General features: G+C 30.8%; 1 protein-coding gene across 1 annotated transcript; it reads right to left on the reverse strand.

The window, feature by feature from the left end:
• Positions 1-38,089: 38,089 nt before the first annotated feature.
• LOC143190119 (uncharacterized) lies at positions 38,090-42,448 on the reverse strand. The gene is made up of 3 exons (XM_076394230.1): positions 41,842-42,448; positions 41,062-41,557; positions 38,090-40,959 (listed from the first exon to the last, which is right to left on the reverse strand). Exons 1-3 carry the CDS (start codon positions 42,340-42,342, stop codon positions 40,079-40,081), a joined length of 1,878 nt encoding a protein of 625 aa, XP_076250345.1. The 5' UTR covers positions 42,343-42,448; the 3' UTR covers positions 38,090-40,078.
• Positions 42,449-62,297: the final 19,849 nt, after the last annotated feature.

Consider the following 62,297-nt stretch of genomic DNA (forward strand, 5'->3'; position numbering starts at 1 on the left):
TGAAAATAAAAAAGTATGCTCAGCTGTATTCTTAGATGAAGCACAAGCCTTCGATAAGGTTTGGCATGAAGGCCTTGTTCATAGACTATAGAAAATGTTACTAAAACAATACACCGAACTACAAAAATCGTACATTATAACCAGAATGCTTAGAGTCACAGGCTGCGTTTGCTGATAATACTGAGATTATAGCTGTACGAGACAATAGTGATGAAACCTTACGAACATTACTACAGCCAAGTGACAATATAAAAATTGGACACAAGCTTGGAAAATAAAAATTAATGAAAGTAAATTTTTATATGTGCAGTTCACTTAGAAAGAGATTGTAAAAGCACCAATAACATTCAATACTTCCAGTCCATACAGCAACAACGCTAAATTATCTCGAAATGAATCTTGTTGCAAAACTTCGCTGGAAGGAACATATAAAGAAGAAAAGAAAAGAACTGGAATTGAAATATAAGCAAATGTACAGACTAATTGGAATAAAATCACAATTATCAGTACATAATAAATTGCTATTATATAAGCAAATACTGAAACCTATATGGAGTTCAATTATGGGGATGTTCTGCAAAGACTAACGTAAACAAAATACAATTTGTTCAGAACAAAATCCTGAAAGTCCTTTTAATTTATATCTAAAAACTAATATTTAATAATTAGTTAACTTCTATAGTTAAGAAAACTTCCTAGCTAAACTTTTGAACAACAAGGTAATTAAAAAGAAAACGGAAATTGTGTAAAAAGTTTATTAATAAATTCAAGAATACTATTTCTTTTTCTTATGAGATCTCTTAATGAAATTAATTAGTCATATTATTTCAGAAGAGACGACTTCGAAATCCAAGCAAAATATCCATCACCATAAAATATTGATGTGCTTATAGTGAGATTAGCAGGACGTAAATAATTAATATTGAAAAAAAAACTGTTATTGCAGCTGTTAATTCATTCTCTTGGAGTACAACGTCCGATCACACGTTGCAAAGTTGTGGAAAATGTTCTGTTGCAGCTCAAATTAGAAGCTCTTCAGCACCCAGCATACCTACCAAACATCGTCCCTTGTACCAAACCAAACTCTCATCATTATTTCGTCATATACAAAAATGGGAATAAGTTATAGAAAATTATGAAAAATATTTTCATCAATATATGGTCTCAACAAATACCTTTTCAAAGTGAAACATGACCAGATTAAATGCAAGCATATATATTGACTTATTTCTAACAAATATTACATTTTTACTACATATAGTATGAACACAAAATATAGAAATATATAATAGTAATATAGTAATTTAATATTACTAGTAAAAATTTCATTGTAAAACTTAAGTAAAATTTAAAAAATTACAATAAAAATTATAATATAATATACTAATACTATATTCAATGTGATTACATCAACAAAATTACCAGTATAGGGTCTAAGCTATTGTAACAGCAGATAATGTAAAATGTAACCAGTTATCCAACACTGTATGGTATAGTATGTTAAATTTGTATTGCATATATCAATATTAATGTCACTATTCACATGATGTTTACAAGAATACATAAAGATGATATAAAGAATGAGCACTGATATTGATGCAGAACATACTGTACACATTTAGAGTATTCAATAATAACTCTGGAACAATAATAACGTGGAAATGCTGTCTTAAATCAAAAAACTTAGGAAACATTTCAAAACCTTATAGGGAGTAAATGCAAACAAAAATGTAGCAGAAAGCCGAAACTGTATGAAACTGAAATTTAAAAACTGAAACATTAAAAATTTAAACCCATAGGATTATCATGAAAGATCACTGCATAATAAAAATTATATGTTTCAGTAAAGTTTTAAAGACAATAATTACCAATAAAGTTAATTATTTAGCAATATCCCAATATCCCAATACATATATATGTTTAAGGATTTACAATAGATGCTGTTACAGTTTATTAAATCGCAAGTGTTAATAAACATTTATTCAGTACGTTCAAAATGTCTGAAATTGTGAATCAAGTAAATCGCATTTTCGAGCAGATTTACTTCTTACTTACAACAGTTTATGAAAGAGACGGCTAGTATAACTGATTTCGACGCTTTGAAAGTGTGCTCATTTTGCATAAAAATTGCAACCTACTCACCATATTATCCAGACTTTGCTCCTTCTGATTATTACTAGTGAGGATATATGAGTTGCAACCTATCTGAGCAATGATTCACTTGTTATGAACATGTCCAAAAATGAGTCGATTCGTGGACAACATCAATAGACACGTCATTTTCTCCAGATAGAATCCGTAAATTGCCTGAAATATGGGGAAAAGCAGCAGCTGTCGATGGACAATACTTTAATTTAAATAAAATATATTATACCGATTTTTCGCTATGCAGTTTCAAATTAAAACAAAATCCTTTAAAACTAATTTATAGGCCTAATATAACCAAATCCAATTAACATCCATTTTCATTTTTATATTCACAGTGTATATTTTATTAATATTACCAATCCTAATGCTAACTAATATCGTTTAAACCAATAAGCATAACTACCATTAATTACTGTGTGGATTAAACGAAGCATATAATATATATTGCAGCACCAGCGCACTATAATACTTTTAATTATTGACTATATATTCTCTTTACACGAACATGCATTTTCTCTAAACATATTTTACGCGTTTCTATCCGAATCCTTGCCAAATTTGTTGCCTGCTTTATTATGATTTACATCTGCGCCATTACATGGTGCACTCACTCGAGCGCAGTTTTAAACTAAGAGAAATAAACCTTTTACGCCATGGCAACCAACGTCTTAGTTGCAGTCCCGCTTGGGTTCAGACAAATCTATTTAGTTTTGAATATGGTTATTATAAAGTTTTATATTGGACCATTCAAGAGTTAGTTTTCTCAGTGAGAAGTTTTCGCAGTAATCCATTTATTTTCCGACTTATACTCTGATTCCGCTTAACGGGAACTGGCCGACATAATACCTCAGACTCCGGGGGTAAAAGGTATTCAGAATTGTGCAACTTTCAACCAATTTCGGTTGATTAACTAACTTATTTAATTAAACTCCGCGAACGACAAATAACTACTTCCGACTGAGCTCTATTATAATTTGCATTTTTAGAGTTATTCTGAGATCTCAGGTCAATTAACCTAACATTCATTTTGACAGCAATAAGTAATTTTTTTTTTGTGTAATAGATTGCTCAAAAAGTTACGACGCTGTTTTTTTAATTGATAATCCAATCGAACTCTTAACTATAAGGGTTTTTATAGAAACACAAAGTATTTGATAGAGTGTAAGAAATAATTTAATTAACACTTTAAGCTATATTATTACCAATCGATACGAATAACTTACAACATATATATCTCTGTTACAGTCGGTTAAAACTAGGTAATTATATAGAAATATCCATTGTTCCTTGCTTGATATCTAATAAGATAAACTTTTATACTTCATGACTGGATCCACTTTTCTATATTAATACTTACGTGTTGCAGTTCCCTAGTGATTTCCTTGCTATTGTTTCCAACAGAAAGTATTATATTGTCATTAGGAAATGTAGCCATACTAACATTTTCTACTTGTGGTATGTTACATGTGTAGAGTAAGCAAAGAAAATGACCCAAAATCTCTGTTGATATATATCCTGATTTAGTTTCTTTCATTATTGGGTAAGCTTCTTCTTGTTTATTTTAAAAGTCCTGACTGGATGTGGGTGTTTAAAAGTCTAACGTATTGCATCGGCAATATTCTACGGAGTTTATACATAAGTCCTTATGTTAGAATTTATCGAAGCTCACGTCTTATAATATAGCTGCGCAATTTCTCTCTCTTCGTAGGCATTTTCATCAATGTTTGTGACTCTATGTACTTGACAAGTTATTGAATGTTTACCCGTAAATGGGCTGCATGTTAAATTGAAAAACCTTTTGCGCCATACGGACTTTCAACTACTAAAATCATACCTGGCAGACAGACAGTTTATTGTAAAATAGACTGATGAATACATCCAATATATTCAGGTGTTCTACAGGGCAGTGTTCTTGCTCCACAGTTAGATCTATTGAATACAGTTGACCTACCGACCTCAAGAAACACTACTAAGGCATGGCAACTAACGTCTTCATCGCAGCCCCGCTTGGGCTTAGACAAATGTATTTCAAAGAAATACTTTGATGAAAAATTAGAGCAATATTATTATTATTCGATACGAATAATTTACAATATATCTCTACCTACAGTCAGTTAAAACTAGGTACTTATCTAGGAATACCCATTAGTGCTTACTTAGTATCTAATAAGATAAACTTTTATACCACAAGTCTTTATGTTTATCGAAGCTCACGTCTTGTAATATAGCTGCGCAATTTCTCTCTCTTCGTAGGCTTTTTCATCAATGTATGTGACTCTATGTACCTGGCATATTTTTAAATGTTTGATGAACTTAAAACCAAACTGATGTGTACATATTAATGAATGGTCTTAACCTCTTTAATATGTTTTTTTTTAATATTTTGCACTTTCCTGGTATTAATTCTCATAGTAGTTCCAGGTCTTATCATATTTGAATAGGAATGTTGCATTAGTCAAGTTAACGAGCTTTATATTTTTATACACAATGGACGTATATTTGCATATTTCTCGAGGCTGATGGGCTCTGCTCGTTTTCATTCTTCTACTCCTTACACATATTCGACGGATATCCGGGACTGAATTTTGTGTCAGGTCCGCAGACAAACTTTAGTGGTGCACTCTCAACGGTTGTTATTGCTCCAATATAGAATTCCACCTGGTACATTTTAGTGTATTTCTTTGAATCATGCTGGAATGGAGGAGATTGGTATCAAATTCAGTCATTCCTCATTTATCGTATATGCGCTAAAATCTAGAGACAGGATAGATAAATAAGTAGCTGGAGTAGAATTAAGTATTTTTTCTAGTAGGCTTATAGAAGAACTCATTTCAGTCGCATCTAAGCATGTCACAGTACATACAAGGTTTGTTCCCACCGTGCCTTGGATAGTGATCGTGATAAATCTCAATCACGTTGATCTCTGGTAATCACCGGTGTAAAACATGGTGACCGTTTCATCGGTGATCAGTAGGTTAACGGATATTGCTCTAAATCCAATCATTCACAGCTCGTAGAGAGCATTGCGATCTTACATTTTTCAAATGTTGATGAGATAATCCTTCTATCCAGCTTTTTAATTAAACACAGCGACTTCCAGCAGTCTGCTTTTCACGAAGATCCTGGTTTCGTTGTTGCCTTGATTATTAAAATGTATTCGGAATACAATAGATAAAAATTACTTTTTTTCGTCCTCGACGAAGCTTTAAAAAAAACGATACCTTACAAAAAAAGCTTTTCAGCATCAGATGGCTTCCAGATAATGCAATCGTATTTCGGCGCTGTTATAAATCATTATATCGTGATGTTATAGACTGGCGGGCAATATCGGTGATCTGATGAACCGGTAAATAATATCAAGCCGGCAAATGTCGCAGAACTTACACTATTACTTATATAAAAACACTGTTGCTAAATAGAAACCAAGATGGCCTATACCGCATGGTCTTCGTATTATTTTGTCTATCTCTGTACTTATTGAAATATAATCCTCCTAAAATGTATTCGGGATACAATAGATAAAAATTGCCTTTAGTTTATTTTCGTCCTCGACGAAGCTTTAAAAAAACGATACCTTACAAGAAAAGCTTTTCAGCATCAGATGGTTTCCAGATAATGTAATCGTATTTCGGCACTGTTATAAATCATTATATCGTGATGTTAGAGACTGGCGGGCAATATCGGTGATCTGATGAACCGGTAAATAATATCGAGCCGCCAAAGATTACGCAGCCATCGATCCGAACCTTTGTCTTGCGGGTATTAATTATGTTAATATTCTAAGATATACATTTATTTTATGAAAGTACAAAGTATATTTTATCAGTTTTTCTGGCTTTGTTAGTAAGTACTTGTAGATATACAATTACGTATGCTTGATTTGATGTAATAAATCGCAAATTTTAGGATCTTGTATGTATTTTGATCATTGATATCTATTGGTGATCTCTCAGTAGATGTACTTAGTTATTTATAAAACTAACTTATCATCCTATAAGGCTGTTACCTGTAATCTCTAAAGTTTTTGAAAAACTATATATTAAGAGACTCAAAATAATAAAATCAGAAGAGAGAAATATTATTCCAGATCATCAATTTGGCTTCCGTAATATACACGAAACAACAGAACAAATACATAGATTAGTGAACCAAATTAACAAAAACTTAAACGATAAGAAATATTGCTCCGCTGTATTTCTCGATATATATCAAGCCTTCGACAACGAGTGGCACACTAGACTGCATGTTCAGTTGAAAAAGCGTTTTGTGTCATACACACTTTCAACTACTGAAATCATACCTCACAGACAGACATTTTATTGTGAAACAGAGCAAAAAATAATAGTGTTCTTGCTCCACTGTTAGATCTATTGTAAACAGCTGACCTACCGACATCAATAAACACGACTGTTGCAAGATATGATGACGATACAGCGGTTTTATCATCACATAAGGATCCAATATCAACTACAAAAAAGCCTCCAAGTTCATTTTAACAAACTCGAATTGAAAATATAGTATTCCAAAGAAAAGGAGACAATGTATACCCATATGGCATGAAAAAAACATGAAAAAGATCTATAGTGACAAAACACAAACAGCTTGGGCTTAAACTAAACCAAATATATTGGCTGATAAGGCATAAATCCTTAGGTAACCAGATTTTGTTTATAAAATTATTACTAAAATTAATCAAATTAATTAATTATTTATAAGATTTAAATTTTATTTATTATTAGTCCCTTTTGATTTTGAACTATGGGGTACTACTAGAAAATCTAATATAGTTATCCTTCAGAAGTTCCAGAATAAAGTGTTACGAGTTATCTCCCATTAAGTCTCCAACAATTCAGCGCGATATCCCCTTAGAATCCATAACGGGTGTAATTTGAAGTGTTAGTGAGAAGTACCCTAAAAGACCAATAGTCATCGCGCATCCCAATATACTCGTGAAACTGCTACATGTGCGAGTTAACAGTGAAGTGTGTATGTTCAAACGCAAACAACCACACGAACTAATTAATAGACCCATAGAATGAGATATAATAATATCTAAGAATGAAATACGTTTGAATATTCTTTAGAATAAATTAGGATAGACTTTAGCATAAGTTAGAATAGTGTCTAGAATAAGATTTAGACTATAAGTTTGTACAGCAAATCACTTAATGAAGCGATCTTCTACATGTCAGTACAGTTATATTGTAAAACCGAAATCATATAATAATATGTTACTTATTAAGCATGGGCAGATTGTTGAAGTTCTGAGAGATTAGTTTGAAAAAATTAATAAATAAAACCAGTGATCACCTAATGGGCGATATTCGACTACAATTTATTATTTAACACGTTTCTCTATATATGATATGTTACTAAATCTTGATTTCACAGTATTTCGATATAGAGATAATTGTCTATATAGATAAGAAGCATATTTACTATAAAATGTTAGTAAAAATAATAAATGTTTTATATAAAAACATATTAAAATAACTAACACTCACTGACATTTTTTATTTTTTATTAGGTAGGCTTTACAAGGTATTTAATTAAATCTAGTTTCCATTAATTTTCAATAATCAACAAAGTATTGATAAGTTTAAATTACGACACCGCTGAACCTTATAACAAATTATTATAAATAAGATTATTTTCAGAACTATAACAACTTAGCTACAAAGCATCATATATAAGAGTACATAATCTTTCTTTGCTTTTATGTTAAAAATATAAATATGGAATAATAAACGATGTGATATATGCTTGTATATTAAAATAGAGAATATATTAAAAGAATTATGAAATTGGTACTTGACTTTAGGATGTATAACATAACAATATCGAATAAAATTAGATAATATTATTATTAATATTATTATTTTTTACAGTTCAGAAATATTTATTAAGATAATATATTTGCAATCGTCAATTGGACTATCGATTTTTCAAAACTTAGATGAATAAAGTAAATAATCAAAGTAATTGATACAAAGTTTAGTTAATAGTTAGTTGGTTTCCTTTTAATTGCATCAAACTTTCATTACTTCATTGATGTAATTACACAGTCTTTATCTTTTATCCATACTTCTCATCTAAAAATATTGCAAAAAATAATAAATTTTTATATAAAATTACACCATCCTTGCTTTATTTATTCCACTATTCAATCTCGCCCTTGCAGATAGCTCATTTTCAGTTTGCCTTATATGGCTTTTATTTATCTACTGATTTCTGTTGAGCCTATTTGCTATGTTGGAACTAAGTTAACACCACTAAAATTTATAGAACAATTTTAATAATCTTTAGAATAACCTCTAGTACAATGATGTATTATTTTAAGAACCATATCAATTACTATCAAGCCTTAAGCAATCAGTTCTCCTCAGCTCTTCTCTGTTCACCCGACACCAAATTAAATCAGAAGCAGATTGTTAAATCTCATTATACCTGCTAAATAAAGAGGGCAGACAATTATTGCCAATGTCGAATTTTGTTAACCTATGCTGTTTTCCTTTAACTGCTGTATATAAAGGAATATATCGAACTTTTAACCAGACATATTAGTTGGTTCCCTCTAAAAAGTGAAAATTATCACTTTACGTCATCCTACTATTCTTAATTCTTTTTATCCCAAGTTATGTAACTCTATAATAGTTCAAACAATACGGAAATAACCGAAAGGAACACCAAATCTTAAATAACACTGTTTAAAATCAAATAACTTCATTTAATAATGTTTTAACACTCACTTTCCATTTTAATATTGTTTATTTTTCGATACAGGGCTACCATTTTGATTCTAAAAATTACGCGTCCATTGTTGATTCACGTACAATAGAAACGACCAATAATCTACCCTACAAGAGTTGGAGCAGGCAGCGTCTAAAACATTTGTTTATCTGTTTTGTCACCGATCTGACGACCTTTCCTGATTGCTTGATTTGGAATATATTTATTTATACTTTATATTACATAAGAATTTGAGGCCTAAAAATGTTTCCTCCATATAATGTTTAACCGTACCAAATTTCACCTCTTGATTTATATAATTTACACGACGTATTATTTATTAGGACAAACGGTTCACCTTGCATGCTGTCACGTAAAAAACCGGTTGAATGTATAAAAAAAAATTTGAAACAATAGTTGTAAAGAATTTTATTTCCTATTATATATACGATAAATTCAAGAAGCAATCTTCCTAAGCGTTTAAATCAGGATGCGAGGCATTTGTAAAAAAAAACATTTTTCTAAGCTTTAACTCTAGACATAAAAGACACAAATTTTTATGAGATATTTAAAGCAACTTTTGCAATATCAAATTAAAAGTTTACATGGACTTACAGCCTATTATATTTCATTACAAGGTGATATTACTGGATGAAGTTGTATAATTATGTGGGTGTTAGTTTAGCAGTGGGAATAAAAACATCAAGTGCTAATTAAATTTGGATCTGAAGATTGTCGGCTTGAATAAAAAGTGCCGTTTAAGTTTTAAATAATGTATTCCACATGTATTAAACAGAAATATCAAAATAAGAGTATAAATAAATTTTTATATATAAAGGTCTAATAATATCCTAATATTTAACCACAGTTACATTTTGTCGTTGATTAAAATCTCTTAAATAGATACACGGATAATTAGTGCGCTAGAAACAAGTTTTGTAACGTCGTCTTGCAGAAATTAAATCATCTTAATTGTCCTGGACCCGGAGCTCAAATTGATGTTCCGGTTAGAAGTTCCTGTCGGTAACGAAATTAGACATTCTGCGTCTTTGGAAGGTTTAAAAGCTCTAAATCCATTTTCGCTCTTTACCATCGAGCTAAATTTTATAAAATCGCATCAAAGCTGCCGAAGACAAATCCCATTTCCTCGATAGGCTTAACGTTTATATCCAGGGCCGGGGTTTAATGTATTGCACATCTTAATACAGTTTTATAAGAGATGATTACATATTATAATTTGATAACATGTCTGTGATAGGTAATTATAAAACATTTAAATCTTACTGATTTAATGATATGAAAATAACCGATTGTTTACGTTCAATGTTTGGGATTATTCCTAAATATTCAGCTTGAATGAGAAAAAACTTATTACGTGATGTATTCTTAGAGATTCTAAAATTGTGCATTGTTAGAACAGATTTATTGTTTTGATATATTTTAGTCTCCTTTTTACTAACCAGGGTTTATATAGATTGGACCTACAGTTTACCATTGACTCCGAACCACGTCCTCGGCATTAAGCTTACCGACTGGCCAGTAAACAACTTAGAGACCACACCAGAAGACATACTGGTTACTGACGTAACTAAGAGGGTTACTCCTTGTAGGATTTTCCAATGTTGCCTATAAAGACATTTACAATTACAATCACAAATATAAGATACACCCATGCTCCAGCAGGTTTAATACCCGCGACAATCGCAGCGGTAGGAGTACCGTCCTGTCGGCTTAACCACTGCGTCGGCATCAAACCGACTTTTATTTATTTCTTTTATCTGATTATAAAATTAAAGTTAGTATTAAGTCTTTTACATGTATTGTGATCATTTTTTCGCTTGAAAACGAAATTTATTGAGACATAATTGATACAATATATATTTTTCAATATATGTCGATCATTTACTATAATTTTTTCCTATGTTTCTGAAAACATGACATTAGTGTGTCGAAAAAATATATTGGTGTGGCGAGAATAAAATAATCGATCCACTTCCGTAGTTTTTCGGTAGTTCGATAAGCTAAGCGATGCTGCATTGTCATAAATGAATTGTAACAAAATTGCGCTATATATAGTGAGTACGTTGGATGTGGCAGCATTTCTCTTTCGTGCTGAAACAGTGTAACCTTCTAAACAGTTTGCGTTTGTTTCCCACTATTGCCTGTTCTTTTACAAGTATATTTTTAATGTTCAATTGACCTGTTAAAAAAAATGTATAGGAACGGTTTTCTTCGATATAACCAACTCATAATATACTGCACCTTACTATATATACTGTGATATTAAAATGTATTTTAAACTTTAAATAAATACATATTTCATTGCTAGTCAAAATACGTCATAGGAAACAATTGATTTTTTACCTGAAAAACAATAGAACAGCACTTCATCAACAGTGGTAACAATAGAACAGCAGTCAATTCATCTAGATACAATTTTTCTCGTTTTGGATCTTTCCCGTCGAATACCTTCAATACGTCTAATACGTCGTGTACCTTACTCCATCAATTCCTCTGTTGTCTGGGAGCTTGAACTGAGTTTTCATCCAATAAGTCTTACAATTAATTCCCCTTGAACTTGTTTGGTCCTCTAAGCCGTATTTTCTTATTGACACCAAAATCACCTCTATTACATTGTTGGAAACGAAATAGATAATCGGGATATAATGTAGTAAAGTTATAAACAGCGTCGGGAACCATCGACTGAAAACGACAATTAACAGTTTCATTCGACTACTTTTGATCGACTAATTTCAGTGATGACTAATTCATTTCGACTCAAAAGTCACTAGTTTTTAACGTTCTGGTTTTATCTTCCTAGCCGTAACCTTGAGAGTTATGCATAGAAGATATACTTCTGTGCAAACATAAGGTTTTAGGTTTTGTTTTCAATATGATTACAAAAATCAATGTAGTTTCATACAGCAGCGTTTGGAAATGTACTTTCAATAATAGTCATTGATCTAATAGGGAGGAAACAAAATTTTGATTCATAAAAATGAAAATATTCTAACTATATTTATATTATCTTGACAACTATTAGGAATGTTTTTGAATGCTACTTTTAATCCTAAGTATCTCAGTATTTGCTCATGCCTTTTGAACGTTAAAACTTGTTTCATTCAACTTTCAATGAATAATAATATCAAAATATTTCTTATTAGTAATAAATAAAATCATTATTTTATTTAAAAATGTTTCCATTCTTCTTTATAATCAACTCAAACATATTAACATATAAAAACAATTTCACATCGTCCAAAACGAAACTATTCTTTGGAAAAACAATAGAATCTATCAATTACCTACTTCTTTGTCTTTTTAAAAAGAAGCATCTCATTTATGGGAAATTTGAAAAAATAGCAGTAAGCACACAATCGAGTGAAATAGAAATAAACCAATTATATTTATAATTTCATTTTATTTTTCCACACCTTTTTTTCTATAAATGCAATGCTCTCCATCTTTTCATCTCGCAAAATTAATACCAGAAGGAATTCGTACATCATCTATTATAATGAATAGGGAGATAGTCAAAGAGCATATTTGACCGAAATAGTAATTACTATTTTCAATCGAGTACTTTTTAACTATCCAATAGTTCGGCTGCTTTCAGTCGTCAATTATTATGATAAATGTATGAAAGTATATTATTCGCTTCAGGAACAGGCAACATTTTCCTAAATTAAGCAACAAAAGTAATGAATATCCGAAATTAAATTTTGAGCATTTTATAATTAGCGATAATGCTAAATGGAAAACTGTTATTTCATGCAGATAAATATTCATTTAATTTATCTATATTATGTTCACATTGATACCTCTGAACTTTAATTTTTATATAGATGTACAATCACAAACACATTTATTAAGTTTATAACTCAAGAACCATTAAATTAATTTGATCAGTCCTACTGGATTTATACATCATTAGAAACATTTTAGGCAATTATATACAAAATGTATATAATGTCGAACTAAAGTCAGACTATTCATCGATTTTGCTGACTTTACGTATTCCCTTAAATGATTAAGCATGGCGTCAAAGCAAATTAATATCTATCTGGTTAATAGAAGAGCCAATTGGATAGGTTTTGGAGTGGCATTGGAAGACAGAATAAACTTTAAGGACTGGCTATAGGCTGAGGAGGAACTTGATTTTCACCTGAAAATGTTGATAAGAATATTCAGCACTCAGCGTGGCAAAATACCTCGGAAATCAAAAGGAAACTAAATCATAATAACTATCCTAAGAAAATCCTAGAAACTAATATCAGAATAGGGGTCAACAAGATAAAACTAAATTAGAAAACCTTATATTCTAGCTGAGACATGAAATTAAGCAATTGGAGTATAACCCCACGCGTGTGCACACTCGGTAATTGCCTACTTTCAGTGACAATATTGTTACTGCATTTGCAGACGACGTTGCAAGCCTGGTCATTAAAGACAACATCACTTAATCAACCGAAAAGTTACAAACAGCTGTTGCCATGATCCAATGCTGTACAGAGAAATGGCGCATCAAAATAGTTTGAAATAAATCAGTGTATATTGAATGTAGAGACCGCTACAACCCTTTGGGCCACCACATATTCACCTACAGCAAGTTTAAAGGTTAGCCACGCTGGTGGATTGGTACCATGCGGTTCTCGGCTATAAAAGACCGCCACGACGACGTCTCGCTCTTTTCTTTTTTCTACCCCCTTGTAACTGCACACTTCCACAGCGCTATCGTACTTCCTTTACATAACCTAATATCCTGTCCGTTCTCCCGTCGACCACATGTATCAATTAATATTGCAATAAACTAGTTTTTATTTAACCAGTCTTTTCAGTTCTGGTGTGAATTCCTTCCACATAATAGTAATGAGTGTTCGAACAAAAAATCGCATCGACAGCCACACATTCCGACGGACCGACCAGACGACGAACATTGCTACAGAGTGTATATTAAAATCAGAAAGTAGTCCCATATGGAAATACAGCTATATATATATATATATATATATATATATATATATATATATATATATATATATATATATATATATATATATATATATATATATCGCATAACTCAAGCTGTAGTACACAAATAATACTCTTTTGTAGTGATGTTTTTTAAACTGGTTTTTGGGTAGATATTCGGATTGGCAGTACATCATGAGCTATTACTATACCAACAAGTTTTAAAACCAGTCTAGCCTAAGGTATTCAACTCTAGAATTGTACCAGCAAAAGCAATATAATATTTCAGGCATGAAACATAGATTCCAAACTGAGATGTTTCGTTGATCTTCCATGGTGCATTTTTAACGACAATCTGCATAAGGACCCCAACGTAGAAACTATCTATAATATTAGCAAGGACTATTCCAAATGACAAAAGCTCCATTAGCATATTAATTTTGAGGTTCTCCAACTCATATCAATGAGAGGAAGACCATTAAATATAATTCAGTGAAGTTATAAGTAAAATTCAATGCACATTAGAACAGTCACAGCGATGTTAAAACCAATGTCTAACGTCTATGTATTTTGTATCCTTAAAAGCGCAGCAAATTAGTTTAAAAACAAATAACTTACTAGTGTTAATTTAATAGATTGCCATAATAAATAATTTAAAAAAAAGATCTTATGTCAGCCTGGGAAGGGAACTGATTCAAGATTACTTTCATCATCAACAAACTCTATATCACATCCATGCACACCCTAAATATTAGTTAGTAAATCCTTTACATACAATTTTGAATTATATGCGCCTTTAACGTCAACCTTCATCGTACTAAAAGACCCTCAACGAAATACTTTACTCGAAATTCCGCGAATTACTTTTCCACTATCGCATTACCTATAATTCCATATCCCTTCTCCATGATGCTTTGATGTTTACTGGAAGCTAACGGCTTTGAATATGGTTTCATAACAATTGCCATTCGCACTTAGATCGTTAATGAACTACATGTCGTTTTCTTTCGAGTTCAAAAGCCGACATTGCCGCCGCTATCTTCGAACCGTAATATGCGCGGATCGATTTTCGATGGCTTCCAAAGACATTTATAAACGTTAAAGGTATGAATAGATGCATCTAAATGTATTTTGATCGGTAATGAAGCGTAAAAGCCTTTGAAACGATATTTGGGAATGCACGGCATAAAAGGAAATATTTTTATACCTCGTGTTTACAAGGAATACGTGTTAATAATTCCTTTATTGAATGTTGTCTCAAAAAATACTTTTGAAAAATATTAATAATATAATATATGATCTTTTAATATCACTAAGTTAAAAGCATTTGATTTTTAAATTAAAAATTATGAGAATGTATATATATAAATATCTTTCATATATCGCTTTCTGGACTTCTCCAGTCTGTAGTATTTTTGTTAAAAATATTTTTATTTAAAACTATGAAAATATACTCGAACAACAAAAGCTGGATACACTTGTCCTCATACAGCATACGAGAAACATCTATTTCTCCTCTGTTCAGTTTAGCTCATACTTTAGTAATTGGCTTCATCTTGTTAATCCAATAATCTACTCATAGAGACGCCTGGCATCAGCACTAGCATTTGATTTTACCATGTTGTCAGTTTTTGTAAATCATGTATATATATATATATATATATATATATATATATATATATATATATATATATATATATATATATATATATATAGGATTTTCCTAACTATAATATAAACCATATTTATAAAAATTAATATAAAATATACCCTTAAATTCGATCAAAAATCGAAGAATTTCAAGAATTTTTTAATACAACCAATTAATTTAAAAATATTCTTAATTAAAAAAAGAGAGAAAAAAGATAAAATAAAACAATATATACTATAACAAATATAACTTATTGTTCTACAAATACACATTACAATAACAATAAATAAAATTATTTTCTATAAAAATATATTTTTATATATAAGAGATGATAACATTTTACCAACATATGTACCACAACCTTGTTGTTTTTTTCAATTTTATCTTTCAGTTCCACAAAATCTCTAATCGATTTCTTCTGGTTTAATTTTGTCTTTCACACACCGCATATAGAATGGTAATTGTATAAAAATATATACAATATATTTAGTAACCCACAATGCAGAATCTAATGAATATAAATAATAACCTTACACTCAAATATAAGTATGCCAGTAATACCATATATCTCACCAGTTTCAACACCTAAACAAATATGGCGGAATTCAACTGATTGGATTTTACCTCTTGAATTCAAATTAACCGAGTATCGAGTCATTGAAACAGACACTACTACTACCTTGAAAACGAATGATATACCTCATGTTGCTCAGATGTAGGAGACTAGAACTAAACTCATTTCCCTATGGATGGTCTCACACTCAGTTTATAAGCGAAGCGGTCTTAGGTCCACTTGTTCCACTAGCTAACGTAGGTATAAATATCTCTACAGATATCGACCGTGATGAGAAAGAAATAATACTTATTAACATGGATGGCAATAATACGACAAGTTCCATCTAAATTTATAACGTATAATTTAATTTTCTATTCATATGTTATTGTAATGACTTAAAATTATCGTTTTTTTTTTTGTTCTAAGACTCGAATTTCAACCTAAAATGGTCTTAAAATAACAGGTCCATAATACAATCAAATAAAGGCAATAAAATACCGATATGCCTTAAAGGACTCAACAACAGATAAAAGATGTGTGAAAAAAATTACACTTAGCTGAAAGTGATAAAAGATGTGGAAATTATTCAATAAATATCTTCAATCCGTAACTTATTTATTATAATAATTATTGGCGTTTTATTTTTTTACAAGATATACCTACTATCATATATCATAGTGGTAAAAAAGTTATGAAATGCAAATGATTTAAAACAACATGAAATTTTACTTTATAACTATAATAATAATAAATTATTTTGCGCAAAAAAAATCCGACTTGCTGAACGACGTTACAAAAGAATACTACTTGTTCAAGTCTATTCTTATTCAAACTATATTTAAACGTCTCACTCATCGCCCGTTTCAAAGTAACATAAAAATTTTGTTTCCGTAACCTGGAACTTATTAGTTGCACGATGTAACACCTCCATCCTAAAGAAAGAATCAAAGCGATATACATGGTCGTTATCCCGCCTCGATACCTTATTGTTGTAGTTTTTCTGACTTCACATTCTAATAGTCTACGACTTACAGTTGCCCTTACACCCTGAACTACAATACTTGGACAAGGAATACACAGACTGGGGTGTTTCTCCAAATATCGATGTTCCCTAATTGATTAGTTTATGGCTAAGGGTCTTTTTATAACTTTATTCCACCTTTCATAATCTTACAGCTTCAGCTTATGTACCAGTTATATAACTTAAAAACAATGATATAACTTAAAAACAATGCAACACTATGAAAGCATTATTGTATTTCATCAGGGTAAAATTTTCGATATATGGATTTTTTTAAAACATTAACCCTTAAAAATATCACAAGGTATTGATACTGAAATATTGGTAATGGGAGTAACGGCTCTGAACAAAAATACTGGCTGCTGAAAAATATAGTTTTGAAAAAATTTATATATATTGGAACAAAATGTTATTTACTATAAATGAAAGCCTATTCGCATGCTTGACGATTAGAGCCATAATAAACATATCTAAAGTGGCTTCAAAAAATTCTGAACCAGAATACAGAAATATAATTATATATTTGGAAAACCTTCGAATAACTACCGCACAAAATGTAAATAAATTAGCATAAAATAACTTTTTAAAATATTCAAATGCTTAGGCAACACTCACACTCAGAGGAGAAAGAACAAATAAACGCGAAAAACAAGAAAAATAAAACAGAATCTGAAATCTTAAAGTAAATATTGACTTCCTGTCGTGGATATTCTAAATAATAAATAAAAGTTGAACACAAACAGTTTTAGGCATACGTCCGTGAAGTTATTCTTGACTTGTATTGAAAGAAAAACGAAACAAAAATGAGACTGGTAAAAATAAATTTAAATAATTTTATATATTCAATATATTTGGTCAATTAGATTATAAAAAGTCTAATTATATTTTAGATAACTTCATAAATATATCCAAAATTAAATTATTAAAATTATGTATATATGATTGTAGGCTAAAATATATACTTTTTCCTGTTAAGTTACAGCTAATGTAGGATATTCAAATAAGTTTTGTCTGTTTGTATTATTATTTTGTTTATTATATTCAATGAGGGTTCGATCCACATTTTCTAATTCTTGTCATTTTATCATTAAAATTATTGAAACTTATTTTAACTGCCACAGTGATAGTTCAAACGTCAATAAATATCTCCTATTCATATTTTGAACAACTCAAAAAAATGGCTTGATGAATAGTTTTCAGTTAGCTCAAAACAGAAATTGTTCCAAATTACCGGAGATATGGGCAACAATTATAGAATTGAATAGCCAATGCTTTAAATATTTTAACTAACACTAAATAACGTGTTTTTCAGCGAAAAAACGGATAGGATACAAAACCAATAAACAAGCACAAAACCCTTATTTAACCTATCCACTACACGTATATTCTTTATATTCTACTATATACACGCAATTTAGCTTAATACCTACATCAACCTATTTATCTATTTAAAATATTATTTTAACTACTACCACTGTATGAGCTACAAGATTTGTTTCGTTTGTAATTTATTTTGTCTATATGTCACAACCCAAAACTCCTAGCCATTGAGAGGAGCTGTGTCTTTCATCACATTAGCTTAGCAATAACTTCGGAATATTCATATTCGGAACATATTCTAACATGCATTGGTTTTTTCCTTTTCGATATTAAAAACAAAACATGAAGGGTTAAATTCGATATTTACATCCATGAATATTCTATAAACTGTTGCCTTTCATAAACACTATATGGTATCATTGAATAAAAATTACTCTAAATATATGCTGCTTCAAGTTATAATTTTTAACAATACCTGAGTTAGGAATGATAGAGATAAAGTGAAAGTTTTCTCTAAACATCAAAAGACATTCATCAGTATCCAACATACTCATCTGAAATATCCACAACAGAAGAAAATAACATAGTTGACTTTCTTAACACCCCGTTTCAAATGGATCTGCCACATGAGAATGTACTCTTAGCGAACATAAGTAAGCTAAGTAAGTAAAGCTTCTGGTTTTAACCTAATAACTGGAAGAATCTTAAAAGAGCTGTCAGGAAAGTGCATCATATTAATTCATATTCAATGCCATGATAAGACTTAATTACTTTCGTAGCACTTGGAAAGTGGCTTAAATCATTACGATTCTTAACCCTGCGAAAACCTGTTGTTACCTGTGATCTCTAAACTATTAGAAAAATTGTGCATTAAGAGATTCAAAATAATCCCAAAGGAGAGAATTATTATCCCAGACAATCAATTTGGCTTTCGGCTTTTCTTAATAAACACGGAACAATAGAACAAATTCATAGATTAGTCAACCAAATTAACAAAAAATTAAACGATAAAAAATATTGCTCCGCTGCATTTGTCGATATTTCTCAGGCCTTGGACAAGGTGTGGCACACTAGACTGCATGTTAAATTGAAAAATCTTTTGCCCCATGCGCACTTTCAACTGCTGAAATCGTACCTCACAGACAGCGATTTATTGTCAAATAGGGTGACGAATACACTGACCTACACCCAATATATTCGGGTGATCCGCAGGGCAGTGTTCTTGGACCATTTTTATATGTATTGTATACAGTTGACCTACCGACCTCAAGAAAGACTACTGTTGCAACATATGCTGACAATACAGCAGTTTTATCATCACACGAGTATCCAATATCAGCCACAAGAAACCTCCAACTTCATTTTAACAAATTTGAATTGTGGTTGAAAACGTAGCGTATCAAAGCAAATGAGATAAAATCTACAATGTGACATTCACCCTTTGTAGAAGAACATGTCCATCAGTAAAATTGAATAATCATGAACTTCCGCAAGCAGACAACGTTAAATATGTGGAAATGCATTTCAATCGATGTCTGACATAAAAAAACATATAGTTACAAAACGCAAACATCTTGGGCTTAAGCTAAACCAAATGTACTGGCTGATAGGGCGTAACTCTATATTATCATTAGATAATAAGGTTTTGCTGTATAAGTTAATGCCATAACAAGTGAGATTCGGAGTGTAAGTGTGAAGTACTCTGAAATACTGTTACTGTATCCCAATGTACTCGCCAAACAGTTAAATACTGCTATACGAACTGATTAATACACACATAAAATAAGTTTCAATAATCTCTAGAATAAGCTTGAATAGTTTTTAGAATAAGTTAGGATAGACTTTAAAATAAGTTAGAATAGTATCTAGAATTAGATTTAGATTATAAGTTGTACAGTAGATCACTAACTGAAGTGATCTACTACATGTCAGGATAATTATATTTTATAACTGAAATCATATAATAATACTTACTGCCCACGGGCAGATTGTGGACCTACTAGGATATTAATAAAAAAAAGTTATTTTTAGTTACTATTTCAAGTTATTGTTTTTAAAGTTATAATTTATACTATAATTTATATGGTTAACATATTTTGTAACCATCTTGTATACTACACTAAATGATAAGGAAATTCGATACGTCACGTATTACAACTCGATATCGCTTTGTGTGCAAACCAAATGGACCGTTGTAATACGAACATGAGAGAATTAGACATGATAACGTAATATTAAATTAAATTACGAGTTTAGTCCAACTAACAATTCCTACAATTTGAACGATTCACTGTTAATAAAGTGTCACCGAATGTAATCAGAAATATCTGCGTCAGTTATAATAGACGAACAATTAATTATTACGTCGTTAATTATAATAAGAAACAACTAATCAACTATTAGCTACCTAGATAGAAACATAATTAATTATACGAATGGTTTGAAATTTATCTACATTGTTTAATAATGCCAATATTATTATAAGTATCTATGGAATCATGAAGTTGTAGTTATACGATATTTGTTACTAATTAGTATTAAATAATCAAGTTATAATTAATGGTTTTAACTGATGTGCAAATATTAGGTTGCTCAAAGGCATTTAACATTACCATTATCTAAACCAAAAAAAAGTTCTTTGCGGCATACCAAGATTTGAGTACCAACCAATGATCAGATCGGACGTCGAAATACTACAGCAATGGACATACCCGAAAGTCCAAGAGCGAAAAACACTTTTGAACTAATATGGTTACGTATCAAAACTATGTCATTTTTTTATAAGGAACAAGTGGGGCAAAAGTTCAGCTACCAATTTGATTGGGTGCCATCTTGGTTATGTGACATCTAGCTCGGTTTCGCTTTAACCATTGTGTTGTGTAGACGTCCATATTTTATTATGGATAAATATACGCCACAAGAACGAGCAGAAATAGTGACAATATTTATTGAAAATAATCGTTCCATTATTGGCCCTCAGCGGACATTGCGTCAAAAATATCCTAATCGTCCGGTGCCTCACAAAACAACAATTTATCGTTTACATGCAAATTTTCGACATAACGGTACGACAACAGACAGGCCTTGTTCTGGATGACAACGGTCGTCTCGTAACGCTAAAAATGTGACTCTGGTGCACGATAGTATTTCAGAGTCTCCAAAAACATCAATTCGGAGACGTAGTTCCCAGTTACACATTTATGTACGCAGTTTAAGTAGAATTTTGAAAACTGATTCGGAAATGTTCCCGTACAAAATTCAATTAGTCCAAAAATTGTTACCGAGAAATCCTGATCAAGGAATTGAGTAGAGTTGAGTACAGTAAAGCAATCCTAAGGCTGTTTGGTGAAATTTAAGGTTTTTCATCTAAATTGATAATGAGTGATGAGGATTATTTTGTTCTCAGTGGCCACGTCAATAAGTAGAACAGCCGGTCTTGAGGAACACAGAATCCTTAATTAATTCATGAAACATCATTGCATCCACTGAAAACAACTCTATGGTGTGGTATTCATGCCGGAAACATCATTGGTCCTTTTTCTTAAATGACCAATTATTTGCAGTTACTGTTACTGCTGAAGGGTACCAAGACATGATTCGAAATTTTCCTGTTCCTGAGATGGAAGAGCAAGGACTAGAAGATATGTATTTTCAGCGAGATGGGGATATAGCACAGGGTATGTGATACGGCTCGGTGAATGGAGGTAAAACGACATGAAACAGTGGTGTTTACATTATGTGACCGTTATTTATATTATACATATTATTGAAATTGAAGAAATTCAGCCTCAAATGTTGCAGGATGCCATGAAAAATGTCTTAAAAAGAGGCGAAAGTTGCATAGCGAATCGCGGTCACCATTTAGCCGATATAATTTTCCAATCATAATGAAGAAACAACAGTAAAGACCAAGTGAACTTTTTATGAAAACCAAACTTACTTATCTTTTCTTTGAGCAAAGTTATAGGCAATCAAAATAGTAGCGGAACTTTTCGCCCACATTGAAATCGGTCGATTGCAACAAAAATGTACACAGGTAGTACCGGGAAAAAAATAAGGACAAATATATTCATATCAAAATGACAAATGGCGAGGAAATGAGAGACGGAAACAAAAATTAAACGTAAAAAGGACAGTATGCTCTATACTGAAATAAAAATGTATTACTTGGAAATAAAATTCTTTATTAGGTAACCTCCGGAGGATATCTATAGCATATTTCTCTGCATTTTACAGTCTTTCTTCAATGAAGGTATAAGCTTACTTTCTCAACTTTATCGTTATTTTTAAATCTTTTTAGTGTTGTACATTTTCTTTTAACTTTTTAGTGACCTAACGTCATATAACTGTTCACATTTTGCAGAGCTTTAAAAGTTGCAGTATTATTTGTATTATAGGCTTGGTATTTACTATGACTCGTGTAGAAATAACACAAAATGCAAATAATGCAAAATTAAAACAGTAGGCCGCTACACTTTAGAGCGAAACCTAATATCGAGTTGAATATGCAATGGTCAGGCGCTATTTACCACATAAATGATTAATATCCGTTTTGTATGTTCTGCATCATCTGATAATAGTTTCCAATTTCATTAAAGTTGAAATAACTATTATTTATTAAAATATTGAAATGCAATTATAATTTTAATTGTATGGAGTAATTAGTTTGTCTTTCGTTATAACATATTGTATAGTATACAATTTACTGTCTAATGAATTGGAACATTTTAAAAGGGCTTGTAATATGTGTGAATATGAAATTAATGTCATATTTAGTTTATTACCATTATGATCATTTTATCACTATTTAAAAGCTTTTATTTGAAAAAATTGGTGCAATATATAAATCAAAATATTTATCATCATTTTTTTTAAAGAATCCATAACGAGTACGATTCGGAGTGTTAATGCGAAGTACTCTGAAAGAATATTAGTGCATCGCAATGCACTCGCCAAACAGTTAAATGTGCGCGATGACAATGTAGTGCATAGACTCAAACGCAAACTATCATTCGAACTAATTAATAGACACATAGAGCGAAGTTTAATAATCTCTAGAATAGACTATAATAGTTTTTGGAATAAGTTAGGATAGACTTTCAAACAAGTTATAATAGTATCTAGAATAAGATTTAGATTATAAGTTGTACAGCAGATCACCTGCTGAGGTGATATTCTACATACCAGGATGATTGTATTATGTTACTGAAATCATATAATAATAGTTATTGTCTACGGACAGATTGTTGAGGTTCTAGGAGATTAATTTAAAAAATCATGATTTTCCAAAGCTTTTCACCATCTTTCTGACAACATTGTGATATTGTATCAAGAGAATTATGTTCATCGATATGTTTTATTGTTGTATCGATATAAATAAGTGATAGTTAGATGAAAGATGACTTTACCATGTATTATTCGTTATAGTTGGACTTATTTGCAACAATGTGTTGATCAATTTGTTTAACTGACTTCACCAGGCATTAATAACAACGGTTTTATTCGGTTTAACTGGTACCACTACATTTTTCTGGCATCACCATATGCAAAGAAATACTTTATGGTTTTGAATATTCCGTTTTTGAGTTAAGGAAGATGATTATCCTGAATTAATTCAAGAGCCTTTGAACTTGGGATTATCATATTAGCTCGTCTTACCTGGCAAGTAATGAAACCGCGAATTTGCTACTGCTATCGACTATAATACATGCAAAGAATGCCAGCAAAGATATATAAAGAAGTGAATCTTCAGCATGCCATGACTCAAACAAATCTTATAAAACTGGATAAAACCTACCTGAAAACATTAAAATTGGATGTGCTACCCCACCTGCCGTATTCTCAAGAGCTTGTTCCTTCTGATTGCTATTTGTTCCAACAAATGAGTTATGACTTGAAAAGGCTGCGCTTTATTTCTTAGGAATATATCAAAAAATGTGTTGATTCGTGGATAGCATCAAGAAACATCATTCTGTCGAGATGGAATCCGCAAATTTCCTAAAGGATGGTAAAAAATAACGGCTATGGATTAACAATACTTTGAATAGATATCACAATAGCTATAAATAAAAAAATCATTCAGGGTATGTTATTAAAGTCATTTGAACTGTTATTTAAAATCATTGTTGTCCTAAATGTCCAAGGAAATGAAAATAATTGTTTACAAAGATTACGCTGAATTATTCAAGCCGTTTCCTTCCTTTCTGTCTTAACAACCTTCAACTGTTTCTGGACTAGATCCCGTTTAAGAGGTAGCAGGACCCGCAAGCAGAACGAAACGCCCGATTCTTATTAGGTTTATCTTGGAGCGACGACCTAATTCTTGAACGAGACCAAAGTTAAAACCCTCCTAATGAAAAGTTCTTTTATAGATACGGCCGATGATTTCGGTTAATTGAATTCCAATCAACCGACCGCCTGCGAAGCCACATTATGTTGGACAATTGGTTTGTAGTCGACTACGATTGATTACCTAGACTATACATGTATAAATTAATCACTGATACTAGTCTTATGAATTACGGATTTTGTTCCAATTCACATTCCACGTAATATTCGGCATGCTAATTACGTAGCCGTTTACCAAATTGCATGATCTCTTATAGTTTCCGAGATATGGGCTATCGAAATTTTACATTTTATGCTCTGTTTTTCGATATAAGTCAACAATGTAAAATGGTCTTACCAATTATAGATTTTGTTCCAATTCTCATTCCAAATCACATTCGGCATGCCAATTAAGTAGCCGTTTACCAAATTGCATGATCTCTTATAGTTTCCGAGATATGGGCTATCGAAATTTTAAATTTTATGCTCTGTTTTTCGATATAAGTCAACATTGTAAAATGGTCTTACCAATTATAGATTTTGTTCCAATTCACATTCCATGTAACGCTCGGTATACCAATTACGTAGAAGTTTACCAAATTGAATTATCTCTTATAGTTTCCGAGATATGGGCTATCGAAATTTTACATTTTATGCTCTGTTTTTCCATATGAGCCAACATTGTAAAATGGTCTTACGAATTATAGATTTTGTTCCAATTCTCATTCTAAGTAACATTCTGCGTGCCAATTAAGTAGCCGTTTACCAAATTACATGATCTCTTATAGTTTCCGAGATATGGGCTATCGAAATTTTACATTTTATGCTCTGTTTTTCGATATAAGTCAACATTGTAAAATGGTTTTACGAATTTTAGATTTTGTTCCAATACCAATTCCATGTAACGCTCGGTATACCAATTACGTAGAAGTTTACCAAATTGAATTATCTCTTATAGTTTCCGAGATATGGGCTATCGAAATTTTACATTTTATGCTGTTTTTCCATATGAGCCAACATTGTAAAATGGTCTTACGAACTATAGATTTTGTTCCAATTCTCATTCTAAGTAACATTCTGCGTGCCAATTAAGTAGCCGTTTACCAAATTACATGATCTCTTATAGTTTCCGAGATATAGGTCATCGAAATTTTAAATTTTAGGTTCTGTTTTACCATATAAGCCAAAATTGTAAAATGGTCTTATGAATTATCAATTTTGTTCCAATTCGCATTGCTAGTAATATTCGGCAGGCTATGTAGCCGATTGCTAAAGTGCATAAGGACTACAGCATTTGGATATTTAGTTCTATGCCCAAAGACATGAACAAAGGCTTCATAAGCATATCAGTGTTGACATTTTCCTGCCCTTAGATAATGATGGCTTAGACAGGAGATTGAAGTAAGTAAAATCATTCCATTTAATTCAGTTAGGCTATAAGTAAAACTCTGTCCATATTAAAAACAGTGACATAGGTGTTAAGCCCAAAATCTATCGCAGACTAAGTACTTATATTATACATTACATTATATATTGCTACAACATTATATATATATATATATATATATATATATATATATATATATATATATACATATATATATATATATATATATATATATACATATATATATATATATATATATATATATATATATATATATATATATATACATATATATATATATATATATATATATATATACATATATATATATATATATATATATATATATATATATATATATATATATACATATATATATATATATATATATATATATACATATATATATATATATATATACATATATATATATATATATATATATGCAATACAAGATGAGCTCCATGTCATAACTATAACAATCCGAGATCCACTCGATCCGGTAACAATAATTTGATTTGAATTAGCTTTTTAGCAATAAAAATAGAACAACTTTTAAGGAGAAAACCGACGGGTAAGTTATTTTCTAAAATTTATAGACACTCTAGCGACAAGTCGAAATTCGGTACTGTTGCCGGGTTTATGCATCATTCTGTCTATACTTCAAAAGGGCAATGACTTAATTACGATGTAAATGATATGAACATTTATTCTATATATAATGTAGTAATTTCAAATTTCCTTCCGTAATAGTTAACCTAAATGAGTTAATTTTGCGGCAGACTGTGCGTAATATTTTATTAATAAAAATTTGTATTATTGTTATTATTAAAAATTGCCAATAATGTTAATTCCATTAGCATACTTGTTTCAAATAAATAATATTGTAGAATCTTATTTTATAATAATCCCATTCTGAATTATTAAATTAAATTTGCTACATGATTAAATAGTTACCACTGACAGTTTTATAAAACTTTGTTCAACAATTAAGAGGTTTTACATTATAACATACATTATATACATTATATGAGGTATAGTTCAAATTTCGGTTATAATTAAAAATAAATTATATGACATTTTACATGTAGGAAAAACATTTTCAACATGTAGGAAAAATGAAGGAAAAAACAGGAAAAAAACATAATAAAAATGCATTATAGGCACCTACTTTTTGTCTAAAACGATATAGTTAAAATGCGTTGAAAGAATTAGTTGTCAAAAGAAATGAATCAACAAATTATTTGTCAATTGCTTGTCTTTTTAATTTTTGTTAATAACCTAATAGAGAAATGTGCTAATATACATAATTGTAATTATTATATAAAGCCAAAGACATTTCACGTCATCCTAAATTAAAATATATGTTTACGAAAAAAAAAAAAGCTCATCGGTTATGGATGATGATTAAAATATTGCGTAGCTTTTACTGAATTTTAATTAGTAACAATATATAAATTAGTAAATAAATAAAAGCATTTAATGAAAAATTGTTTAAAATATATTCTTATTTAAATATAAAGGACCGCGGTCAAATTTTGTATACACTTCTAAATTCGAACATTTTACTTCAGACCTACAATGATGTGGAGTTAAAAAATAGTAGAAGCGCCGACAGATTAACACTAAACTAGGGCTCGCTACACATTTCGGTTGTTGAGAGAGGTCGGCAAGCTATTAATGAAACAAAATATAATTACTGAATAGTTTTGGGTTATAATTCCTGGTAAATAACAATAATGTAATTGACTCTAAAACAAAAATAAAATATTAATTTTAGAACGGTTTATATTTAGAGCGGTTTATATTGGCAACCAATAGTTTAAATTGGGATAGTCAACAATTTAGATAGGCCACAAATTTAGATATATATGAGTAACAAAAATAGATAAAAGCGGTTAAGAGTTATAACAAATAATTATGATATAACAAATAATGAAATTACTTTAATATAGTTTTTAAGCTGTAAAATTCATAATTCATTAATATGTTATATCAATTATTAAATATTGCAAAAGAAATACCTTGACATATTTGGGTTAAAATATTTTAATCAGTTAAATAGTTAAGAATGAATGCATACTTAATCTTTAATTATGATATAATTAAATCAAAATAATATATAAAGGTCTTTATTAACATTGTCAGATACCAAATTAATAATTTATTTAATTAAAAACTCATTTTATATGCTACATTAATACTCTCTTCTCAAACAAATATGCTCTAAAATTAATTTACTAATTGGATGTAACAGTTTTATACTTATTGGTTCACATACTGAATTATTCGTTTTCGTTTCTGTTTTATATTCATTTTGTAGTCACCATATCATAAAATCTTTTATATTCAAAAATTGCAAGTATGGAAATTATTATTATAAGCAGGCAATCTGGATGCCAACTATGTTAATTAATTCTATTTTATATGCCACTTAAACTCAGTGATCACTACTAATAAGATATAATATTATATAATCACATTATAATAAAGTTCAAAATAATATAAAATATAATTCAACCTAATTGGTTTTACCAATATTTATTTCTGTACGGAATGATACAAATTAATAATACAAAACTATCGGCTTCTATGAGGCTCTCATATTATTTTTTGAAATTAATACTCAAATGTAAGCTACGACTAATAACCAAGCCGAAATATTCTCGCGCGATGTTGCCGCATATATCGGAGCTCTAGTATGGTGTTTATATATTTTTGGTTGGCCCCCTTACGGTTAACTCTCGAACCTAAATCTGTTTATAAGTTTATAAATTTTATTGCCATTACGCGTTTTAGACCGTATATTATCCGAACCACTAAAAGAAACGGGGATTACAACGTGAGCTCCGATTTCGGATCTCACCTTGTATTATATATTACAATAGTGGCTTCCTTCTGTATACCATTAAGACAAAATACAACGTCTGGAAATTATATGAAATTCATCCAAACAATTATAATTGACAAAACGTAAATTGAATATTGTTTTCGGCGTTCTATTCGAGGCTCATTCCGACTTCGCCCCAAGATAGGTTATTAAATGTGCGGTGGGATTTTGTAATTCGTTATCTTCACTTTCGGCCTTCCTTCCACGTCATTCCGTTTATTCCGTATAATGCGCATTGAGGCGGCCGTATTTCCGAAATTTCCTCCATTTAGTGGGAAATTATATTAATAGATAATATTGCGAGACAAAGGTGTACAATAGGAGAATAACGTGACGTTTAATTAGGAGACGTCTCCCTCTCGGACCAACTTTTGAGAAATTGTTTGACATATTGTCGCCAATTTCGCTCAAGATTAATGCATCTTGTTAGAGAAACATCGTTATAGTCTTCTGTTTTTTTTAAGTAAACAAAACAGTTTGAATTGCATTATAATTCATTTTAGTTTATCATTTTACTTTCCAAACCTTGATTGAAAATTTCGATAAAACTTTAGTGCCTTTCTTATGTAGAACCCCATGATTCATAACTAGTGACTCTTAAGTTCAATGGCTACAAGCTTTGCTCAAGTGGGCTTGGTAAGTAAAAATTACATCTATATTTGTAAAAATGAATTGCTGTTGGATGGTCTCGCTAAAACTCGAGAACGGCTGAAAGATTTAGACAATTTTGGTTCTAAAATATTTGTGGAAGAGCAGGAAATGTTTATGTAGTGAGAAAATATGCAATAATTGCGAGGAAGTGTCACTGTTACTAATATCGTTGAATTAAAAACCAACAATTGGGCTATGATGAAGCAACATCACCTAAGAGTGCTTGAAACTTTGACAGTGGCATCTTCAAATCACATACCACAAACTTTATAATTAAATACAGAACTATTTTAAAACGTCAGATGTTGATATAGCGGCTACGCGTTTTATTTGTTAGATCGTCCGCATCGTTGGTAAAAATAGATTTCCATAAGGAATAGTGTGCAATTTTATATGGAGGTCACATCTACTATGTAAGTTTAGATATTTTTTGACACATATTGCATAACGATTAGGCGTCAACTTATTCCTAGCGATATTTTAGTCATTTACCGCAAATGGTGTGATTGTAGGACATTTATCAATGGATTTGCAAGTTATAAGGCACCTAGAAAGAACATCAGACTGAACATATTCGTAAAGTTTTTGCGAATGGGCATTGGCAGATGAAGCACTGAATAACGCGCGGACTTTTTTGGAGTGAATCACTAGGAGTAGTGCAAGTTGTTTCTAAGAGACATACTTGTATCATGTTTGTACTACATAAAAGCAGACAGGTCGAATCAGAATTTTATTCAGCGTTGTTTTCGTGGGATTGCATGTTAGCTTTTTCTATTTGAATTAGATTTTAATTCATTTGTTTCTATTTATAAATTTATCGTCTTATTTTCCAAATCTTGCTAAAACTTTAGTGCCCTTCTTGTCAAAGGACTCTTCTAACAATGTAGAATCTCATGATTCATAACTAGTGACTCTTAAGATCTATGGCTACAAGCTTTGGTCAAGTGGGCTTGGTAAGTAAATATTACATCTATATTTGTAAAAATGAATTGCTGTTGGATAGTCTCGCTAAAACTCGAGAACGGCTGAAAGATTTAGCCAATTTTGGTTTTGAAATATTTGTGGAACAGCAGGAAATGTTTATATAGTGAGAAAATATGCAATAATTGTGATGAAAATGGTAAAAATAACAATTTCGGTTTCCCTATCCAAAGTGTCACTGTTACTAATATCGTTGAACTAAAAACCAACAATTGGGCTATGATGGAGCAACATCACCTAAAAGTGTTTAATACTTTGACAGTGGCATCTTCAAATCAAACACCACAAACTTTATAATTAAAAACAGAACTATTTTAAAACTTCAGATGTTGATATAGTAGCTACGCGTATCATTTGTTAGATCGTCCGCGTTGATGATAAAAATAGATTTCCATTAGAAATAATATGCAATTTTATAAGGAGGTCACATCTACTATGTAAGTTGTAGGTGAGATTGTAACACATTTATCAATGGATTTGCAAGTTGTAAGGCACTAAGGAAGAACTTCAGACTGAACATATTCATAAAGTTTTTACGAATGGGCATTGGCAGATGAGACACTGAGTAACGCGCGGACTTTTTGGATTGAATCACTAGGAGTAGTACAAGTTGTCTCTAAGAGACATACTTGTATCACATTTGTGCTCCATAAAGGCAGATAGGCCGAATCAGAATTTTATACAGCGTTGCTTTTGTGGGATTGCAAGTTAACTTTTTCTGTTTGAATTACATTTTAATTCGTTTGTTTTTGTTTATAAGTCTATCGTTTTATTTTTCAAATCTTGATAAAATTTAGTGCCCTTCTTATCAAAGGACTCTTCTAACTATGTGGAATTTCATGATTCATAAGTAGTGACTCTTACATCTACTATTACAAGCTTTGGTCAAGTGGGCTTGGTAAGTAAAAATTATATCTATATTTGTAAAAATGAATTCCTGTTAATTAGTCTCTCTGTCTAGTTAACCAATTTTGGTTCTGAAATATTTGTGGAAGTGCAGGAAATTTTTATAAGGTGAGAAAATATGGACTAATTGCAAGGAAAATGGTTAAAATAACAATTCCGCTTTCCTATGTAAATTGTCACTGTTTTTTGTAACTACAGATTTTAAATACTATTTATAACAGCCAGTTACTATTATCAAACAGCGACTAGAACATATATAGTGTATTAAACATTGAATATGATTTAAACGTCGAAATCATCATGCGAGAAAGGATGAGGTCATATCCGTTCTGATTTCCAGTGAGAGACTGAAAATGATAATAGATGTTTTGCTGTGTCACAATTCGATTCCTTCGAGAATGGGAATGATGTGGATAGGTTTAGAACGCAATGAGTTTTTGGCCACAGGAGACCATTTTCAAGATTTTTAAGAATGTATAAATACAGGCTAAGTAAATCTTCCAAAAAGTTTGTATTTCTGTAGTAAACTATGACGACTTGAGATATTAAAGTAAACTGAGTTCTTACATTAGCATTAGGGCTTAAAAATGTTACCAATTTGCGGACCGCAAAAGTCATTATCGAAATCTCTTATCGTTCTCAACCATCAACTCTATCTCTTGCTAAAAAGTTTTTTTCTTTAGTAACTGAATCATCAGAGTTGTGTATGTACAATGAACATTTTCTCATATATTAGGAGCTTTCATATATTTTGATCAACAGTATGTCTTGGTTAAAATGAAAATAAGCATGCGAATTTACCATTTTGACATTTCCGATATAAAATGACAGTTTTCTGTATAGTATTATTGAGTTATAATCTACTAATCATTGAACTATTTTTCTTTTCTCATTTTTAGCTCATTTTCTTAAGTTCAGCTCGTGTAGGGAGAATTGGAAGACAAAACCAGTATTTATAAATGATAGATGATATTCTGTCAAAACTACAGTAGGTAAAAAACTGTATGTTCGTGTAATACTACCACAAAACTATTAAAAAGATGAGAATAGTCACAAAGAGAAAACGGGCTGAACCGTGTTCATGGCATTCAGTGTATTCACATGTTGATAAACTATTTGAGTGTAATTATTCTCGTTATAAATGAAAAATTATTATATCGGACAAACGCTTGAAAATATATGTAGTAAAAAAATAATGTGTTGAAACAAATTACCCTCGTAATTTTGGCAATTTTTACCGAAAATAATAAATATAATAATTATTATAACTATGAATGCACAATTTTTTCTACAAAGTTATGAATTTTCGGAATTTCTCGAATGTATTTGCAAATTTGGGTAAAGTGGTAATACAACAGGATATTATAGTTTCAGGCGTTCGATTTGTGGCGAATATGGTTTCCTTTATGAGGCACCACTATTATATCAACGTGATGTGATTTTTACCCTTTTATTTTTAAAATGCAACGGTGATTTTGACGGTGTTGGTTCATTTTCACACAATTTGTTTTTCAAAGCATGCCCACCGCTAATTCTGTTATCCTTTTGTTTGCAGTTTATTACAATGTGCTCCATCAATTTTTCTGTGTTTTTCCCTGTAAATATTCATAATATCAGAAGCAAAAAATGAATGGAATAGAATTGAAAAAATGAATGAAGTTTTATACCTTCAACCATACGAATGAAATTAAATCTGTAAGAATAATAAATATGAAGAAAAATATGTCGAGATGTCAAAGAGGGTTGCTATTTATATTTCTGACCTAACATTGAAAAACAAATGATGGTCAAAATTTAATTTGTGGTTTTTACAAGTATTCTATATGAATATAAATTTATATATTCATGTATGTAACCCATTTTCGTAGTACTTATTCCGCGCCTATTGAGATAACTTTGAAATACGCATTTTGAACCCATCAGTTGATTCTTCAGATGTCGCAAATAAATCACCATAGTAACCCTTTAACTAACATATATTTTTGCCAGTCAAATTCCATTACATATATGTGTGGCGTATGCAATGCCGTGATGGATAGGAGATGGATTTCTTAGGGCTTTTTCTAAATATATCCGTGTTTATCTAACAAACGAATAAAGGTATACCATTTAAAACTGACAGTCCTACATCGATATAATGTTAATGTCGTTGCATGATCGGTAATATTGAATAAATTAGCTTAAAACAATTCACTTTGATGAACATTTTTCGCAGACAAGTTTTAGGACAAATTGACTAGTCAAGACAAGTTTCTTCGATTGATTACCAACACCTATCGCTACCTAACCAACGAAGAACTGCACGATGGCCTGGAAATCACATGGATTTGCGAAGTTATCCAAGATTTCGCCTTGAAACACGAAAGAAGATTACTAAATCATACTAACGTGCAAGCAATACAACTCCTGGACAGCATGCAGGATGTCGATGCGTATACGAACTTATATAAAGTTTACACCTTTAGTGTTAACTATAGCTATAAGTTATTATAATTTTATAATTGAGGAATACATATTGATGTATTTTCTCTTACTCACCTTGCTTGTGAATTAATCCAATTACAAATGAAAAGTAGTAATAAACTAATGTATAATTAAGATTATACTAAGAGTATTTAATAAAGATGTTATAAAAAAATTTTAGGCACCATAGAGTAGATTCGTTTTTAGGACTCACAGGCATATATTTCCATTCCTAATAGGCACGAACCATATTTTGAGCAATTGTCAAATTTTATTGAATTAGTGTTTTTGATCGAATAATCATAACATTTCTTATTCGATGTTATATTGTTATAATCTTACCTATAGCATTATAGTACGGCCTTCTTCGTTTTCTTCTTCTTCATTTTCGAATAAGGGATTCCCTGTTTTTTTACAGTACTATAGGATAGCGCTTTATCGCTGTATAAATGAACCATACATTTGGGTCTTGATAATCTATGCAGAAGGTGATAAAAAATAAGCTAACGAAGATATTTAAGAGTCTATTTCAAGCTATTGTCAACAATACAAATTGCACTCAAATCACAAAATATTCCGAAGAAGGTTTTATACAATAGTGCCAATTTACCGCACTATGGAAGGGAATGGAATGTAATGGAAGGGAATTAGGCCAAGGCCGCCAAGGCTTTCACTATCCACACTAAGACATATGCCGCATAAAGGTATATTCGTTTATATTAAATCCAAACTAAATGACATTCATGATTCAACTGGCCTAACACAACAGTGCCAGAGCCAAAACTATAAATTTGGTATATATTTTGGTCTCTACATTATTTCTACATTTCAAATTAATTTAAATTTTATAAAAAATTTAATAATTCTAATAAATTTAGTAGCATATTACATCGAATATACACAAAATCTAACTAACAATGTGGCATAGTGAAAAAAATGAATTGCCCGTTCGATCGACAGTCGAACATGGAACCAAAACACAAAAATGTTTATTCAACGTCCGTAATATAATTATTCAAAACGGTCTGTCAAATATGCGTGTTACAAAAGGGCATGTTCGAAACGAAAGAGTAACTAATTGGATTGAAGCAAATGTATTTTACTCATTCGTCGATAATCAATTTATCGGAATGAAACCTTAATTGAATTTACTTCGCATCGATGTTCGTCGAAATCTTTTTATTTTAGTTGCATTAAAACCCATTCCGACCCACCAAAAATGGAAAATCGTCGAATGTATTGAAGCATCGGGTTTAAGAGCTAAATACGTTAATATCATATTTAAATATGAATATTATTAAGCGCATTATTGGGATAAAATAAATTTAAATTAATTATAAAATTATGTAAATTTAAATATAATTAGCCTTAAATTTTAACTATATTACAATATAGTTAATTATTTGATTATTTTATAAATTTGCTTTGATTTATCTTCTATATATGTAATTTGTTTTAGGGACAATAAGCATTGTGTTCACAAACAAACATTGAAGCGAACTATGGTTCAGGCATTACCAACGTTTTTTCACCAGAATAAGGCTTTAGTCGAAATGTTCAGCATTAGATACATAGAATAAAGACATTTAGAAGCGAAAGTTATGTGGAATAATCGGGTCCCACGTTTGAGTGTTTCGGAATCCCCGTTAGGCGGCCAAATATAAGTGAAAAATGCAACAGCTGTATGTGTGTTTCTCTCTCATTCGGCCTCGGTATTAATAATTCCAACCTAAGCAGTTAACAGCCATTTTTAATTGATATAATTTGTGTTGTTTATTTACCTCAAGTTTTTCTGTATGTTATGTGTTTATGTTTTATATATATATATATATATATATATATATATATATATATATATATATATATATGTATGTATATATGACAATTACTTCAGATTATTCTGTGTACTTTAATTTATTAGTGTAATAAAAAGAAAACCTTAAGTAGATCTCTTATGATCTCCTATGTAGGTCCAGGAAAGTTTGTAATCATTTTAAAGATGAAGACTATTGACCAAAATGTGGAAAGCGATGGCCTAAACAAGATGTAATTCTATATTAGTAATTTAAATAGTAAGTATTTTGTTAAATAGTAATGATTTATTGCATTGAAATAATTAAGAAATATTTATTGAGATTCTTTACCTTTACTACGAGACAAGGAAAATATGCCGCCAATGGCAATATTATAATCACATAAGTTTTTTGAGACTTTAGATAGATATATAGGAGATTCTTCTACCCGAACAAGACCCACAAGTAGGTATATAATAAGAAACTTATGTTTATTATTACAGAATGGAGGTCCTAACTTGAAATATGTATGTTCATTACTCATAACTCAGCCTGTCCCATCAGCTTCGTTTCAGGTTGGATGAAAAACTAATGGCTTTATTTCTATTGAAATTCAGGCAGAGGATATAAACTGTCACCGAAGATATTCTGCTTGCCTTCTAGAGGAACATTAATGCAGATACTGAATAAAGTTCCTTTTTGCTGCTCGAGTAGTAATCTCTAATTTTGGTCGTTAGTTCAGAAACTTGACTGTATAGACTGAACTGCAGTTGTCATATTTGATGAAATGTTCCTCAATTTAGGTAGGTTGTGAATTTAGTTGATCCTAAAAAATAAAACAACAGAACCATTAATAGTTATATTACCTTATTTTAATATTTGTTTTAAATATCAGAGAGAAGGTAATATCAGTGGATTATGTGTTCTGGGTAGTTGAAATATCTTTGTGATTAGATCAATGTCTTTATGGTCAAGGAAAATTAATGTAATTGTAATATATCAATAAACTAGCGACCCGCCCCGGCTTCGCACGGGTGCAATGCTGATACTAAATTAAATACACTACAGAAAAAATATGAACGTTGTATATAAAAACATAGCGGCCCGCTCCGACTTTGCACGGGCATAAAATATATATGCCTATGTCACTCAATGAAAACATGATTAAAATCGATCCAGTATTTTTGGTTCATTCATTACTGCCCTTGGCCTGCACGCATTAAATTTGGAGTAAAACAATTCCTCTTCCCCTATACTTACTATGAAGATTTCCTGCTATCTTTGGAATATCTAAATTCATACAATTTTTATTACATTACACATTTTCAAACGCAAATTTTAAATTTGTAATATCTCCGAAAATATTTGTTTAATTTATATGCTGTAAGGAACCATATTGATCTATATTAATTGCACACTGTATTTAAGGTACTTAATTCGATAAGGATTAATGCCGTATTGCTTAAAATAGCTTCGTAAATAAGCCATTTTCTCACGTAAAAAGTAAACAATAAAAACGGTTAATGTGGGTTATCCCTAAAAGATAAACATATACCATCGCGGACATTTTGGTGGACCTTTTTATGGTGTACAATACTGTAGTATATTAATTTGATCTAACTCGTAGGGTTAGGCAGCGTTTTTGCTAATTGCTAAATAAGCCTAAAAAAATAGGTTAATTTACTACATCACGTTAGAAACCTCTAAAATTAGCAATGTTGCCTTAGTATATTATGCATGTGTTATACATATAAACCTTCCTCTTGAATCACTCTATCTATTGAAAAAAACCGCATCAAAATCCGTTGCGTAGTTTTAAAGATTTAAGCGCATATAGGGATATAGGGACAGAAAAGGCGACTTTGTTTTATACTATGTAGTGAAGATATTTAAATATATTTATTTTTTTTATTTTCCCAGTAAAATTAAAACTTTTTTTTACTTCCTCGGTAAAATTTTTTACTATATTTTTTTAAATTTCCCGCTCAAATTTTTAAAATTCCCGCTAAACATTTTTAAGTTTCCCGCCGTAACCAACTGTCATACGGCGCATGCGTAAGCGCCCTCACACGGCGATTCCGAGCGTAACTTAAAACCAATTTTAACATAGGAGACGCGCTTCTAAATTTCTTTATTCTATGACTAGCTGACCCGACAGACTTCGTCCTGTCAAAAAGATTTGTAATGTGGCAGTTTTTGTGCCTACGTATTTTAAAAAATTCTCCTGAACAGAACCATCACCCTGGTGATAGGGCGTTGTGAATAAAAAATAATTAAATAAAACATATATAAGGATTGAAAAGTAAGTAATCGCTTTATTGTTAATCATGTGAATCATAATTATTATTATTATTATCATTATATTGCTTTGTGGTATACGATGGTTTTTGTTTGATTACCTGGCGCATAGATAAACAAATCTGATGGTTTTCCAACACGGGAACAGGCAACATACAATTGACCATGTGAGAAACATGGGTTTTCTAGATTAATACCACGAACACTTAATGATTGCCCCTGGGACTTGTTTATAGTCATAGCAAAAGCAAGCCGTCAACATGTCTATAGGAAATTTGCCATTACCAATGTCAATGAGTTGTTTAGAGAATATGTTTCCAGATTGGTCATTTTGCAACTCGACACGCATATTCTTGCTTAAATGAAGTACTTTAACATGTTTCCACAAATTGGAGGACTTTAGACATGCATTGAGTTCATCAGCTGGCGTTGATCGTGGAATCACTGGCAATGTTTGACGAAAATCTCCTGCTAATAAAATCATTGCACCACCAAATCGGTTATTATTGCTACGTAGATCTTTTAAGGTTCTGTCTAAAGCCTCCAAAGATTTTTTATGTGCCATCGTGCATTCATCCCAAACAATCAATTTACATTGCTGCAAAACCTTTGCCATTGCAGAGTTCTTCGAAACGTTGCAGGTTGGAGTTTCATTGCTTTGCATATTTAATGGCAATTTTAGTGCTGAATGGGCTGTTCGACCACCTTCAAGCAAAGTTGCTGCGATTCCCGACGAAGCGAGTGCAAGTGCAATTTTATTTTGTGAGCGAATTGTTGCTAATATTAATGAAATAAAAAAAGTTTTTCCTGTACCACCAGGTGCATCTAAGAAATAAATCCCTCCAGTTTCATCATTTGTTACTTTCATAAGAGTTTCAAATACATACTTCTGTTGTTCATTTAACAGTGGAAGATTTGTTTGAATTTATTCTTTCAAAGCGTTGAGATCATACAGTCTTTCTCGATGCAACTCTTGGTTAAAAGCGTCATGCATTGGACGATTGGGCGCGGTCAGGCCTAATTGAATTAATAGTTTGTTTGACATTATCAAGCACATGTCCTCAATTGAAATCAATGCTTCATTGTAAATTTCTTCACTGATTTGTATATTTGGATTTCCCATTCTATTCCGTATTTGATACAAAATATCATCACACATATAATCTTTGTACTTCATCCACAAATCAATTGGGTGTGATGGGAAGCATGTAGATATGATTATAGAAAACAATGTTCGTATTTGATGAGTGTGTGATGATATTACAGCATCATTGAGAGTTTGATCCCAATGAGCGTCATTTTCAAGCAATTGCAAACGTTGACAGGCTTCTCTGTAGGATCCACACAATTCACCATCAACAGTTCGTAACTGTTGGAATGATGTTGGGCCACGTACATTGACTAATAGCAGTCGTAAATAAAAACATTCATCATTGCTTGGATGTACTGAATAAATCCGGCCAATCGCATCGGTGGAATATACATCTGTATATCCTGGAACTGGTTTTCCTTGTTTCCGTCGTATAAATCTCCTTGAGGATTGATTCCAGGTATAATATTTTGGCATTTCAGAATATAGCAATGTTTGTGCGAAATCATCGTTTTGGCATGTCTCAAAAAAACTGGTTAATGTAGTAGATGGTGGCTGAGCAGCTCTTTGTACTGCGTTCTGTGCTGTAAAATACACTCTTTGTCCATTTTCTAAATGCACAGCTAAGTGAACAACAGAAGGGTGTCTCTCATGAATAGGAAAAGAAAATATTCGCCAAACTGCTTCATTACTACTGACATAGCGGCCCATTTGGTATTGGGTAACTTCATCATTAGAATTCTCTGCACCAATTCCAATCACAGCCATATCACTCCCTTTGGTTACATATTTGCAAATGTATTTAATCGATTTCACTGAATGGCAAGATTCAACGTTGATGTGTGCTTTGAATGTCTTTGATAAAATGGGTGAATATGGAACAATCCAACGATTATCTATTTCAATATCTTGTTAATTAATTTGACAATTGTTGATTTTCCATTGTCTGCTGTCGATCTGCGACGATACAATGGATAACCGTCATTACCAGTAATTGTTTCCGATATTAATGTCCGTGGATATCGTTTTGAACATTTACCATCCATCATACACGGTGAATTTTGATTAAGAGTTCCACAGGGACCATGTATCATGTTTTTGATAACTACCTCATGCAATCCAGGATCTACTTGTACATTAGGGATTTCAGCTGATATCACTGCATCAACTTCATTTGGCCTTATCTTTTCAACCAACCAAATCAAAATGTGTGCATGTGGCAATCCTCGTTTCTGCCACTCCACAGAATACATCCAGCAGCGTGTCTCACCAAACACATTATGTTTTACAATGAAATTCATTAAAGATTTCAACTTTTGTCTAAAGACTCTGGCTGTAATATCATGACGATCAATGGATGATTTCCCAGGTAATAACTCCTGCTTAATTTGTATCCATTGCGGATTGCATGTAAATGTGATGAACAAATCTGCTGTACCATAATGACGAACATACGACATGGCATCTTGAGCATATTCGTGCATATGCCGAGGGCTTCCGATGTATGTTGCTGGAAGAATAGTCATCCGACCGACATTCTGTGCATTTCCATCAGTATTAATCGCATCTCGAAGGTGAATATACTCTTCAGATCGGAGTTTGGTTTGATTCAACCTGATGAATGTTAATCTCTCCGTTTCAATTTTAACATACATGTCATCAACATATTTGTGATATAATCGCCGACATTTCAATATGTGATTATCTGCATTTTCCCGAATCATTAGGCGGTATGAATAATAGTTCATTGAACTGACTTTTTTGTTGGTTTCAGAACCTGTAAACAGATTTTGTTTTAATAACATTCAAATATAAAATTAAAATACATAATATAGTGACTGAGATATTATCGCCATAGCTAAACTAATATTTTAGTTACCTGTAATGGGATTTATCATTTTTATTGATAAATCGTAGCCATCTTCACCTTGCCAAAATATAATGGGATATTGCAGTGCATCATATGAGCGGTGTGTTTCCTTTATAGGTTGTAATTGAAAATTCCGACGATGTAAAACAATATCACGGGATTCCAAGTTTTCTCCAACTACAACGATAGCAACTTCATCAATAGTTGGTGCATTAAAACGTCTTGTATGTTGACCTGCAGGTGTTTTATCAGCTCTGATTACAATTTTGTGATTATCGGATGGCATCAGATCCAGGGCAGTTTTAAACAATATAATCAATTGATTGTGTTGATGAAATAAAGTTTGTAATTGTTCTACAATAGACCTTTTTACTAAATTGTTATGTGCACAACGCAGATCAATTTCTTGTGGTGAATTGCCCATAAAATAAATTTGCAGGAATTTGTTGTCGCTATCTGACACTGGTAACAGTGAACCTGCTCTGTGATATATTTGCCCTTGTATCTGTAAATAAAAAAAATATTATGGTGTGGTATAAATTAATGGATTGTCAATGATCAAACTTAAATAATATTTGATCTTAAAAAGTATATATTTAGTTTTAACTAATATCTATCAAATATAAAATATAATAAAAGTGTCACTGAAACTGAATCACCATATAATATGATGACTAAGTGATATATTTCGTAATTATTAAGAAATTGAAGATTAGTAACACATCTTAACTTTGGTGACAGAAAATTTTGTTCGCTAAAATAATTATGAGTAACTGCTATAATACATACCTTGAAAGTTGGCATAAAATTTTCCCGAACTGCATTTGTTGCCCCAAATGAAGTCATTTGAAAGCAATTTTTATATTGTTGAATATGTGTCAAAAAGTGTATAGAATCTGTTCCTATTCCTGAAACCAATGAGTACAATGGTTCTGGTGGTGGATCCAATTGTATCAATTTCACTTTACCATTTGCGCAACACAATCCATTGGCTTCGTTTTTGTATTTTAATGCCTTACAGTGTGAGCAAACCAAGTTCATAGAACCAATAACAACACATTGGTAGTTACTGTAGTCAATTGACACATCGTAACTGAAAGCAGCTGGATTCAAACTTGCGCGATTATTAGTTGAATGTCGCGCTCGCGCTTCACGCGTTTGTGATATCCGAATTCTTTCACGTTCATTTCCGTCGTCACGTTCTTGTGCAGTACGATTAGATCGGTAATTAGCTTGGTTTATAGCATTTCTGGTTCTTCTACCTAAATTGCTTCGTCTTATAGGAGGCATATCAAATATAAATTATTTTTTCACTAATCACGAACTAAACAAACACTAACTAACTAAACACTCTGCACAAAACACGATATACGAATTTGTTTCGTGTATCACTTGACAATTCATCTGTCATCTGTCAAAAGTCATCTGTAATAGACAACTTTTTTTTTAAAATTTGATATGACTTGAACTCAAATCCTTTTAAGCCGTACGAATTGTTTTATTTATTTAAAATTTGAATTAAATTTTAAACAAATAAAAAATTTTAAATAAATAAAACAATTCGTACGGATTAAAAGGATTTGAGTTCAAGTCATATCAAATTTAAAAAAAAAAAGTTGTCTGTTACAGATGACTTTTGACAGATGACAGATGAATTGTCAACTGATACACGAAACAAATTCAAACAAAAAGGGCTATTTTTAGGGTTTTTCCAGCAATAATTCTAATTTTTCTCGCCGTAAAAACCATCCCTGAACTTCAACGAACATTTTAAAAAAAGATTTGGCCAAATTGGTCCAGGCGTTGTTGAGTTATGCGCTTAGGAACATATTTTGCGATTCATTTTTATATATAAGATTAGATAAAATGCCATTTGACAGCCATAATATGTTTTGTCACTCTGAAGGGTATCGTCATTTAGCTACTATACAATAGTACGGTTATGATCTACAGGGGACGGGGACAGACATAAAGTGTATATATAAAATAATAAATTAACAAATAAATGAAATTAATAACATAAACAAGGGGATTAAAAGAATAAATAGTGTATATAAAATTTTAAAATAAACACAAACACAGGACTACAAACACAAGCATAACTAAGTAGAGGCTCCATCACGTATCAGCACCCATACCGAAGTAGTAATGGTTATTTAATCAGTAACTCTAAATTTAACACAGGCTGGATTTTGTGGAAAAAATCAATATCTCATAAAAATTCGAGGAACCTATTTCCTCCTGTTAAGCCATTTTTAAAATTTTGCAGCCCATACTTAGTTCTAATCTGTCCTAACCTCCTGTTGTGGTTGGCTTACTATGTCCAACGACGTTGTACCTCGCTATTTGTAAAACAAGAAACGAATAGTATAAGGTCGGTATGGAGACATACACATCCATGATGGGGAGAGGAGATGAGGCTGTCGATTTAAACGTACTATTCGCGCGCTCATTTCCCGGTATACCTAAGCGGTCAATTGAAAAGTCTCCGGCCTGACACATAAATGGCGCTACTAGAAATAAGTCCATATGGTTTTTAGTTAGCCCTAACCCTCAAAAGATGCCCGTATAACTTTGGCAGCTGTCGGATAATTAGTTTGCGAATTATAATAGTTTGAGTGAATCAACTTTTAAAATTGTGAATAAAATGGATAAAAAGGAATTTCGCGTGTTGATAAAATATTGCTTTTTGAAAGGACAAAATGCAGTTGAATCAAAAACGAGTTTCCGGGCACTGCTCCAGGAAAATCAACCATTAAGGATTGGTATGCTAAGTTTAGATATGGTGAAATGAGCAGCGAAGGCGATGAACACAGTGGACGCCCAAAAAAGGTTGTTACCGACGAAAACATTAAAAATATCCACAAAATGATTTTGAATGACCGTAAATTGAAACTGAATGAAATAACAGACACTCTAAAAACAACTGAACATGTACATCATATCATTCACGAATATTTGGGTATGAGAAAGCTCTGTGCAAAGTGGGTGCCGCGCGAGCTCCCTTTTAACCAAAAACACCAAAACCAAGTTTTTGCGTCAATATGTGACATGGCTCCATCATTTCACTCCAAGGTCCAATCGACAGTCATCCGAGTGGACTGCACACGTTGAACTGCAACAGTTGAAAACGCAACAGTCGACTGGTAAGGTTATGGCGTTTGTATTTTTGGATGTATTTTGGATTAATTTTGATTGTCAACCTTGAAAAAGGTAGGATCATCCACAGCGACTATTATATATCGTTATTTGACCGTTTGAAGGACCAAATCGCCGAAAAACGGCCGCATTTGAAGAAAGAGAAAGTGCTGCTTCACCAAAGAAAATGCACCGTGTCACAAGTTAGTAAAGACGATTGCTAAAATCCATAAATTCAGTTTCGAATTGCTTCCTCATCCACAGTATTCTACAGATCTACCCCCAGCGACTATTTCTTGTTCTCATATCTCAAAAGAATGCTTGTTAGGAAGAAATTGTCGTCGAATAAAGAGGCGATCACCGAAACTGAGGCCTACTTTGAAGCAAAGGACAAATCGTACTACAAAAATGGCATCGAAAAGCAGGAGGCTCGCTATAATCAGTGTATCGCCCTTGAATGGAATTATGTTGAATAAAAAAAAATTGCCAAAAAATTTGCTTCACTATAATACCCCGGGGACTTTTCAATTAACCTGTTACGTGAGAAGATATCCACAATAAGCTTGTCCTGATATAAAACAAGTAAAATGAATATTTTTTTAATTACAACATCGATGTGTTCTAATTCATTTCTGAATTTAACATTTATTTTGCCATGAAATAACTTCCCAAAGATAAAAACGAAGGTGAGTTAGGCAACCATGGAAAAAATAAAGAAGAAATACATTTTAAGTAGGGTATTTCTTATTCCCCCTTCTTTCACAGATCAATTCATTAGATAGACACGGAATAGCCCTTCTAAAAGCATTTTAAACTTTGACGGTTTCTTTTTTCCTTTTCTTCGAGAAAAGTTTCGGATAATACTAGAATCTTATTAATCTCTGTCTGTTTATCAGTTGTATAACGAGAGCTTTCCGAATATATATCAGCCTAATGTTATTCAATTACTTAAAATTGTTTCTTTTTTTACTATCTCTGTTCTATGAAATGTAATAGAAAAATGACAATTCATCTTTTCTTTGGGCTTAGCTGCGATCCAATATCTGCAGTTTAGATTGTCTACATTAGATGTGAGATCACATAATGGTTGAAATTATTTCACCGTATTCCACCTATCTAAGTTAATAATGTATATATTCCATAATATTAGCAAGCATTACATATCTTGTTGTTTTGAATTTGCTCTATTACCTTAGATTCCAACGTTAGATGTTGATTAAGAAAATATACCAATTCTTCACTGACTTTTCTCCTCTTATGGACATCTCATAAGTTTAATTTACATTTTTTAATAGCTTTATTTTTTAACAATATTACTGCATCAATGCTTCTGCTATTTGCCTTATTTAATACCTTTTAAACTAGAAGATCAAGGAAGCATTTAAAAAAGTACAACTAGTGGGTCTTATTTGCACCTTTTTTATTGACATAAGTTCTTGTCTGTATTATTTTTGTATTATTTTTCAATCAATATGTATTGTGTGTATTTACTGCCAGCGATACTTGACATTTTGCGTATTGCACAAATTTGACAGAAACGTCGCAACAGCAGTAATAGTTGAAACCATTTCGTTTATTATCATTTCCTCGGTAAGAGTACTCTCTGTTCTCTATTTCTAAGTCATCAAATTCATCAAGATTTCATTCAAATCAATCAAAGATTTTTAAATTAGATTCGTTAAGATTTCTACTATGAATTTTAATTTGAACTATGAAATTTCGGAACGCTTGTGGAAATTGTATACCTGAAAGAATACTTTTCGTGTGGAAAAAGGTGGTAGATTGAAATATGACATAAGGGGGAGCTTTGAGAGCGGGCACTTTATATGTTGTCATTACTAAAAATGAAAATGTGTGTGATTAAACTACCTTATTTCATGTTTTAAGGGCAAATCTTGGATCACTTCCTGTATTTATTTGATTTCGAGATCGTCATGCAGTTCTTCGTTGGTTGCGATTAGCATGGGTAATTAATCGTAGAACATTATTTATTTGCTTTGGATTAGTAGATATATTTACACATCCAAATTGGCTTTATGATTGGGAGTATTGGGAGTTGGGAGTATCTACCGACTAACCGGTACAGTTGCTTGACTTGATGTTTTCAATTTTGCCTACCGTCGAAAAGTATTCCGAGGTATTTAGTTGATTCTGTTTGAGCATCGTGCATTCGCGGGGTGATAAAATTAGGTTTTTGTTATTTCGCTGCAAAGCAAAATTAACATGGACCGACTTTCACCATGCCAATTGTTTCATCGGCAAATGTTCCAGGTTCTGTTTCTCTTATTCTTGAGATATTAACAGTGTAGATCAGATACAGGAATGGTACCAAGACACTGCCCTGGGGAACTCCAGATGATATAAATTAAAGTGTTGCAAATGCCTCTTATTTATATCGATGCAACATAACTTACCAAGCAATACTAAAGAAGAATTAAAATAGATTAAATGTTGTATCGCTGCCAAACCAACATCGAACTTTGGATAAAGTATTGCCATATTATCCAAAAAAAGGGAAAAAGTTGCATAAAATGATAGAAAATATTATAGTAAAGCAACAATAGAACAGAATATATAGCAGCACCGAATAAAATGTTCGGAAGGACAAGTAAACACTTCATTTAGAATTAAATCCACACAAATATGTAAATATTGTCATATGGATAATTTATCACGTTCGCCATTAAACGTAGCGGTGAAATTATAATGAAAAGGTCAACACTAAAAGTCTCAACCTACAGATAAATTAGAATTTGTTAAATCCACTGTTTCTAGAGAGATACAAAAGGACTCACGAATTGACTGAAAGTGCCATTTAGAACCGTTTCAAATTCGCGGTTTCATTACTTGTCTAACAAAAAAGTTGCATCTTTTGACTGGCGATGAAAAATGAACGCGATAATTCGACATATGGTTATTTTGGTTGCAGGCCGTCATATTAAACCACATGAGCATAAGGTCTTGTGCAACTAGCGGCCAAATGGTGCAAGATTTATGAGATTTATACTATTGCAGTTCTCATGGGAAATTATACACCCATCGCACTCACCACAAAGAGCCCCTTCTTATATCAGCTTATTCAAATGGATGCAGCATGACCTGGCAAACACAGGGTTCCAAAAAGTTGAAGGAATACGATAATGGGTCAACGATTGGATCGCTGTCAGAGCTATATTGATCTTTCGATACTGTGTCGCCATATTGCTACAAAATCTCTTTTTAAACTGAACAAATTATCAGAAATCATGCAAGAAACTCATAAAATATCACTAGCGTCATAAATTGGGTTAAACTATTAGATCGTAACAGTTTTAGCACTTTAAGAATTAAATCCACACATCGATGTAAATATTATTATATGGATAACTAGTCACGTTCACCATTAAACGTGGCGGCGAAATTATGATAGAGCAAACGTCTTGTTGAATATTACCGTGCAAAACAGCGGTTATACTAAATAAGTTATAACAGCATCTACTGGTTGTAGCTAGTTGTAAATTGAGTTAACAGACTGGAGGCGATCAAACAGAAAAGACCAAAACGACGAATTCCGTTTGCGCCAACGGCAAATATCCAGGTGGTTATTCCGTCGCTTCCTCTAATTGCGCGAATAATTCAATTTACCTCGCGAGATTCGACAGAGCGATATAATTTACATGTAGGTTACTGGTAGTTCGAGAGAAATTTGTTTACAGTTGTCAAAGAAAATATGCAGGTACTATCTTCGGAGAAATATGTCCGAAATAACGTAGAATAGAAAAAATAACTGGCGTTAAATTTGATTCATAGTTTATCAAGAAAAAAGTTTAAACTTAAAATCACATGATACACATATTGCAACTATACAATCCTTCCAATAAAACAGCTAATGCACGTCATCAAGATTTATAATGCTACGTTGCCGCATCCAGTTTAAATTTCGGTTAATTTTGACTAAACATAACAAAATACTAAAGTAAATAAAGCAATTATTCAAAAATAACATTTTTATATATATAATTTATTTTAACACTGTAACACATATAATGCCGAAGGACTTAAAAACTTTTAGGCACGTTTTTTATCTTCTGGTGGCCTAATCTACCTAATTAACTATTGTATAGCCAAGTAATATATTTTACTTTCATTAGGGAGCATATTTTTATATATTTAATTCTTGTTTCCCTCGTTTTAGTGTTTCCTTGTTAAACCATTAACAATTTTACATTTTACTTTTGGCCTTATCGTGCAGTTCTTCGTTAGTTACGTAGCGAAAAATATCGGTTATTAATCAAATAAATTTATTTTGCCACAATTGTATAACTATTTGATTTTTTTAACTTGTTAAATTCGATATTTGCATGTCGTAAAGTCGAATATGCGTTATAATTGACTGATAAAGCAATCCTTTTGATATTACGTCAAGTTGGGGGTATTTCTTGCGACTAACCAGTACAGTTTTCTTGTTGTTAAGTCTGCTCTGTTCTATTTTTTGTCTAACGTGGTATTTTCAATTAAATCTACTATCAGAATGGATGTCGAATTATTCTACTGGTTCTTTTTGAGGAATTGGGCATCTGTTATAATATAATATCTGTTGTCTGTGTCTGTAGACCTTTGTAGATCTTGCTAATAGCCACTTATAGTTTTTCTATTGCGCTAGACGTAATATATATATATATATATATATATATATATATATATATATATATATATATATATATATATATTTGTCACAATGCCGGCAACAAACTGTCTAAGCACTTTTTACAGTAGATCTGACGGTAGTAGCATATGGAACTCCAAATACAATAACTTTCATTGTACGACTTTATAATGTATTTTATAATTTTTACTTTATAATAAAATTTATAATGTTTGAGTATATTCGATTAAAAATTGATGCCTAATAGTGGTAACATTGACAACCCTTCAGTCCAATTATTTATTTCTAGTGTGTGCTTGGCTGTAGGCATATCTTCACAGTATAATTTATACCGACAATCCATATTCTATTGATAAATTAAAATATGCAGAGGCAATTAAGTTATTTCATTAACCATATAAATTTCAGTTCTAAGAATCATGTAAAACAACATTTTCTGGTGATATATAATTTTAAGTTACTTACAAGTTAGGTTCAAAAAAGTATTTTTATTTGTATATTTTAAAATACTACAAGCATTTGTTGATTTAAATAGTATCTACAGGGTGTCTCAAAATAAAATAAACCTTTTTTAGCTTTATTCTTGACCGCAGGTTCTTGTTTCTTCGTGAAAAGCTAATTAAGATAGGTTAAAATTCGACCGTAATCATCAACAAACGATAGAAAAGCTGAAGAGTGTCAATTTCTTCTGAGTTTCTTCTGTTATTTCCTGTATATATTTTCATATATAAAAGTAGAATTAATAAAAAGATTCTCGCTGATTCTTTTGCATATAATAATTTTAATAACCTCATGTTCATGTATATTATAAAAAATTACACAATATCTAAGCACATACTCCATACTATTGAAGAGGATTTTTTAAATATCCTGCATTAATTATATACTGATCATTAGTTGTTTTTGCTCATATCAGTTTGTATTGATGATTATCAGCATCGGGCCAAAATTCCAAAACAAAAGTTTTTCATTCAGTCTCTTTCTCTTATCAGAGTCACTATTCAAGTCAATTATTTATGGTTAATTTCTGATTTATTGAACACTCTCTCCATCTGTCCATTGACCATCTGTCAATTTATTCTTCTCTCTCTGGTGGAATTTATCCAAGGCGAAGGTGTAATTGTAGACAATGCTTCTTTCTACAGTACAGTTCTTTTTTCAAGCTAATTTAATACACACATTTAATTTCCACCATGAACAATTTTATATATGTAATGAAATTTCAAAAAAGTCATATAAGTAATAAAACCTATGTTAATCTACCTTAACGTTTTTCCATAAATTTTTGTTGTCTTCACACTCTTTATTAGCGCTTTGCCAAGAGTGGCCCAATCTTCCATTTTGAAACATCCATGTCTTGTCTAGATTCATAAATTGAAATAATAAATATTGCTTTTAAACATGGTATTCTTTTTAAAATTATTATTCTTAAACTTCCATTAAACCTCTTCGTGGGTTATATTTAAACCATTTAAATTATATGTTTCCTAAATGTGTATAAAGTGGTGACTTAGATACAGCTACTATCCCTACGTTTTCTAGAGATACCTCCCAGACGAACAGTTTTCTCTGAATTAATTGTTTTAGATAACATTTATATGGAAAAAACTACTCACTGTTTTTATACCTATTATGAATTTAACCTGAATAGCATTAAAAGAAAAGAAAACTGCATCAACTTGGTATTTAACAGTGTAAAAGTTTGCCTTTGTAACTAATTTTTCTGATAAGAGGTTTAATTCTTGACTCTGAAGATTTAATTACGTTGACATTTTTAACCAGAGTTATAACAAATTTTAAACAACAGTTAAAAATTTATCAAAAGAACCCCCAAAAAAACGTTTGTCGGTTTATAACCTCCGATTGTTTTAATCAGTGTTTTAAATAATTTTGCGAACATATGACAACGATGTCAACCGGTACTAACATAACTCGAATTTTATACACGGAATTCGGTTACATGCTCGGACGCAGCAGCTGTCCTTCTGTCTCTTTTGAACTAGAGTAATGATAATTAATAAAATGAGAAGGAAAGATCAGCTCAGATTTAAAACGAATTTTATGTTTTTACAAACTGACATTGGTATTACATTCCACAGCATTGGTGATCTGCGTTGGCTCTTTTATTGGCAGGACTATGGTTATTATCTACAACTATCTAGTAATTCTTCCTTCATATTATTTTCAAAATCCAGAACTAAGTCCTAACTTTAATTAATATTTGATGGATACACTCCACATAATCTTTAAATAACATAACATAATTTTCACACATAACTATATTAATTCAAAGGGTTTTTTGGTTCTTCAACCTGCCGGTAAGTCCACCGTCGCAAAGTAGTTGTAGCACTTCGACTTTTTCTCATTATGCAATCTTGCTTGGTTTTTTTTTCGCAAAACTTTGAATTTCTACGCTAACAGTCGGTGCAATTAACAATACTGCAGAGGACTTTGTTTTGGTAAGTTTGAATAAAGTTAAAATCAGATTTCTTTGGGCAGCCTCAAAATAGTTCATCGTAAACCCACACTGACGTCAGGATTTTGCTTGTAAAATAACAGTGTATTGTGGAATGTAAATTCGAATTGTAGAAATCTAAGAAAAAACTGAAAGAAAAATCATTTTGAATAAAATTAATATTTTAACGATTTTATACAACAGATTGTTAATTAAGTTTGAGGGATTGGTTACGTAAATAACTATGTATTGATTACGTAAATAAAAGCATGGTGTAACGTTTATCCAATCGAGCTTATATAGGCTAATGTAGTGCTAAAGGGCAACACTTCCAAAAATATTCCTCTATTGATATGAATATGTCGGCCTATTTACTACACCCAAATATTTCCGCCAATATGTTCTAATAAATGTAGAAACATTTCTGTTTCCTATTAATTACAATATATTTGGTAATAAAATATCTTAGATAACAATATCTATTAGTGAAAAGGCAAAGTTTCAATGTAAATAACAATAAAAATCTAACCTAACTGTTAAATTCGATGGGCTTGACATCTCTATATAAAAATTAAATGTTTCATTTAGCATTATTGAGTATTATTTTCAAATAACCTTCAAAAAGCTGGGAAGTTGATAAATCAACTATTTCCTGGCCTCTACATAGTAATGAGAAATATTCAAAATGAATAAAAATAGATGTTACACGAATTTACTAAAAATGCTATTTCAAACCATATCAATTTAACAATTTTATTGCCTGTGAAGTTTTTTGTAATATATATATACATATATACATATATATATATGCATATATATATATACATATATACATATATATATATATATATACATATATATATATACATATATACATATATATATATACATATATACATATATATATATATATATATACATATATATATATATATATACATATATATATATATATATATATACATATATATATATATATATAATATACTGCACTTTTTTATAGTCTAGTTTCAATTTTGCAATCTAAAGTGTATCAACGTACATATTGTCCAGCAATCAACTAAAGTTTTCTGTTCAACTTACGTTAACTTTATAAAAACTGACACACTAAACTTTTATAAAAAGCTTATTTCATTTTCAGAACATAAAATACAATAGTATATTTGATATATTTGTAAAGATATGAATTTTTGTATTAACCTTGAACTGTTTTCGCATTATAACCCTTTCGCACTATATATTCTCTATAACATAATATCTTCTATTTAATTAATTACTTCGATTGCCTTGAACTGATTTATAACAATAACACGAAAGGTTACTGTACATTTTGATACATAAACCAAATAATAGTTTATTCCTAAAATAGCTCATACAAAATGTTTTTACTAAAACTCAATTAACGAACATACACACGCATAATACTACTACAAAGCACTTTATAATTCATCTTAATTGTACCAAAAAATCCGGTTATAAATAATGCAAATCTTCATTCAACCTAAATATACCTCATTATCATATATCTACAGTTTCCTTCTCACAACGATTTGAGTTAAAACAATATTGTTATTTAGCTTCACCCCCCATTTCCCCATTTTTAAATGCGATTAGGGTGGTTAATTTTAGCATCTTTGTTGTTGTAGTAACTACGACTTAATGAATGGACTAATTTAGACATTTTAACATTCCGAATGGGTATATAAAATAATTTCTAATGTGCTATTATTAATTTAATTAAAGATTAATGATATATAAGGAATTAGCGAATTGTAATAGTTAATAAAACTTAACTATGTATTTCTAAAGATTAATTAAAGCTATTAAAATTTAACCTATTTTAATAAGTAGTATTAAAAATGCCTCGAAAGAGTTCCTTAACTTAAATAATGAGCAATTTTATGATAATTATTGTTGATATACTTAGAAGAGTAGAAGTAATCAGGGTCCAATCCATTGTCTGCTTTATTTGTACGTTCTTATTAATTTTTGTTCTACTTTTTTAACTGTTAATATATGAGGGTAATTTATGAGGAAGGATACACTCCGAACGTGTAAATCGTTTAACATGATTTATTAAATAATAGCGATGATTACTACCAATTAACTTTTAATTACCTTGCGATTTTACTTCTTATTCGTCTCCAAATTCCTCCTAAATTCATAATGTAGGTGATAGTGAATTTATCATGTATCTAGCAGATATAGAAAATATATAACATGCTACCATTCTGTAAATGCATTAAAGATTGTTAGGTAATTGTGTGGCCACAACTATATACATCTCCAGAGTAATACTTCTTATAAGTACGGTTCAATTAGTTTCTAAAAACCATCACAATCATAACTTTACATTCCAGGAAGCTATTCTAATAGTTGATATGTTTTCTTGGTTTTGGTAGCTGGCTTATTGCTAAATTTTAGTATTTCATTTTAGTATTAGTATTTAAATTGTTTTAATTATTTCTTAGTTTTTATCCATTTTTATAAGATTAACTGTAACAGATTGCTTATTGAATAAAATTTAGTCTCATCTATTGTACCTAGTTGGTGTTTGCCTTGTACATAACTTTTAGCTATTACGAGGGTGGTTCAAATATGATCGAGACAAATACACTGACACGTTTATTTACTACTGAAAAAGTTTTTCTAGGTATTTCCCCTCACTAGTTACGCACTATATCCATCTTTCTGGAAGTTTTTTGATGCCGGTATCGCAGAATTCCTTGGGCAACTCCGACAGCCATGTGCGCATGAACTCCTCTAACTCGTCGTCGGTGTTGAATCTTTGACATCCGAGGGCTTCTTTCAGTGATTCAAACATGTGATAGTCACAGGGTGATAAATCCGGACTGAAGGGGAGGTGTTCCAGCACCTCCTACCCTAATTCTGGTATTGCATAGAGCGTGAGGCTCGCGGTAAGGGGACGCGCGTTATCCTGGAGAAGAATCGCACTTCGTGCTAGAATTCTCCTACGATTCGAGCGATAAGCGGGTTTCACGTGTGTCTTCAAAAGTTTCGAGTAATATGTAGAATTAATGGTATATTGGGTGTGCAGGAAATCGACGCCCAGCACGCCCCGCTGGTCCCAGAACACCATACACAGAACCTTACCCGCGGACCTAGTTCTGTTCGCTTTGACTGGCGTCACTTCCTCCTTCTTCCTCCACTCTTTAGACATCTTGCTTTCGGGAATATAACAGTGTACCCATGTATCGTCTGTAGTGAAGATTTGGGTTAAAAAACCGTCCCCCTCCGCCTCGTATCACGTCAACAAGCGGCGAAAAACCTTTCAACCGCGTAATTTTTTGCTCGTTTCAACAAACTTAGTTCAACAGTTTAGGAACCCATTGCGCCGTTATTTTGGGATATTGAAGGTGTTCGTGGATGATAGACTCTACACTACCAATACTGATGCCGAGTTCAGCCAAAATGTCTCGAACATTCATCCTACGGTCCTCCAAAATGAGCTGTTTTACGCGGCGAATGTTGTCTGGTGTGAGGCTGGTTTGCGGTCGACGATCACGCGGCTCATTCGCCCATCCTTGAATGCTTTGGCACAATTAAAATGCACACGGCAGCCCTGGCACTCACTACCGAATTCATTTCGCAAACGCAGAATTTTATTTAACGCTTTCCACGTTTCCCTAAAAACGAATGACAATATGTTGCGCTACGGCATTTGGCATTTGACGTTCACTCATCGTCAAGTTCTTATGGGACATCGATAGAGCATTGAATATGATACATGTATCTGAACAATATCAACGTTGTTGTACAAGATTTTTGCTTTCTATACATTTTATGCAGAGTGGCACAGTTTTGTATGCTTACCAAAGTTAATGGAGGTGATACTTGAAATATTCGTGTCATGTTCTTTTGAAATAAATATAAATCATAACTTCTGTTCAGCTAGAATCTACATAACATCAGCATATAAACTTTGAAGGTTATTACTGTTTATTACAAAGTATGCAAAACTTTGTATCTTATCTGTGATTCATAAATTCTTCTTTGACATGCTTTTTAGGAATTATAAGACTTTACTAATCTAACCAAAGCAGCGTTTCCAAAACCTTCTAAGTATCTAGCTAAGATACTTGAAAAAATCATATTGAAAAATCTAAAGACTATATAGAAAGAAACAATCTAATACATGCATATAAATTTAACATAAAAAACAAATACTCATCACTATTGGTGAAATTAGAATCATAAATATCATTAGGAAGCCCCTATAATAAATAAATATTAATAAATTAAAATAATAATAAAATATTTGAAAATTTTTGAAACTTTGAAAAAATTTGAAATTTTCTTGAACGTAGCCCAAGCATTCAGCATACACTTCAGTATCACCAAAGTAACACTCTGAATTTTGCTACTTAATTAAGTTTGCTACCATTATTACCTGTAGCTAAATAACACCAGCATATAATTTCCTGACAATATTGGAATATTTGCTATTTGAAACAATAGCAAAAAAGTAACCAGAAAATTACATCAAGCATGTGTAACGATATAAATAACTGGACTAGATATGGAGTATAAAACTTAACGAAATAAAGTCGGAGTATATTGAGTTTGAATATAATTAAACTGCATTTATAACAATAGTAATTAATATCACTACCATCACATATAACAACAGCGCAAAGTATGTTAGAATGAATCTCGATGCAAAACTTCGTTGGAAGGAAGGACCACCTTAAAAAAAAGATACAAACTGGAAATGAAATATCAATTATCTGAATATATTGTTATTGTAAAATCAATATTGAACTTATATGGTTATATAGAATGCAACTATGTGAATATTTCGCGAAAAGTAATATAAATAAAATGAGGCAATTTTACAGCAAAATCCTGAGAGGTGTTGACAGACTCAGCTATTAAAAAGACTCTCCAAAAAAGCAAGGAGAGTCCTCTAATGTTAATACTGAAAATCTGTAACTCTTTCATAACTCGAGCGAGACATATCTAGCCATAGACAAGGGAATCAAACCATTCGATCTCTAGTACACAATATTAAAATTATAGGGACTAAACAAAGGCTTAGAGTTGCCCTAAATGTATAACAAACTTATTAGTTATGGTAAAAAGATGTTTGTACTATAGAAAATGTATGGCAAACTTATTCCCTTATAGAACTCATATTTATAATTTTTCAACAGGTTTGTGATCATCACGATTCTTTATATCGATTCTCCACTTTTCGTAGACGAGGCTAACCTTCCAAATAAAATAAAATATTCTTAGTGTAACGACAAGCTACCTTTATTCAATTGTCCCTTTAGAAACTTTCCGTAAACATTGTTATAGAGACATTATACTCTCATTCAAAAAGACACAAAATTCATTATTTTTTCTATAATGGTTTGTCCATTTTTTCTCATTGTAGTAAAATATTTTCTAAATATATAATAATAATTCTCCCTATATATCATTTCATGTGTAATTCAGAAGAAGAACCATTATTTTAAGTTCACCGTTTAATATCTTCAAGCTCATTATCAGAATACCATTACAGTTCTTTGTTTTTTTTTTATTAACTCTTAATGTTAACGGAAACTCTTACTTTTCCCTATAGTATCACTAAAATTCAGTAAAATAGGTTTAATTGTAAACGTTTTTTGTTATTAATATCATATATTCTAAACAAAGCCGGGTAGTTGTTTGCATTGTCATGAAAATAAAAGTAAATAACGCTGTGTGTATTAATTATAATGGACATATTTCGATCTGAAAACAAAGTATATATTTAAAAACACACTTTCTATATAAACTTAAAAGCAAACATAATCTACATAATCGCACCTCATTATCATATCTCGACACGTTTCCTACCCTTAACCTTTGTCTTGGAATTGTACTTTTATTTCCTTTCGCCCTACGTTTCTATCCTCCATGCGATTAGGGTTGTTAATTAGTCTCTTTGTTAAAATAACAGCTACGACATAATAAAAGACCTAATTTAGCAATCTTAATGTTTCCAAACAGCAGGACTCGAAGTAATTTGCAAATACCTCACCGTATGCCCATAACGTTAGAATGAACTCGGCCTTTTTCTTTTAATAGAAACCATTATTGTTACATTTGAATATATTAATAAATTGAGTAAGAAATTGTGTTTGTAATGGAGAGCAGTTAGACTTTCATTTTGCATGTATTAATATTTATATCGCAAGAAGTAATATATGTACATTGAAATAACATCTAAATGTATCATATATTTTTGAAAATGTACTTAAAGCATAATATAAAAACAAATAAAATGTAAACCAAACTTTAAGAAATTAAGAAATGGATTTTAATAAAGAATTTTATTTAAATATTAGTTGAAAATTGATTGAAACCTTTTTAAAACACAAGAAAAAACTTTATCTAATCGGGCAATTATTATATTTAACTATTTTTAATGCAATCTCCCTAATTCATTTATAATATCTACAAAACAGTTACTATTCTTTTTCTCCTAACACATTTTAACCAAATGTTTATATATATGCTGAACAATTACATACATATCTATAGCCAATTCAAAACAGTAATGACACACATGACCAATATGTGTCTGTCGAAAATTCGTTTTACAGTCAGACAATATTTTCCTTCTCATTTTTTACGCTTTGTTTTTTATAAATTTGAAATCGATTTTGATGACATTTTTATTGAAAATATTTTTTGCGTATTGCAACTGCACTGAATATTAGTACGGACACGGTCATTAAAATATCTCAAAAAATAAGAAACAATACAACCTTAAATTCAACAAAACGAAACCGTGTTTATGCGAAACAGGTGACGAATCAAGATCAGCTTGATGTTTCAGACATCAAATATACGAAATGCATAAAAACAGTAGGTAGTATTTTCAATCGAAACATAATTTAATACAATTATTTCAGAGAAAATTTGTAGTCTGGAAAGTACCAATAAAAAGCCAAAATATATACAGCTATTTGAGGGATGTAGAACATACACTGTTGAGTAATATAGGATTTAAGTGGTGTAGAGATAACCCACGAAGGGATTTAATGGAACTTCCAGAGATTGCTTTTAAAGCGAATTTAAGAATTATTACAATAGATATTCAGCTCGAGGAGGATATTCAAACTATCTGGATTTATGGAAAGAGGCATTGTCGGAAATAACACCTTCGATTTGTGTGAGCTGGATCAGACACATTGAAGAAGAAATTGACAAATGGTAGAAACTTGAGCAAATTTTTGATAGGTTGGAAATTAGCAGCTTGGTTATTCAGTTCATTAGTGTTTCTGAAAGTGACAGTGATTGAACAAAACTTTATGAATGTATTTATGATTCAATGCTGACAATTACCAAGGCAAAGTGATGAAACAGGAAACAAATTAAGATCAGTATACAATTAATAAACTTTAATTGTAGGAAATTATATTATAGAGTGTGAAATCTTGATGAGCATGTGTGTCATTGTTCAGAATAAACATGAACATTTTGTTAAAATGTATAAGGAGAAAAATAATATTAACTGTTTTGCAGATATTGCAAATGCATTAAGGACAATACAAAGATTAAATGTAGTTTTATTAAGAAAGATGTACACAGGTAGTAACAGAACAAACTAAGAAGAAATATAGTAATAACATAATAACTTTACAAGGAAATATTGCATCGAAGGAAACAAGAACTAAGCGTAACATAAATATGCTCTCTAATGAAAGTAAACTACATTACTAAGATATATAATTGTTGATTAGGCGGATTAGGACTTCGGAGGATACTACATAAAAAAGCACCTAGAGCTCTACCTATACTAGTGTGGAAAAAAGTTCAATATATATATATATATATATATATATATATATATATATATATATATATATATATATATATATATATATATATATGTATATATATATATATAAAATAGAAATTTCACGGTATATACATATATATATATATATATATATATATATATATATATATATATATATATATATATATATATATGTATATGTATATATATGTATATATATATATATATATGTATATACCGTGAAATTTCTATTTTTTCTATACATATAACAAAATTCTAATCTAATTGAAATAATCAAAAAAAAATTTATGTATTATAATTTATTTTAACATTATAGTACAACTAATGCATATATTATCGAAGAACTTAAAACAATACATTACAATTAATACAAACAATACAATTAATTATACAGGCACAATAATTCATAAGATAGAGTTATTTTATTTTATATATATATAAATATATATATATATATATATATATATATATATATAAAACATCATTTATGTCTTACAAGCCATACCTAAATTACAGCCTTTGTCGATTAATTTATTGGATCTTTTCCATTATTGTGCTTACTAATAAGAATAGGACATAACTAATTATTAATAATATATAACGACATTGTTCATAAAAATCGCTGATGGTTTCTTCAATTTCTTCAAACTAATGGACAAAGTGTATAATAGCGAATATAGCGTCCAATTTATTATATAAGAGACCAACTTGTTAGAGCGTCGGTATAATCGTCGTTATATAATATTAGAAAATATTAGCCAATTATACGTTAAAAATATTCGTAACATCCAGTATTTTACCTAATATATACATTTAGATACATTGTTATTTAAATTAAATTTGTAATTAAATGTTATTAAATTTATCGGTTAATTTAATTCACACGTATTTGCATAATCCTGTTATATCCGCTCTGTGGCGTTAATAATATTAATAAATTTAGAATTTTGCGTCTCGGTTCATTAATATTTTATGATTGTTTGTTAATTTTCGCGTTTATAAAGAATGTGTTTCAGTGCCCATCAAAATACGAGATAAAATACTGAACATCTAATTATATTTCAAACATAAAGTTATCGATAAGTTAAAATACATCCGCACATAAATATTAATTTGTATTTATGACTGTCTGTGGATAGAGTAGTATTATCTAATTGTTCGACCATAGTTTCGAGGACACACGGCTTAATATGGAAAACTATGATCCGTAGCTTAGTTTAAGGCAAGTCTACACAATGGGACGCTCCATAGGCATGCGCACTAAAATTTTACTCTACCTCGTTGCCAATTCTTCTAAATTATATGCATATTTCGAGAAAATAGTATATATAGAATAGGTTTTCTTGGATTCAGATAACAACATCAAAGTGATAATGGCAAATCCAGATGTGCCCCTACTTCTACCAACTTGGTATCCGTAATCTAGTTTCTCAATATTACCTTTCAACATTTTAAAACCTCTTCAATCTTTTCAAAATAAATTCATCTTTAATTTCCTCACTTATTCAAAGGACATTGAGTTATATTTTTTGAGGTTTTGCTTTCATAGGCTATTTTACTATAGAATTGGATCAAATTAACAAAACTAAATTAATAATAGAAAAGATACTCACATCACCCCAAATGTTTTTTTGATGGTTTGACAATATTCACAATAAAATGGCTTATGCATTATTGCCTAGTAATTAACTAAAATATACTATAAAAAAATAACAAAATAATATTAACTTTATATGTAAAAAAACAGAAATTTAAACCTATATGTAAAATAATTCCAGGAAATTTTTAATATTTTATTTTTTTAATTTTATAACTCATTGTATAATTATTACTACAGATATGTGACTTTGTAGCCATCGATTAGGAAAATCCAAAATTACTTCTGTCCCAGTCTTATATATTGAAATTAATACTTAATCTAATAAGAATACTTTAAAAGATATATCTCTAAAATCTTTTAAATTCAATGTTCTTAAAGCTTCTAAGTAAAATTGGTGGTAATTATAACATGATTTAAAAAGTTTTATTTAATTTTCATTCATAATAAGTTATTCCTTAATTAATGTCCTATTTCAAAGTAAATGCAACTGGTCCAAAAGTAATCAGATAAATGGACTAATTTAATTCCATTAAATTGAAATGTAATTTGTTAAGGTATATATTTAATGCTATTTAAATATTTAAATTTGCACAAAGTGGTAGATATATAAAGTTAATTTTATTTATGATTTCATCTAATAAAGTTTATCTATGTATAAGATATCAGCTGGGAAAATTCCTATTTTATATTTTAACAGAATTACGCGGTAATTATTAATGCAAAATATAACAGTAGCATACAGAATAAATCACTTCTATATTATTGACTTATGCTTAAATTTCTAGCTGTTCAATTATACGTTTACACTATTGTACACTTCGTTAAAATAACATCTAATAGAGATAATTGGCAGTAGTTAATATTCAAATTTGTATTTGATATACAAAATTTTAATAAAATGTGATAATTTTGTAACACTCACTTGTTTGAAGATATAATAAAGCAGTGGTAATAATGGAAACTGGTCATGCTACATACGACAGAGCAACAAATGGTAGAAAAATTCTGCAACGGCTATAAAAGTTTAAAGTAGTGTAAAGATAAGATAGTTATAAGAGAATATGTAAAGTAGTTTATATAGATGTTCATAACATAAATATAATGAGAAGATATCAAAAGAATATTCCAATACAAATTGTCAATCAGTTCAATAAATATTAAACAAATGAAATAATATAAAAAAGAAAAAAATTAACTAAATACGAAACAAAGTATTCCAAGCATATTTAAAATGTCTAGGTTTTATTATAAAATAAAATACTCTTGACAAAAATTAGCCCTGTTAGAAAATTAACAAACAAGAAAACTGATAACTTAAAATATAAAAGGCTAAATATTATTTTGATATTTTAGTCTTCTTGTAATTCACTACTATATAATATTTCTATTTGACTTAATTAACATCAAACTAATTTCATCACATTAGGATTAGGTGATCTTGAAATATCTCATCTGGGTTTAATGACCGAGCAGGGTACTGATCTCTTATCATTTGTCTATTGCTAATTTTAATGACAAATATTGGGCCTATAAATTTAAAGATTTGTTTTTAATTGCAAACTTTATTGTGAGAAATCGGTACAATGTG

Source organism: Rhynchophorus ferrugineus, unplaced genomic scaffold (assembly GCF_030347505.1).
Source record: "Rhynchophorus ferrugineus isolate W39M unplaced genomic scaffold, kcgeb_rfMv2 rfM2, whole genome shotgun sequence".
Taxonomy (NCBI): domain Eukaryota; kingdom Metazoa; phylum Arthropoda; class Insecta; order Coleoptera; family Curculionidae; genus Rhynchophorus; species Rhynchophorus ferrugineus.

Bases quoted from the DNA above. Each gene is read 5' to 3' on its own strand.
- LOC143190119 (XM_076394230.1), bottom strand. From the start codon at position 42,342: ATGCCTCCTATAAGACGAAGCAATTTAGGTAGAAGAACCAGAAATGCT. The intron at 41,558-41,841 runs GTATGTATTATA...TTTTATTTACAG, and splicing joins ATTTTATGCCAACTTTCAAG to ATACAAGGGCAAATATATCA. The intron at 40,960-41,061 runs GTAACTAAAATA...ATCTGTTTACAG, and splicing joins AATGATAAATCCCATTACAG to GTTCTGAAACCAACAAAAAA.